Source organism: Lemur catta, chromosome 3 (assembly GCF_020740605.2).
Source record: "Lemur catta isolate mLemCat1 chromosome 3, mLemCat1.pri, whole genome shotgun sequence".
Lineage (NCBI taxonomy): Eukaryota > Metazoa > Chordata > Mammalia > Primates > Lemuridae > Lemur > Lemur catta.
In genome coordinates, this window is record NC_059130.1 from 68,153,739 (window position 1) to 68,225,827 (window position 72,089).

Consider the following 72,089-nt stretch of genomic DNA (forward strand, 5'->3'; position numbering starts at 1 on the left):
ATTACCCCTAAACATGGCAAATTCAAATAACAAATATTTCTTATCTCACAGTTTCTGTGGCCAGGAATTTGGGGACAGCTTGGCTGGGTGGTCCTGGCTCCAGGTTCCCTATGAAGCTGTCAACAACCTGTAAACCAAATCTGCAGTCACCTGAAGGCTTGACGAGGGTGGAGGGGCTGCTTCTCCATGGCTGCTTCCTCCACCCCACTTCCTGCCTTCCTCCCATGTCCCACTGATGGAAGCGAAAACTTGCTTTTAAATATTTAAATCTAGAACTTCTCTTTTAAAATTACAAAAGCTAAAAAAGTGAATCTCATGGAGGTAGAGAGTAGAATGGTAGTATCCAGAGGTTGGGAAGGGAAGGAGGATGGGAGGGATAAAAAGAAGTTGATTAATGGGTACAAAAATAGAGTAGACAGAAGCCAGAAGTTCTATTATTTGATAGCACAGTAGGGAAATTATAGTTAACAAAAGTTTATTGTGTATTTCAAAATAGTTAGAAGAAAAGAATTGCAATGTTTCCAACAGAAAGAAAAGATAAATATTTCAGGTGATAGATATCCCAATTATCCTAATTTGATCATTACACATTGTATATATGTATCAAAATATCACATATAACCCCAAAATATGTACAACTATGATATATCCATAAAAAATACAACAGATAAAATAAAATTACAAAAGTTATTTTTGCATGGTTTTCATAATGCCAAGGGAATTTAAAATAAGCTTGTACTTTTTGGTGAGAATTTACAAAAATTTGTTCATTTAGGAAAATCATATCATTCACAACACCACTTATAGTATTTGAGTTTCCTATGCAGTATATCTATATCCTCCTGCAATTATCACTGTTACATTCACAGTGATTCTCCCTATGGGTATAAACACTTGTCTACTTTACTATGTCTTCTGGTTTAGTCATACTTGAGCATTTGCATATTGGTGTGCATATTCTTTAATTTTAAGTTGTTTCTTGTAATTTCTCATTTATATTGCATAGGAAATTTTGTTGACTTTTTAAAAGAAATTATGTGTGTGGTTAAGTTACGTTATCTGTGACTATTATTTCAAGATTGTATAAGAGGCACTGTAAAATATTTGCTATAAAAAGGATGTGTTTGGTAAGATGGGCTTAAGAACGATTGTCATACCAACTGGTAATGTTATGGGACTATTAATCACCTTATATAAGAAGGCCTTGACATTTGTAGGGAAATACTCTCGAACAGATCTGTTCAGAAGAAACATAACGTGAATCACGTGTGATGTTAAATTTTCTAGTAGCTACATTTAAGAGTGTAAAAAGAAATAGGTGAAATTAATTTTAATAATACATTTTATTTATTTAATATAACTAGATATCAGTTCAAAATAATCAATATAAAATTATTGAGATTTTTTTGTTGTGTTCATACTATCTGTAAAATATGATATGTATTTTGCACTTATATAATAGCATGTCTCAATTTGGATAAGCCATTCCAAGCACTAAATAGACACTTGGCTAGTAGCTATCATACTGGACAGCACAGTTCTAGAAGTTCCATGAATAGAGAAAATTCAAGAAAGGGAGTAAACTGTGAGCCATCCCTTACCTTATTAACAGGGGCAAAATGACTGTTGCTGCACTTGTCATCTTCCTTCTCTTTTTTGCAGCATTTCAGCTCAAAGTCTTGATGATCTCTCTCAAACTCGGACCATCTGCAGCACAACTTCTGTGCCAGAGGCTGCGAGGCAAGGTGTAGCAGCCGCTCAGTAAACACAACCACCTGCCACAATTCCAAACTAGAAAGTCAAGAAGGAGAATTCTTCTTTTGACACCTGTCTTCATCTCCCTCTCCTTTGTCCCGAGACTCTCAGATCCCTCCAGACGCTCTCCCTCTCCAGCTGCCAAGTACAAAGCTCTTTTCTCCAAATGACAAAGGCTCCAAACTTGCCTGTGTCATCTCCTTTTCCACTTCATGTACCCAGTGTTTTGCTGATCCTCATTTAGCTGATGTCCTTGTTGTTTCCCACTGTTAACAAGCTCATTCCTGGTCTAACCTTTAGCAGGAAGTATTTGTAGCCATCATAGGCTAGTGGTTAAAACCACGGGGCCGTAGAGAGCAACACACCTGAGTTCACACCGTGTTTACATCACTTGGAAGCTGTGTGATCTCGAGAAGTAGATTAAACTCTGAGCTACAGTTATTTATAAAATTTAGGTGAAAATTGTACCCTGCTTTTAGGGTTGTTGTGAGACTCAGCTGAGGAAATGAGTGTAATAAACTTAGCACAGCACATTGTAAGCAATTAATAAATGGAAGCTCTTAATATTATACTATTTCCTCAATCTTATGATACTTTCCCTACTTTCAGCCACATGTCCAAATCTTGATCATTTTTCAAAGTCTTTCTCAAGTCCCACCTCTTATCTAAGCCTTCTACGACTTTATTCTCTCTTATTTATTGAGAACTCTGATGTAAACTTAACACTGGTATTGACTTCTAGTACAGGACATACAGTGGTAAATTAGTAAATTCTTTAATTCATTAATTGATGATGAAAAGGGAAAGAAACCTATAGCAGATGCTGCTGATACCCAACTCTACTTTTCTCAACCCACCTGAGTTTGTTTGTAATTATAGTGGAGTTGTACCATGCCCCCTGCCAGGCATGTTCTACATGGCTCTGCAGAAGTTCTCCAGTGGGATGGAGCCCCAGCTGTCCACAACAGTATCCCACTCATTAACATGCCTTTTACTGGCTTTGCTCCCTTCCCTGTCTGACTTCCCTCATACCCACTTAAGCTTCCTGGAATCACCTCCTAAACAACCAACCTGCATCAAAGTTTTTGTCTCAGATTTTGCTTTGGGGAAACCCAAATAAGATAAGAAATAATGTTACTGAGTCCATATTGAATGCCAAGAACCATGTTAGGCATTCTACTCTCATTATCTTCTTTCATATTCTAAACATTCTTGTGAGATTGTAACTGAACCAAACTGCATTCATTTGCTCATATGCATTGGAAAGTCAAACACCAAAGCACCAGGTTTTTGCAGCAAGAAAGGTTTATTGTCAGGCAGCTAACATAAGGAGACAGGAGTCAGACTCAAATCTGTCTCCTTGAGCTGGGGGTTGGGGCATGTTTTATAGTCAGAGGATAATGAAGTGTGATCTGGTTGGATCTTGCCATGTGGTGATGCCAGGGCTTGATCTGGTTAGATCCTGGATTCTGCCACGCAGTGTCCATATCTTAATTCAGTCCCCAGTCCTCGGTCCAAACACTTAGGTTCCACCCATGGTTGCATGCTTGGTTCATCTGGGCATGCTCAGGTTGTGTGATCTTCAAGCTGGGCGTCCATGGCAACTGAAAAACAACTCACAACTTTGCTACATGAAAGTTGAACCAGTTTGATCTGATACAGTTACAGGATCGGGTATGATTACACTCATTTTGTAGTAACAAATTAGAAAGCCAAGACTCAAAATAATTAAGTGACTTGTTCAGGGTTACAGATAATATGATGTAGCAAATTTAGCAATCCAAATACTTCTGTAGGTGTTCATTTCTGAATTAATAATTGTATAGAAAAAGAATAAAACATTTCAGGGTAAAGCTAAAAGAAACATATTACAGAAAGTAGATCTCTTTCTTAGGTTTAGCCAAAATCTGGCAAACTAAGACATAGAAGCAGAATATAATGAAATAGTATCTGGAGACATTATCCATTGAACACTTAGATGTCATTTAAATGCCTTATTTATAGTCCACTTTCTTTAATCTGGGAAATAGAGACAGGAGGATATGGCGGTGGAGAGCTACCCGAATGAGTCAGATTTCATAAGAAGGTATTAAAAGATGAAACTGATTTGGCCTCTGTGACGTTGGAGAAAGAATTAGACAAAGGGGACTTTTCTGAGTGCTTAGATACTGAAAAGAAAGGCTTAGATTGATGAGAAAAATTATTGAGAAAAATTTCTCTTTCATATTAAAATTCTCATTCAGAATTAATATTTTTTAATCTTCCCAAGTCACACAGGCCATATACATAAGGGTGATTGAATTATAACAGGAAATGTCAAATCCAATAAATATGGGGAAGGAAATAGCTGGACAAATATTAAAGGAAGCGAAGGACGAAGAGATATGTTTTCCATATGCAGAGGCAAGCATGACCAATGCGTTTCCCAGATTTTTAGAAACTATATTGGTCAAATTGGAGAATTTAGAAATATTTGGCTAGAATTAGGGAGTATTACACAATTGAACTATTGGATGTTGCTCACTGTGGTCCTGTGGTCTAGCTGTCAAGTCTATAATTCTTGAAAAATAAAGGTGATAAGTTTATATGAGGTGGTGCCCAGCGTCTTCATAGAAAATAGAATTGTGCTCTCAGTTTTTGTGAAGTTTGAGAATACTTGATATTTCTTATATCAATCTCTGAGATAACCAGGCAAAATGTGTGGTAAATCTTTATTATGTATTGCCTCTGCTGTTGCTATTGTTTGTGTTTACAATGTCACACAAAGTTATGAAGAACTGGTCTATTTGAATTAGGCATTATAGTTTGAGTCCTTTGAATTTTTAAATGGTTTTCACTTATGTATGACCCAAAAGTATTACATCATATCACTTGCTGTAAATTTATTAGCTCTGCTATGAAGTCATTTCGTTTTGAACCCTAGACAAACTTACTTGCAGCCAACTAAGCTTTTATAGCACGTCCTCTAAGTCACATTTTAATAAATGTCATTTTCTAAGTGCATTACCTCATGTTTTGGCTACAACCCAGCTGAATCCTGAGAGAATAAGAGAAATGTGCTTTTTGACTGGTTCATCCATATTTTATTTTACTTTTCATTAAGAAATTACTCTTTGAAGAAAATCAATAATCTTCTGTGACTGAAGGGAGAGGTCAGTGTGTTGCAGTGGTGCATTTTAATATCTCAAATCAGACTGCCTTTGCCAGCTGTTGCTGATAGAGTTTTTTGTCCTTTCTTGTTCCTGCAGCCTGGGTACATGGTGACCCCAGGAGAGTGGCTTATCCTACAGACAGCCAGGGCCACTTTTGTGGCCAGAAGGGCACCCCCAATGAGTGAGTATGGCCACCTTTGCTTTGTGTGATTTTACTGTCTCAACTGGAACCTAGCAATCACTTTCACTTTAATCCTACTAGATTTCTAAAGAAGAGTGAAATTCATAAAGAAGGACTTTCCTCTACCTTTTCCTACAGATAGCTGTCATACTATATGACTTAAGATGCAATGTCATTGTTATGCAGCATTTTATTAGAATGCATGGAGACTCTGCTTAGTAAAAATATAATTATAATGAATGAGTTGGACCAGTAGTTTTATCAGAAGTCATATTTTTTAAATGCCTTGTAAAATGAGCTATTAGAAGACTGAGTTGTGAGTAGCTGCTAAAAAGCTAGACAGTGCAGTTGTTAGAATTATTTTTGTCACACTTCCTACTGATCAATCATTCCATCTTTTAAAGTGAGAATCACACCCTGAAAGTCTTCAGTGATTGGTAGGCTTTTCAAGGCAACTCACGCTGCTGTGGACAAGGCCCCTGAGTAGCTAAAACAACAAGGAAGAATGTTCCATCAAATTCCTTTCTAATGTTAATCAGAAGTTTCCATTTCTGAAAGCAAGTTTTCTAATTTTTTTACCTAAAAAACAAACCAAAAAAACCCCATAAATCTCACATTTTTAGAAAATTTTCCCTCCTCTCTCACTGGTCCATTTCTTTTCTGTGGATAGCTGGGGTTGTTGCTGAATCTTCTGGTTCTTCAAAACCAATTCAGCTGGTTTGGGATGGTTAAAAAAAGAAAAAAAGCAACAAAGGCTCCCTCCCCACAAGAGCAACAACAAAAACAATGGCTCGGAATGCTTCAGTTCTCTATGCTGCCCATTTATAACTGTGGAGCTTATTATTCCAAGAGATACACAGATTAAAAAAATAGATCCAGGAAAAGGTTAACAAAATTCATAAAGTAGAATTATCACAGATAATCAAGAAAGCTCAAAAATTTCAGGTGGGGGAGGGAAATCCTTAATCATGCATGTCTTGGTGAGTTTATGGGGGACAGATTAACTTCTACAGAAGGTCCTCATTGCCTGTTAGAGACAAATGGACTAAATTCTGATCCAGAATGGTAATTCTTATTTTAACTTCAGTAACTCAGAAAATCTCAGACATTGCCAACATGCCAACAAAACCTTCAAGCTATGAAGGACAAAGAAAGCACCAGTGGTAAAAGAAGTCATACAAATCTCTAGTTCTTTAAAACAGGCTATTTTTAAAAGAGCTTTTGTAACAATAAGTTTTCCAGACCTAAGCCAATGACCCACTTATTTCAAACAAAACTGTGCCACCACAAATTTCAGTCCATAAAGATCATTCAAAGACAGTTCTCACTTAACAGGCAGACATGTTCATTAAAGTATTATTTATAATAACAATATATTGTAAACTATGCAGATATCCAATAATATGTGAATAATAATAAATTATGGCCCATGAAGTAAATGAAACATAATGCAACCATTGAAAATTATGTTCGTATATTCACTAGTTGATTCTGTTGATTTTTCTTTATACTTTCTGTGTTTTATGTCATGATTATAGTTGCCTTCCTCCTCCTAAAAATAATATTCTCCTATATTTCTCTAGTATTTTTAAGGTTTCCTTTCTTATAAATTTCTGATCTACTTGGAATTTCTTTTTGTATAGGAACTGAAGTAGAAATCAAACTTTTTTTCCAAATACAGAGCCAATTATTTCAGAATAATTTGTTGAATAATATGCCCTTTTCCTCTTCTGATTTCTAACAAAATTATTATGTAATAAATTTATATATGTTCATTTCTGAACAGTCTGACCTGTTCCAACATGTATTTTTAAGGCTTTCAATTGTTTTAAATGTATATTGATTTAAAATTTTAATGTTACTTTAAATTGTGCTTAGTGTTTTATGAGTAAGTAAAAATATTTATAAGTATAGGGAAGGCCCTAGAAAGGTGTTCAGCAAGAGTGATCCAAACTACTTTACATTTTTATAAGACCATTGTGTTGCTTTTTTATACCTTCCTGAGCTGTTTCAGTTTTTCACAATAAGCATGTATGCAGAAAAATATTAAGCTTTTCTCATTTTGAAAAAAATTAATGGCAGATTTCATTATAGATATGAAATAAGGTTATGAATAATTTTTATTTTATTTATATGCTTATATGTATCATAAATTTCTATCAAAAATATGTATTTTTATATTCCCCCCAAATTTTCCAAAAATAAACAATTGAAAGAAAAGTATGTAAGCTTAGGAAATGGATTATCCTAGTTATTAAGGCCCTTTTTAAAAAAACAGAAAAACTTTTTCTTAAATGAACATATACCCTGGAGTCAAATTCTGACTTTACCTCCTTACAGTATTGACCCTTGGGCATGGAACACTACCTACCTCAGCCTTAAATTTCTGGTAATGCAAAAATTAAATGACAAAACAGTAATTCAGAAGAAATTCGTGTTGTCCTTTCTATTTACAAAGCACTTCCATGTTCCATACTGCATCATTTGTTGAGGTCTTCCAAAGGGCCAGTCACTATGCAATATGCTAGGGATACGCCAGCACGTAAGACACAGATTTCTTTTTCAAGGGTCTCTTGGTCTTCAGGGACAGGGTCAAGAATGCCATGGATTTCAATCTAGTGTTCAATACAATGTGCTGTCTTAAGACGGAAGTGTAATGCTGTCAATCCCACCTGAAGCAGCCCCCACATATACCCCCACCATTCCTTTCCCTAGTTAGCCTCTGGCACAACACCCTGCTTTACTGTTGTGAGTACTTATCACCACCTGAATTTATCCTGATAATTAAGTTGTTAACTTTATTTATCTCCCCCCACTGGGCTCAAAGTTCTTTGAGATAAGGGACATTCTCTGTCATTTTCACTGTTGTGTCCTCAGCACCTACAACATTGTCTGGCATTGCAGTAGGCCCTCAGTGAATTCACTGTCAAATGAATGAGAACAAAGGGGTAACACAAATAAGAATGATTTGCTCCCCAGGTGGAGATCAGTGTAAAGATCTTATCAGAGCTTCCTAACACCACTGCTAAGTGTGTCTGGTTATTATTACTATCATTTGGAAAATTAGGAAGCTGAAATTCAGAAAGATGAAAGTACTTGTTAAAATTCAAGTGACTACAAAGTGGCAAAAGTAGCACATTCTAACCCTAAATCCTGTGCCCTTTAGGCTGCACACTGACACACTTGTAGTAAAATTGGCTTTCCATAGGACGTGTTTAACTAGGCCTAAAAATCTTAAACATAGCTGGTAAAAAGTATCATTATTTTTGAAACTCCAAATAAATTTGTATGTGTGTGTTTATTTTTCTGCCAATGGAAATACATCTATATCAGAATGTATTTATGTAAGCAATTTAGGAAGCTTCAAATCAGGGGAATTTACTTGTTAGATTGAAACAATAAACTTATTTGTGTCATCATGTACTTAAAGCAATCCTTAGATTCCCAACTCTGGGAGACATTTCTTACGACTGCGTTTAAATCCCATGTCTAGAGATGGTGTAATAACATTTGAGATACAGAGTTTGGCCTTTTGTGCTTTATCTATGACTAACTGAAAGGACTCTAGGAGAAACACTGGGAGTTTTCTGAAGTATCAAAACAGATGAAACAGAGACTTCAAAGGAAAATGGAGTGCTTTGTTGTTGTGTGTTACTTTCTTTGACTCTTGAGTTCCGGGAAAGTTGTTCGTGACACTTGGGTACAGACCTTTTCTTTGAGATTTCCACTAAAAAGCAAACAGTTGATTGATTTCTAATGCCACCTTCTGGCTACTACAAAAACTTCAGCTTATAAAGGTTATGTTAAAACAACTTTGAACATTGTTACAGCACCATTACCGAATTAGACAGACGGAAATGCCTGCCCCCCCACCCCCGTGAGGTTCAGATAAGGAGACAGGAGAGATTAAGAGGACAAAGTTCTTCTACTGAAGTTTTTCTATTGATGCCTAATATTAGTACATATTTATGGGGTACATATGATATTTTATTACCTGTATAAAATGTATAATGATCACATCAGGGTATTGAGGGTATCCATCACCCAAGTATTTATCATTTCTATGTGGGGAGAACATTTCAAGTCCTCTCTTCCAACTATTTTGAAATATACACTACACTGTTGCTGACTATAGTCACCTTACTATGCTATCTAACATTTGAACTTATTCCTGGATAGAACGGGAGGCCATTATCTTAAGTGAAATAATTCAGACACAGAAAGACAAACAAAGTATGTTTTCACTTACAAGTGGGAGCTAAATAATGTGTACACATGGAAGTAGAGTATAGAATGAGGGACAAGGGAGACTCAGGGGTGGGCGTGGGAGGGGGTGGGTGAGGGGAGGTGCTTGGTGGGTACAATGTGCCCTGCTCCAACGATGGATGCACTGAAGGCTCTGACTTCACCACCATGCAATATATTAATATCAATATAGCAAAATTGCACGTGTACCCTATGAATATATACAAATAAAAAATAAAGAAAAAAAAGAACTTATTCCTTCTCTCTGACTGTATGTTTGTAGCCATTAACTAAACTCTCTTCATCCCCCTCCCCACTGCACACACAATCTTCCCAGCCTTCTATTCTCTATCTCTATGAGATCAACTTTTTTAGCTCCCACTTATAAGTGAGAACATACAATGTTTGTTTTTCTGTGTCTTGCTTATTTTACTTAAGATAATGACCTCCAATTCCATCCATTTTGCTGCAAATGACATGATTTTCATTCTTTTTTGTGGCCAAATAGTATTCCATTATGTAAATATATCATATTTTCTTAATCCATTCATCTGCTGATGGACACTTAGGTTGAGTCTGTATCTTTGCTACTGTGAATAGTGCTTCAGTAAACATGAAGGTGCAGGTATCTTTTTGATACACTGATTTCTTCTCCTTTGAATAAATATTCAGCAGTGGGACTGTTGGATTGTATGGTAGTTCTATATTTTTGTTTGTTTGTTTGTTTTGAGAAATCTCCATGCTATTTTCCATAGTGGTTGTACTAATTTACATTCTCACCAAGAGGGTATAAGATTTTCCTTTTCTCTGCATCCTTGCCAGCATGTTACTTTTTGTCTTTCAAATAATAGTCATCATAACTGGGATAAGATATCTCATTGTGGTTTTGATTTGCATTTCTCTGATGATTAGTGGTGTTGAGCATTTTTTCATATACTTGTTGGCCATTTGTATGTCTTCTTTAGAGAAATGTCTACTCATGTCCTTTGCCTACTTTTCAATGGGATTATTTGGGGATTTTTTCCCTATTAAGTTGTTTGAGTTCCTATTATATTCTGGATGTTAGTCCCTTGTCAGATGAATAGTTTAAAAATATTTTCTCCCATTCGACAGATTGTTTTTTTACTCTGTTGATTGCTTCCTTTGCTGTACAGAAGCTTTTTAGTTTAATATAGTTCCATTTGTCTATTTTTGTTCTTGTTGACTGTGCTATTGATCTCTTAGCTATAAAATCTTTGTCTATATCAATGTCCTTAAGTGTTTCTCCTGTTTTCTTCTAGTAATTTTATAGTTTCAGGTCTTACATTTAAGTCTTTAACCCATCTTTAGTTGAGTTTTGTATATGGTGAGAGATGAGGGTCCAGTTGCATTCTTCTGCATATGGATATTCAATTTCCCCAGCACCATTTATTGAAGAGACCGTCCTTTCCTCAATGTATGTTCTTGGAACCTTCGTCAAAAATCAGTTAGCTATAAATATGTGTATTTATTTCTGGGTTCTCTATTCTGTTCCATTGGTCTATGTATCTGTTTTCATACCAACACCATGCTCTCTCATTTTCTGCAATAATTTGAGAATTGATGTTAGTTCTTATTAGTTTGGTAGAATTCAAAAGTGAAGCCATCCAGTCTTGAACTTTTCTTTTTTGGGAGAATTTTTAATGTATATTCAATCTTATTACTATTTATTGGTCTGTTCAGGTTTTCTATTTCTTCTTAATTCAATCTTGGTAGCTTGTACATTTCTAGGAATTTATCCATTTCCTCTAGAATTTCCAGTGTATAGTTGTTCATAATAGTCTCTGATGCTCTTTTGTATTTTTGTGGTACAAGTTGTAGTGCCTCCTTATTTGTTTCTGGTTTTATTTATTTGAGTCTCTCTCTTTTTTTCTTGGTTATCCTAGCTAGCAGTTTATCAATTTTGCTTATCTTTTCAAAAAACCAACTTTTCATTTTGTTGATCTTTTGTAATTTTTTTGGCTCCATTTTGTTTAGTTACACTCTGATATTTATTATTCCTTCCTTTCTTGGTTTATTCTTGCTTTTCTAGTTCTTTGAGGTGCATTGTTAGATTATTTATTTGATATCTTTCTACTTTTTGATGTAGACATTTATTGCTATAAATCCACTCTTAGCACTCCTTTTGCAGTATCCCATAGGTGTAGGTATGTTATAGTTTAATTTTCATTTGTTTCAAGAAATTTTTTAATTTTCTCTTTAATTTCTTCATGATCCAATGGTCATTCAGGAGTGCAGTGTTTAATTTCAATGTATTCATACAGTTTTCCAAGTTCCTCTTGTTATTAATTCCTAGTTTTATTCTATTGTGGTCTGAGAAGATACTTGATATGATCTTGATTTTTAAAAATTTGTTCATACTTCATTTGTGTCCTTACATAGGGGTCTATCCTGGGGAATGTTCCATGTGCTGATGAGAAGAATGTGTATTCTGTAGCAGTTGGAGGAAATGTCTGTTAGTTACATTTGGTCTAAAGTACAGTTTAAATCCAATGTTTCTTTGTTATTTTTTTGTCTAGATGATTGTCTAATGCTGAGAGTTGGGTATTAAAGTCCCCAGCTGTCCTTGTATTGGTGTCTATCTCTCTCTTTAGATCTAATATTTGCTTTGTATATCTGAGTGCTCCAGTTTGGGGCACATATATGTTGAGAATTGTTATGCTGCCTTGCTAAATTGCTTCCTTTATCATTATATAATGACCTTATTTCTGTCTTTTTAGTGTTTTTGACTTCAAGTCTGTTTTATCTAAGTATAGCTACTCTGCTTTGTCAAAGATAGGTTGGATATATGTGGATGGTCTTATATCTGGGTTTTCTGTTCTGTTCCATTGGTCTATGTCTCTATTTTTGTGCCAATACCATGCTATTTTGGTTACTAAAGCCTTGAAGTATAGTTTGAAGTCTGGTGGTGTGATGCCTCCAGATTTGTTCCTTTTGCTTAAAAGTACTTTGGCTATTTAGGCTCTTTTCTGGTTCCAAACAAAGTATAGAATTATTTTTTCTAGATCTGTGAAATATGATGTTGGTATTTTGATGGGGATTGCATTGAATCTATAAATCACTTTGGGTAGTATGGACATTTTAACACAGTGTTGATTCTACCAATCCATGAACATGATATGTTTTCCCATTTGTTTGTGTCTTCTGTGATTTCTTTCCTCAGTGTTTCATAGCTCTCTTTGTAGAGATCTTTAACCTCCTTGGTTAAGTATGTTACTAGATGTTTTATTTCTTTGTGGCTATTGTGAATGGTATTGAGTCTTTTATTTGACTCTCAGCTTGACTGTTACTGGTGTATAGGAATGCTACTGATTTGTGTACATTGATTTTGTAACCTGAGACTTTGCTGAACTTATTTATCCAACACTGTCCTTTTGCTCTGATTTTTCATAATTCTAGAGTCCTTTCACTGATTACTTCTCATCTGGAGCAGCTGTTGCTTCTTATTTTTGAATTTTCTTTTGTTTAGATGGGGTTCTCCCCCGCCACACACACACACACTCATACCAGTGTGTCTGTAGCATATGTTGGGTATGAAGTTTTGGCTTTGTTTGTGGGTGCATTGATGGCAATCTAGGTTTTGGATAGATGCCATGATTGTAAATACTCTTAGTGTGGTGGTTTTCTCAATTGTGAAATGTTTGTATGCTGTAGCAGTGGTGAGCTATGTGTGTGGGCAGATTCTCCCTTTCTCACTTTGATGAGAGAAGATGGATGTCTTTGAAATCCTTCCTCTTTCCCCAGCCCTGTGATCTCCTTAACAGTGTGAATTGTATTGGCACATTCTGTTTAATTTCTGAGATAGTAGGTTGTACTTGTGGGAGGTAATCAATCTCACTCTGTATGATTGAGTCAGTAACTGCTGTAATGGGCTGTGCAAATTGACCTGCCTGTCAGTAGGTGGCGCTTGCCAGAAGGAACAGTCTGCGGGATTGTTTTTGAGTCTTGTGACTGGCTCTAGTCCCTGAGGTAGAGAACTAAAATGTCCCAGCCATTGGGTTGGACCCTGGAACTTACAGATGAATCCTTATTCTCGGCCACAGAGAAAGTGGGTGAGGGAGTGAGGCTGGGCAGAGCTGGGTTGGGTGAGCCTGCTCTCAGGCTGCACAATAACTGGTAAGGTAGCTGTTTCAGCAGGGGTCAAAGGTCTGCTCTCAGCTTTGGGGGAAGGAGGGGCTGAAGTGTTCCCACCCAACCAGAAAGTCTGCTTGTGGAGATGAGGCTGTCTGAGATTCACAATGTGTCTGTCTAGCTCTCAAAACTCTCCGTGGTCTGCATATCTGACCCACTAGCATGTGTCTCCACGAAATGCTGGTGGGTATGGAGCACCCACATCGAGTGTCCCGGGTCCACTATACATCCGGAAGGGAAGAGGTGTGGTCCCCACACTCTGTGGAGGCCTCAGCCTGGAGAGTGCGCCTGCTGCCTAGAGGCAGCCACTCACCAAAGTTTTGGCTCAAACTTCTCTCCCAGTTGGAATGGGTTGGGGAGGGGCCACAGCTTCTGGTCAGCCTGAGGGCCCAAATGTTCCACCCTTGGTTGCTATGGCTCCTGGGGCTATGCTCTTCCTTGCCACAGGATCTATCTAATCCAACAGGGCAGTTTTCCCAGACCTCCCAGCTGTGCGCAGTTACCCACTCAAGTCTGGAGTGCATGGGGTCCTGCCTACTTGTCTGTCCCTCTGGTGTGTGACTCCATGAGGTGCTGGTGGACAGGAAGCTCCCAAATCAGGCACCCCAGGTCCATTGCAGGATGGGGCAACATTGACTCTCAGATTTCATACCATCATGAATTGATGGGAAGCCAGATGTCAGGCACTGGCTTTCAAAATGCCAGAATATGAAAAGTTGTAGGCTGAGGTACCAAATCCCACAAAAGCCCGTGCTATCCTCAGAAGGTTCATTTTTAAAAAAAGGTCTCTGTTTTTGCCTGTTTTTCTTGGATAATAGAATTCTAAATGTAGGGGTATGGGAGAAGTACAGAGATGCTGATTTGCACTGGAAATTTGTACATAAACCTTCAATTAATCTTCCTGCTTTTGGCTGCATTTCTCATTCTCAACTCTGAATCCAGTATTCTTCATGATTTCCAATAGGCAAATCCTGTCCCACCCTCTCCATAGCCCTCTATGGTGCAGTCATCCTTCAGCACACCTCCATATGCATTCCATCTTCCAAAAAGTATTGAACTTCCTTTTATAATTGTTAGCAAATCCCATCCTCCACATTCTTAGCTAGTGTGGTGAGGCTTATTCCTTTTTGCTACTTGTATAATTCTATTTCAAAGAGTCTCGGGAAAGAAGAGAGATGGGTTTAAGTGCTCAGTACTAGTAGTTTGCTGTTGCTTCTGTTTTTTTTTTATTTCTTGGTGGAAAGTGGAAATATAATTCAAGTTAAATAATGGATTACTTCCTCAATTACTCCCACAGAATTGCTCAGCTGCAACCATCACTGGCTACTTTGTCCCCCAAAATCTGAGATCCACTGAAATTTGAAGCTATCAGTGAGACTGTGGTGAAATGACTATAGATTTGTGCCGAAAAACTAAGGAGGATTCTAAGACTTTGAAAAGACCTTATTTTGGAATTAGTCTCATTCATTCCACAATATTTGATAAGTAGCTATAATAGGCCAAATACAAGGGCTAAGTCCTGGGAAGGTATGGAAATAAAGATGAATAAGATATAAATCCTACCCTTGAGGATAACATAATCTGGTGAATAACTTGAGTTTATATAGCATTTTGCAGTTTATAAATCAATTTTACCTATCTATGGTGGACTCTTGGCACTTACTGATTTACCATTGACAGTTTTAACTACTTTTAAGGGACCCAGTGATCCATGACGTGTAATAATTTATTCATTTGCTTAGGAACACATTTGAATCACATGCACTGTGAGATTGTGTGGATGATGTACTTCCTTGTGTGGTGAAAGAACCAAGTTGATACTTGTGGATCTCAAAGTAGCTTGTGCGTTTGTATATGAATTTATCACCAGCTTCTTGAGCCATTTGAACTCAATGAGATACAAATATAGGATAGGTTTATTTTTCTCCTATCATATCCTTTAACAATGTTCTTTCAAATTTCCCTTTTTGCTTTGACACTTCAGACAGATTACATAGATTTCAGAGAGTTTCTATTGTTAAAAAGTTCAGTGTTGTCCAATTTAATATTTCAGCCTCGTGTCTTCTAATCCTCCAGCTCAGGTTTGACTCTTCAAAGGAACGTAGAGTAGGGGAGAAGGCCTTGTCTGCCATTTCTCTTCTCTTCTCTCCCTTTTTGATTCTAGCTCTTTTGTCATGTTGTGAGGGATGGAAAGAGAAGAAAAGGGGCAACATCTATTCCTTTCCTGGCCACTGCCCATTCTTACTAAAGAAAGAAGGACTGGGTTGCTTGTGTGATTTTCCTTTGCTGTTGTTGTTAGTGTGGCTAAGACATAACTGAGTAGCCATCAATGCTCTCTTTGCTGGCTCTCTCATGCAGTACAGGTGGAAATTTTCTGGGGGAGTCCTCACTGAATGGTTCTTTGATATGGGAGATAAGCTTTGGTGTGCTCTCTTCTAAACCCTTTTATCTCTATCCCTGGTGATTCACCTATACAGTCTTTAACTGTCAACTGAGGTACCACCAGGGAGGCTCAAGTCCATTTATTGACTTCACATCCTACCATGGCAGGCTGCTTCACTGCTGCCCTCTTTCTACTCCACTGATATTTTTTAACTCTCATGTTTCTCTCTGCTCCAATGGGCACAGAGGGCTGACTAGCTGGTCTGCCATGTGAGAGCTTTTCAATTAAAAAATGAGATGTTGGTCTGCCCTTCTTAGAGGCACCTTCCATCACTGTGAAAGATTCTCTTAGAGTCCTCTATAATTTTGAATTGGGAAGAAACAATCCACCCTCTCCTCAATGACGAGGGAAGGGAAGGTCCTCTTAACTGATCATTGTGTCTTGCCAACTCCACTGGCTGTAATTCATCTCCTTCCTTCCAGCTTTTGCTTGTGTAGACAGGGGTGGGAAGGGGGTAGAAGCAATGGAATGATCTAGCACCAATCTGTTGTGGACGGCTTTCTTTACCCTTATATTTGGATCCTACATACTGATTTAGAGTTATATATTTTATGCCATGCATGTAGTCACATTAATTAATTGGGGACTTGACAAGGTGCTGGGAAAATATTTTTCTTGAATATTTAGGGCTGTGTTTTTTAAGATATGGCTTATGGACCTCCTCTAGCTGGGCCCACTGGGGAGCTTAAGGGAAGAGATGCTAATTCCTGGGCCCCACATCCAGATACTTGGGCTCTTGAGGGTTGAGAAAGAGTCAGGAATCAGGATTTTCAACAAACACTCCAGGTTTTACTTATGCATACTAAAGTTGGATAACCACTTGTCTTGAATTCCAACACCTCTGTGATGGTATTGTCTTCATTTTATTGATAAAGAAATTGAGATTCAAAAGAGAACCATGACTTGCTAAGTGGCAGAGTAATATTCCACTTAAAATTAGTGGAATGAATATGAACCTGTCCCATTACTCTGCCACTGACTATAATTTTCAATGGAGAGAAAATATCACTCAATTTATCTTTTTTCAGATTATCAAAGTAATACATATTTTATATTAGAAAGTCCATAAAAATACACAAAATTAACCAAATATAATCCCAACATTCAGATGTAATAATTTATTTCTGCATGTTATACCTGTTTTTATAAAATTAAAATCAAATTATATTTTAATACTCTTGAGTAACCTGCTTACTAAAATTAATGTATTGTGAATTTCCCCATTCATTAAACACATTCTTTAACATAATTTTCAATGGCAACATAATCTTCCACTTTAGGGATGTACAATTCGGTATTTAATCAATCCCCTGTGGATGGACAATTTGATTCTTTCAACTTTTTACTACTACAAAAAGATAGTTTAAATGTTAAGAATCTTAAAAGGAAGCTGGGGAATATACTGCAGCTGTCTAGAGGAAAAGAAGCCAATTTTTAGAGGTCATATATCAAAAGCATTTGGGGTCTGAAATGATATGGAACACTCTCATGGTCATTAAAAAGATTATTTTGTGTTGTTTTGTTTCTTACCAGGAACAAGACTATTTTGTTTTACTTCAACCTGCTAAGCTGTGCCAATCCCTCTGTGATGGTAAACCTGCAGTGCCCTACCACACAGGTAAGGCAGAAGATGCCTCGCTGGTGGTGTTAACCATTCTGAACATTCTTGGATAAAAAGAATTCAGAAATTCCATTGGAGTTCTGCGTGTATGGTTAATTAGGAATTTGTAGAGGGTGGGAAGGCATAAGTTTGAGCTCATGTTTGTTTACATACAATCAAAACTAAGCAGAGGTTAATTATTTAAAAAAATTATTTTAGAATCGCTAAGGAACCTAAGTGATTATCTTGTCCAACCACCTACTTTTGCAAATAAATCCTGCAGCCCAGAGAAATGGAGATATTTTTCCCTAGATCATCATTATATCAGGAAGAGTAAAGCTAGATGCTGTAACTAATAAGCCCCAGTTTTTCAATGAGTTCACACAATAACACTTATTTTTTGTCCACATAACAAGTACACGGCAGGTGTTGTGGTCAGTGGGCTACTATTCTCCAGGCTCCTTCCGTCTAGTAGCTCTGCCATTCCTTAAGTTCTCCTCATCATCTGTATTCAGCTACCAGAAGGAGGACAGTGAGGATGAATAAAGCACTCCTGCTCTTAAAAGCCTTGTATCAGAAGTCTCACACATCACATTTCTACTTATATGCCGTAGACACAAACTAGTTTTATATGGTCACACCCAGATACAAGGAGGAAGAAATCCAGCAATGTAGTTGTGAGCTGCGCAGCCTTTTCTATACTATGGTACAAGTGGAACAAGAGGCCCAAACCTCAATGGGCAGTTAATTATATCTTCTATAGTCTACCCTTCTGGCCTCCAGAACACAACATGCTGTTTCTTCCCAAAGGAGAACCCAGAGTCCCATGTAGTACGGTCTTTAACTCAAAATCTAGGATCTATGAATGATGCATAGTTCTCTTCATCAGGTCTTGACACTAAATGTACAGGGGTAGCAGGGATAGGAAAATTAGAATACAAGCTCCCATTCAGAAAGGGAGGAGTGATCAATACATAGCAGTTCCTGGTGCATGTCAATGAGGGAAAGTACTTCATTTGACCTGAATTGTGTTCTCTGAAGGGAACTCCCTTATCCATTGCATCCTATAACTCTTTGCTTGGCCACCTGGGGGGAGGTTATTTTCTGTCCATTAGCCTCCAGGCTCTACCATTCCTGAGCACTGGAAAGTATGCCCTCTTAAGGGCCATACTGCTTAGAAACTCTTCCTCCAGATGACTGTGTGGCTTGATCAGTGGTCCTTTTCCAGTCTTTCTGCAAATGTTACCTTCTTAGTGAGGCCTTCCTTAACTACCTATTTAAAATTCAAACCCCACCAGGTAATTCCCTCTATCTCTAGCCTCTTTTGTAGTCTTATTTTTTTTACCTTTTATATCATCTTATTCATTACCATTCATTACCATTTTATAACAAACATTTTACTTGCTTGCTATGTGTTATCTGTCTCCCCCTACTAGAAGTCGAACTGCTTGAGGGCAAGGATTATCTGTTTTGTTCACTACTGTGTCCCCAGTGCTTAGAACAGGCTCAGAGTAGGTGATCAGTAAATATTTATTAAATGGAGAAACATTTATTCTAGAGTTCTGTTTAAGTCCATTGTTTCTTTGTTTATTTTCTGTTTGGAGGATCTGTCCTGTTCTGTCAGAGGGGTGTTGAAGTCCCGGCTATTACAGTGCTACTGTTTATCATTTTGTGTAGATGAAGTGTAATTTGCTTTATGAATCAGGGTGCGCCTGAGTTAGGTACATAAATATTTAGAATTGTTATATCCTTTTGTTGAATTGTACCCTTCACCATTGTACAGTGACCATCTTTGTCTTTTATTACTTTTGTTGATTTGAAGATTAAATTATCTGAAATCAGAACTGCCACTGCAGCTTTCTTTCGGCTTCCATTCTCATGGACTATCATTTTCCATCCCTTCACCTTGAGTCTGAATGCATCCTTGTGGATTAGATGTGTTTCCTGAAGACAGCAGATACTTGGCTTGAGTATATTTGTCCATTCAACCAGCCTATGTCTCTTTAGTGGGCAGTTCAAGCCATTCACATTTATTGAAAGAATTGATAAGTGGGGCAGATTTTGGTTTATCCTGTTGAGTTGAACTTTGTTGCTTTGTTTTCTCTCTTGAGCTATTGTGTTATATGGCCTTTGACTATTAGCTTTTGGATGATTTTACACTGGTGAGTGTTTATTGTGCTGATTTGTGTGTAACGCTATTCTTAGTACTTCCTGAAGGGCAGGTCTTGTCTTAATAAATTCCCTCAATTTTTCCTTGTCTGAGAAGGTCTTCATTCTATGCTTTGTATGGAACCAGAGAAGACCCCATATAGCAAAAGCAATCTTAGGCAAAAAGAACAAACTGGGAGGCATCAATTTACCAGACTTCAAGCTATACTACAAGGCTATAGTAACTAAAACAGCATGGTACTAGCACAAGAACAGAGACATAGACCAATGCAACAGAACTGAGTATGCAGATATAAAACCACCTTCATATAGCCATTAATCTTTGACAAAGCCGACAAAAACATACACTGGGAAAAAGAATCCTTATTCAATAAATGATGCTGGGAAAATTGGATAGCCACATATAGAAGACTGGGATGGATCTACACCGCTCACCTCTCACAAAAATCAACTCACGGTGGATAACAAACTTAAACCTAAGGCATGAAACTGTAAGAATTCTAGAAGAAAATGTTGTAAAAACTCTTACAGACATTGGCCTAAGGAAAGAATTTTTGACAAAGACCCCAAAGGCAATCATGGCAACAACAAAAATAAATAAATGGGACCTGATCAAATTAAAAAGCTTCTGCACAGCCAAGGAAACTATTATGAGAGCAAACAAACAACCTACAGAATGGGAGAAAATATTCTCATGCTACACATCTGATAAAGGGCTGATAACCAGAATCTATATAGAACTCAGGAAAATCATCAAGAAAAAATAAAACAACCCTGTCAAAAAGTGGGCAAAAGACATGAACAGAAACTTTTCAAAAGAAGATAGACTAATGGCTAACAAACATATGAAAAAATGCTTAACATCTCTAATCATCAGGGAAATGCAAATCAAAACACAGTGAGTTATCACTTATCCCCAGTGAGAATGGCCTTTATCAAAAAGTCCCAAAACAATAAACATTGACGTGGATGTGGAGAGATAGGGAGACTCATACACTGCTGCTGGAACTGGAAACTAGTGCAACCTCTGTGGAAAGCAATATGGAGATACTTCAAAGAGCTACAAGAACTACCATTTGATCTAGCAATTTCATTACTGGGCATCTATCCAGAGGATAAAAAAGACATTCTATAAAGACATCTGCACTCAAATGTTTATAACAGCACAATTCACAATTGCAAAGATACAGAAACAACCCAAGTGCCCATCAATACATGAGTGGATTAAGAAAATGTGGTATATGTATACCATGGAGTTCTACTCAGCCACAAAAATTAATGGTGATTTAGCACCTCTTGTATCATCTTGACTAGAGCTGGAGCCCATTAATCTAAGTGAAATACAGCACCACATGTACTCTCCATCAAATTGGTATTAACTGGTCAACACTTAAGTGCACATATAGTAGTAACATTCATCGGGTGTTGGGCAGGTGGGAGTGGGGAGGAGGGGATGGGTATATTCACACCTAATGGGTGCAGTGCGCACTGTCTGGGTGATGGACATGCTTGAAGCTCTGACTCGGGTAGAGCAAAGGCAATATATGTAACCTAAACATTTGTACCCCTGTAATATACTGAAAAAAATAAAGTGAACTTTAATGTATGCATAAAAAATGAATAAACACATAAATGCTTGAAGGAGGGAATGAATACCTTTCTATTCCAAATTTAAGACTTTTTCCACTATACTATACAAATTCAGCATTCCTATAATAAAGCAAAAAAACTTACACATTATGCTTTTTTGTTGTTTCATAAATGATTTGCTAGATTGTCCTTTCTTCATAGCAAATGTAGTATTTTAACCTTCAGTGTAATTCACTCTCCCAACCACCAAATTCCAATTTGTAATCGAGTATTAAAACCTATCTGAATTAATGATATAAAAGGAGTAATACAGAACTACATTCAAAGTGCCCTTTATGGTGCACAGAGAATCAGAACTGAGTCAGAATATATTTTAGCTTCCAACAATGCAGACTTGCGTTTAGTCTGCCAGGCAATAATGTTATCTCCTAATCTGAACCATATTTTTATGCATTATGTTTTTGTTAACTGCCAGCATGGTCCAGACATGTGTCACAAGCATTTAAAGGACAGACTGTGATCAATTAGGATACCCAACCTCAATGTGACCTTCATTTTGGCTAATTATATGTTGATTGCTACTAATCAGCACCCTATTTGAAGTGAACAAATTGGTCTGATAGAGGGAGAAAGTAAAGAGCAGTTGCTATATTGTTTTTTAACAGCTCATTTGTGTCTGGAATGAAATTCAATGTGATTCTTTTTAATGAAGCACTTTTTACCATTTTAATTACTTTCTTTTATGTGTTGCATACACAGCACTTTTATATGTGTAGTATGCATTGTTTGTGTGTGTGTTTATAAATGCAGAAATCATCGTGGTCCTAACTCAGTAGTTCCTACCATCGTTTAAATCCAATGAAAGCATTAGTGCTTTCAGTATTCACTTTTATAAGTCCACTTAATGTAAAGTATCTCCTAATAATGTTCATGCTTTATTCAGCTTGGCTCCAATCAGAGTGAAATGTTGACATTTGCATCGATAAATAACTTTAACCTTCTTCCAAAAAAAAATGTGTGTGTGTTGGTTGCTGTGAATGTCCCTACATAGTTTTTCAGCTTTTTTAGAAAGATACTTGTGAGACCTCCAATATTTCCTCTAGAGGTGTGTGTGTGTGTGTATGTGATTGCATGTATGTATGTGATTGTGTGTGTATGCGTATGTGTGGATAAGAGACAGAGAAAATACATATGGAAGTGTGAATGTGGAGTTGGGTCATTTACCTTGTCAAAACTTCTAGAAGGCATTAGATTGCTGCTGCTACAAGACAATATTAACTTTGAGATTTGAGACATCCATTTAGCTACTCTCCTGCTAACTTAGCTATGGGGCTGACAGCAAATGCCCTAGTGTGCAGCAGGAACATGACCCATAAGGTAGAAAATAGATGTCAGCTAAGCAGCAGTGTTTTACCTAACTGCCTGTGGAGGTGGAGGTCCAGGGTGGGCTGGTGACAATAATTTCCAAAGTGCAATAGGGAGATGAAGCAAGTTAGGGCTGAGAAAGCTTTCACTAGGAGGAACTGAAGGTGACAGAGAGATTTGCAAGGATTGACTGCAGCTCACATGGATTAATCTGACCTTTCTTTGTTTTTTAATATAAAGAAAAGCAAAACCAATAGAGAACATCTTCCCCAATTCTGCTTACTCTCTGTAGAGTTACTAATTGGATGTCAGTTATTTCTGTGGTGGCTCCATGGACTAACACCGTGATCTGGTTTGGCACTGACAGGCCCCCAAAGTTCACTAATGTGAAATAATTACATAGATGATCTCTCTGCCCACATCTCGATAGTGTTGGTAAGAGACTATAATAATGATTGACTGTGGTAAATAGCCCTCATTTTGTTCATTTCTTGTGGTGATAAAACCTCAATTATGTTTTGTGAATTGTTACTGAGAATTCACTGGCACTGATAATTATTAGTTGCAGTTGTCAATATTCAGAGCATTTAAATCACCATTTTAATCATATGTGGGAAAGGAAGCAAGAGTCTAACCCTGAATATGTATAAACTACACAGGCAAAATTAAACTTGAATTATATTCTTATCTACTAATTCAGAAAATCGTAAAGTATTTTATTAAAAGTCAGTAATTGTCCTGTGGTAGTGGTCACACAAGTCTCTACATGTGATAAAATTGCATAGAACTACACACATACACAGGTACACACCAATGAGTGAATGTAAAACTGATGAAATCTGAGTAAGGTGAGTAGATTGAAACTGTCTTAGTCCTTTCAGTGTTGCTATAAAAGATTACCTGAAGCTGGGTAATTTATAAAGAGGTTTATCTGGCTCACAGTTCTGCAGGGTGTTCTGCTTCTGGTGAAGGCTTCAGGCTGCCTCCACCCATGGAGGAGAGTGAAGCGGAACTGGCATGCCTAGTGATCACAAGGCGAGAAAGGAAGCAAGAGCGGTGGGGGGAGCACCAGGCTCTTTTTAACAAGCAGCTTTCTTGGCAGCTAATACAGTGAGAACTCACTCGTTACCAGGAGGGTGGCACTAAGCCATTCGTGAGGGATCTGCTCCCATGACTCAACAGACCCCACTGGGCCCAACCTCCAACACTGGGGATCAAATCTGAACATGAGGTTTGGGAGGACAAATGTCCAAACTATGGCAGTAACAATATCAATTTCCTGGTTGCGGTATTGTGTTATAGTTATGCAAATTATTACCATTGAGGGAAATTGAGTGAAAGGTATGTGGAATCTCTGTTATTTCTCATAACTACATGTAGATCTACAATTACCTCAAAATCAAAAGTTAAAATCTATCACTGTACAGCATCTTGTTTTAACACAGCATCAACATCAAAAATTAGAGATTGGTAACTAGTACATGAAATTTCATTTTTTTCAATAAGACTAGAAAACTGATTTAGGTTTCTTAAATGGAAAACAGTGCTTTGCTCTTTATTGTGGTGGATAATTTAGAAGTCTTATCTTATAGATACTTATTTTGGTGTGTTCAAGTCAAGTCAATTCCCATCATTGTGTTCCTGCACAGATCTGTGTCTCCAAGTGCCCAGAAAGATTTTTAACCTATCTGGAAGTGCAATTTTGGTACACAAAAGACAAAAGCTACTGGGAAGACTACCGTCAGTTCTGCAAGACTAGTGCTAAGCCTGTGAAGGTATGTGTGTTTAAACTTAAAAGTAGAGAAGAATTTAACTTTTATTTTAATCTCAATTGTAACATGAGCTGTCGTTACTGGACAAACTCCCAAATCTTCTATGAAATGATTACTAAAGGTACCATTCCATTAAAACACAAACGCACATGTATACTCACAAAAACATACACACCATTTATAACATATCATTTTGCAGACTTGGGGTATTATGAAAGACTATTACTTCTGGTAAGTTAAGCTTCAACTATTCCCTGACACCAACAAATTCTCTACTTCGTGCATTTTTTGCTCTTAAAAGCTAGGAGTTAGGCTGGGCCCGGTGGCTCACACCTGTAATCCTAGCACTCTGGGAGACCGAGGCGGGAGGGAGGATTGCTTGAGCTCAGGAGTTCGAGACCAGCCTGAGCAAGAGCGACACCCCTGTCTCTACTAAAAATAGAAAGAAATTAGCTGAACAGGTAAAAATATATAGAAAAAAAATGAGCCGGGCATGGTGGCACATGCCTGTAATGCCAGTTACTTGGGAGGCTGAGGCAGAAGAATTGCTTGAGCCCAGGAGTTTGAGGTTGCTGTGAGCTAGGCTGACACCATGGCATGCTAGCTGGGGCAACAGAGTGAGACTCTGTCTTAAAAAAAAAAAAAAAAAAAAAAAAAGCTAGAAGTTAATGTCATTTGCAGCTACCATTTCATTAATGTGGTGATGAAGCCCCATAGCTCCTAAGTAATAAGTAGAATTTTACTTCCAAGACCAGTTTGATAAGAACACATTTAAAAAAACCCAAATTCCTACCTAGGTTTGAGATTTGTAAGGAAATTGTCAATTATCATTATGTTAAATAATAGTAATGGTTTCTATATTAGAGAAGATGCTGTTTTTTCCAGGAAAAAAATGAAAGATTGCAGACTCAGGATGTGGCTAAGACAAAGTCACACACCTGCAAAGGTGTGATTTGGTTTCAGAGGGTCCGGTTTGGTTATTGCTGATTTGATTGAATTATAGTTAGGACTTTTAAGAGTGTCAAGCAAAAATGTGCATGTGATAATCTTATAATGACTATCATTAGGGGGAGTCATTTGGACTAATGAGATTATTATGGAGTTAAATTTGTAAAGCACAGCATTTTCATACTGAGCATACAGGTAGTCATCACACACCCTTTGAGACGTTAACATTCTCTTCCTTCCCTTTCAGTCTCTCCCACAGCTTTTACTGGATGATGACTGTCCAACAGCGGTTTTCCCAAGCAAACCTTGTAAGTGGTAAACATTTTGCCTTAGAAACAAAAAACCTACTAATAAGTTATTTAACTAAGTTGCGTTATTTCATAGTTGATAGAACTGGGGCCAAGAATGGTCCTATGACTGGCCCTACATCCCAGCGTTGATCAGGAGGACAGTCAAAGGTGAAGCCCGTCTCCTGGCTCCAGCCAGGCAGGGTTCCCCGGGAGCTCTGTGAGACTTGGGATTTTGCTGCATAAATACACAATAATCACAAAATTGAAATTTTATTTTTAAAAGTTCAGTCAGATTGATTATTTGGTGTTTTAGGAACAGACATAAGCACACACACAGACACACTCATACACACACATACCTGAATTTAACCAAAAAATTTGTTCAGAAATTGCCTGGGAAATAGGAGTTGGACATATGCTTATTTTTATAACTTGAAATTTGAAATGTTTATATATCTCCTGAATAAATCAATATTTTATTTCTTTAAAATTATAAACTTTACTTAAGGTGATAATTTGTTTAGAAAAAAATGAAATAATCACTCATTTATCTGTCTTACGGTTGTATTTCTAACTACAGAGAAGAACTTTACATAAAAATGTCTATCACAATATTTATTTAAAGTAGCTGCCTGCCAATAAAAAGAAAAAAGAAAAGAGAAAGGAAACACTCTAATATCCAAGAGCAAGAGAATACCTAAATAAATTATAATATATTCATTAAATATTTTAGAATTATTAAATAGAAGTATTAGAATAACATGCACATGTATATACTATATTAAATAAAATGCAAACTCTTATAAGCCTTATAATGGTAAGCATGTATAAATTAAAATAAATCAAAAAAACACCTATTCAAAGAAAAGGATTGGAAAGAAATATATGAAAATGTTAAGTGGTTGTTTTGGGGGGTGGCAAAACTGTCGGCAGTTTCTCCTCTTCTTTCTTCTATTTATCCATTTTTCCACAATGTATGCCTTTCTTTTAAAATGGAAGAAAGGCAATAGTCATCAGTTGAGTAAAAAGTCAAATACAACTGAAGTTGCTACCACCAAACACGTCTTAAATATTCTCATCACTCTTCTCTGGATCATAAAAGACCCTGAAGCAAAGATGTAGGTCCCACAAGCAACAGCATTTATAGGAAGCCCTGTCTGTAGCCAAAATCAGTGTTATAAATTTTTATGCAAAAATGTAAAAATAAATAATTAGTCACCGAAGACATAATTGGTATAAGACATAGTCCCTGCCCTTACAAGTACAGTTTGGTTAAATCATACAATAAAATGTACATTGGGGATACAAAAATGAATAAGGCAAAGTCCCTTACAGTCTAGTGAGGGAGAAATTACAGTAAACCTTGCAATCAACTTGTGTTCCTTCTAGTAGGAAATTAACTATAGTACTCAATGGAATAGTATGCAGCTAATAAAATTCACTCATTAAAGAGTTTATAAAAAGAAATAAATAATATTAAAAGAAAGTCCCAAGGGAAAACACTACATGTGCTGTATGAAAAAAAAGGAAGAAAGACCGCAAAGAAATTCACCAAAATGTTAGCTCACTATGAGTGGTGGAAGGACTATGTATAGTTTTATATCTTCTTTCATATTTTCTCTACTTTCCAAATATGTACTGAACAGATTTAGTAATGGAAGCTAACAGATTGGATGAGAGTGTGCAGAAATAATATGTGGAACAAGGTCAGGGGCAGGCAGTGTCTGTTAATACCATGTTAAAGGCTCAGAAAAGCTAACTCATTCAACAGCAAAGATTTACAGAGTTCTACTGTGTGCCAAGCAGTGTGCTGGGTAATGGGTTCAAGTAAGATGAAGATTAAAATATATCTGGAGGTTTTGCCAATTGGGAGGTCATTGGGATTACTGGGAGTACGATTTCCACTCAGTGGTGGGGCAGACATCTGATGGACTGAGAGGGAGTAGAAGCAGCCAGTAGAGGCCATTATGTCAAATTTGCTGCAGAAGGGGAGGGAAGAGCAGGAGGAAGGTCGGGTGGGTACTGAAGGAATCAGCTGTAATGTAAGTGTGACAGAAGCCAGAGATGGGCAGAGAAGAGTTCATTTCAAGCCAGGAAAGTCAGAAAAGACTTTATAAAGACATATTTCTTCTTTCGTTATATCAAGTGCTTTCATATTTTCAGGTTTAAATTCCATATGAACCCATGCAAATTGGTAATATTTTATAAGAAAAAATATGAAAATGATCCATTTATGATTTTTCTTACCTCTTCATTTGAAATTGTGGTTTGAAAATATTTTTAATAATAGATTTGTAAAGAGGCAAAAATTCTATTTAATAAAAGGTCGAACAGTGATTTAACTCTTCTCAGAAATCACACTAGTCTACAAAGCATAGGCCTCTTTCAGTAGCTTTGGAATTTCTATTTCCAGCCCCTCCAAAAAAACATGTAAATGACAAAGCTGAGAGACAAATAATTAAGAATTCCCAAACAAAAATTCAGTTGTCTTAGTAGCCTTAAGTTTGAACTGGATCTTATTCTGCAAGGAATTAGTCACTCATCTCCAATTTTCAGGGTTTCCCTCAAGGAGCACCTAAGATTTTTTTTTTTTTAAATAACAAAACTAAACTGATTCAGTCATGCAATTTAGTGCGGTCTTTTTATTAAACTGTGTTTACCATGTATCAGTGTTACTCTTAAAACATATGTATGTAAAACAGTGTTACTCTTAAAACATATGTATCAGTGTTACTCTTAAAACCTATGCTGTGCATCTTATTTATGAATATACTGTGTATAAAATAATCAAGTGTAGAATGTAACTCCAGATTGTGGTACCTTCTTCCTATTTCAGTCTTAGAACCATCAGAAAATCTTCAGATCACCAAGTAATGGGCAATTTGCTATCTATATTGAGCCCTTTATATGCCTAGCAAGAATTTGATTATAAATATCAGAAAGCTTAAGAAAGGGAGGACATCATGAAAGAAGAAGGAGAAAGTGATTACTGTCATTTTATTTTTACAGTTCTTCAGAGATGTTTCCCTGACTTCTCTTCTAGAAATGGCAATTTAACAATAAGAAGTAGGATGCTGTTTCAGGATGGACATGGAAGGACAAGAAGTGTTATAGAACTCAGAGAGGCTGTAAAGTATGTTTGTTCACATTCCTATTTTCAGTTTTGATGCATTGTGTTATTGTACACAAGACTAAAGCTCCCATTAGGTTAAAGGTTGGTTATAGGAAAAAAAATTACATATTCTTTTGAAATATACATGTCACTATGGATTGGAGAACTTCATATATGTTCAAAAGCATTTAAAGAAGGAGAAACCAGAATCAATTATTTAATGGAAAGAACAATGATGCTTTTCAAAATGGTTAACTCTTTCACTATCAAAAGGTATAGACATATAACCTAAGGAAATGTATTGGTGCTACCAAATTTCTCCATATTAACTATAATGCAGTAAATTTACTATTAACATTTCCCTTGGCTGCATACCTGTGGTGCTCCATGTTATTGAAGAATATATTTCCCTGGGTGTGCACACACACATGTACACATGTGCATAAACATAAATGTACAGAGAGTTTCACTGTATAGCTTAAGTTGTTGAATTAAATATAAAAAATAACAATATTCTCAGCATTTCTCTTTCTTGAAAGGTGTTAGCAGTACAAGTAATATAGTGCAGCTCCTGCATATTTAGAATGTAATGGCAACATGGATGAATTTCAGAAATATAAAACCGTGTTAAAGAAATCACAAAATAATAATACAAATATGATTCCATTGATATAAAATTTAAAAATACATAACTATATTAAATTGCCCTGTGATACATATGTAAATGGTAAAAATGGAAAGAAAACTTAGGAAATTATTATTACAAAAGTCAGAATAGTGGTTACTTTGGGGAAAAGGGAATTGTTGCAATTGGAGCACATGAGGAAGGGGCTGACAGTATTGTAGTTATATGAATACATTCCTTCTAATAATTCATCAAACTGGACAGTAATAATTTGTTTACTTTTCAGTATGTGCTCTGTCATGCCTTACTGCTACAATGCTATCAGAGGACTAGGAAGGTGAATTAAAGATGATGTTCATTCCTGACTATAGGGATTTTGTAAGTTAAAAGCCGATCTTACCAGTTAAATTCATTTCTTACAGTGAGGTTTCTACAATATTGAGGGCATGTTGCATACAATGGAAAAGGAGCTGTTCACCATTCCTGAAAACCATGTTCTCTGTATGTGCAGCTATAGCCGGTACCTTTGCAGGTTTACTGAAGTGATGTATTGTTATGACTAGGAAAAGAATCACTACTGATAGATGGCTTCTAAAAACATGCATTGAAATTTTGCAGCTTGCAAAATTCCTTTTATCATAACAGGAACATTTCTGTTTAGTGGTAGTCAAAAAATAATTGATTTTTTTCCTTCTTTGCATTCAGTCGTATCAATAAAATCTTTGAGGCCAGGGCACTTGGAATGAAAGTGTTTGAAGACTATGCAACGACTTGGTATTGGATTCTCATGTAAGTGAAAACACATAGATGTTTCTTCTCCAGCCCCATTCTGCTTTTATCTTTGTAGAACTCTTTCTTCCAGTTCCCTATTTTTATTCATGAATAAAAGGTTGACTCAGATCTCAGTTCCTGCCATTTTCTTTTTTCAGATGGAGTGAGGATGGGTCAAAGATATTTGGAAATATACCCAGTGTTAGCAGAAATTTATAAGAATGTAAATTTTAATTTTAGTCATTAAATTACTAATAAAAGTATTCTTATAAAAGTACTCCAGAAGTCATTATAGTTATGAGAAGCTACATAACCATGTATGTCATACATACATATAGGTATGTATATGAAGGAGGAGGAGATTTAAATTTTTCAGATAAGATTTGTATTCCTAGAAAGTTAAGGAAATGCAGTCAATTTACTGGAGTGGGTAAATGTATTTGACATATCTAGTACTGTTGTTACTAGCTGGTTCTTGTGTCACCTTCTAGTGCTTAAAACTTTCTGTGGTCCCCTAGTGATCAAAGAATAAAGTGAAAACTTCAAATATTTATAAGGCCCTTTATAACCTAGCCCAACTAAATTTCTCAATTTTCATCTCCACTCATGTTTCTTGATTAACCCTCTATTCTAAACACATAAAATAATGTGCCCATCCCTAGACTGTCAAATCCCATGTTTTTGCATATTCCGTTTCCTTTCCTGGCATATCCTTTTCTGAGTCCTGGGCAACTCCACCTCATCCTTTAAAATCAGTTTTAGTGTCATTTATGAAACCTTTCTTACCTTCCCCAGAGATAATTGATTACTTGTTCCTCTGTGTTCTTCATACCCATTGTGTGTGTGTATACATACCTGTGCATACACACTCACCTTCTATATAGCACCTACCATTCTATATTTAGCCAGCTCTTTCCCTCTGCTAAACTGTGAACTCTTTATGGTGGTAACTGTGTATAATTCATCTTTATCTTCCTAACTCCTGTATGGTTCTTTGAACATAGGAGGCACACAGAAAATGTGAGTTCAAGGAACAGTTATAGAGCTGGGCACAGAGGCTTATGCCTGTAATCCTGGCTACTCAGGAGGCTGAGGCAGGAGGATCACTTGAGCCCAGGAATTTGAGGATGCAGTGAGCTATGATTGCAACACAGCACTCTAGCATTACAGCCTGGGTGACAGAGCAAGACCCTGTCTCTTTAAAACAGACAACCCCCCCCAAAAAGAACAGTTATAAAAACAGTAGGGGAGCAAGAAAGATGTATTTATATGGTGCAAAACTGTATTGTGTGTGAAATATTAGAGAGTAGTTTTTAGAGCTGTATAATTAGATTTTATGAGATTTTGCTCTTTTTGATGCTTTGTCTTAAACAATTACAGTAATTATTTTCAGCGTGTTAGGATTTATCTCCAGCAGAGATTGTAGTTTATACTTGACAGTATTTAAACTGGGACTCCTATTGTCAGGCCCAAATGTTACTAGATAATTTCCATGTTTCTTCTTCATTTGGCTTTTCACTGTTACCTGAACAAAGTATACGTTATGATAGACTCTCCTGCCCACCCCACCCCAACACAGACACGGAAACCTCCTCCAGCAGGACACCACTCACACCTCTAGACCATCAACACCTCCCTTTATTTTTAATCTTCCGCTCTCATCTATTTTGTAAATATAAAGCCAAAGTACTGATATGCTGGGACTTCGTTTATTCAGTTAGAATTTTTATGCAACAATTTAAAACACACAGAATAAACAGTTCTATTTTCTTTTTTCTCCCCTCTGATATTTTTTAATATTCCCTTTGGACTATGCCATAGAATAATCCTTCAACCATATTGAGTATTTAAGCATTAAAGTGTCTGTGATTTTAAGAGAGAATGGTTTCTGAAGTTATTATAAAAGCTTTGGCTTTGTAAGACTATGACAGTTCGACACTGTGCTGTTATTAATATCTGTCCAGTGACAGTAATTATTGAGATTTTTTTAAAAAACACAACACTTGAGACAATAAATTCAATAAATGTGCCAGGCTCTGTCTGTTGTTATGTTTGGAAACTTACAGGTAGCAGCAGAGGTGTCAGTTCTTAGAAGAGTTGGCCAAGTTTCCAATCCTAATGAGTTCTCTTTGAGGAAATTATATCAGAAGACTCTAATATGACCTTAACCTGGATATTTGGGGGGTGGGAGAAGAAGCTTCTCTAGCAGCTCAGTCAAACTCTAGGAAGAAATTAGACAGAAAATAATCATGCTATTAATTGCTTGAAAAAGTCACATGGCCCAGGAGACACAGAAGACTTACCATGGCTCCAAATAATGGCCCACAGATCACTGGGGACCTCAGATAGATGTCTGATGATGTCAGGCATCACAAACTGCTAGAGATAATTGGACCACAGTGATAATGACTACAAAATCATGGGTTCAGGGTGTGGCCAGTTATTTCTCTTGTCTTTCTGACCTGAAATTAGTCTGTTAATTCTAGACACCCGTATTGCACAAGGTTCCCACTAGTCACCAAGTAGATAGAACAGAACAAATTCATCATGGATACATTTTACAATTTATCACTTAGTAGATAGGTATAAAGGGAAAAAATAGGACATGGCAACCATGGAAGATAGATCAAAACTGTAGGTTGGAGGGGTTGTATTTTTCCTTGAACAATGACTGATACTGGACTTAGTTTACCTAGGCACACAAAGATGACTCATGTATAAAGTCCTTGATGGGCTACTGTTTCATATGGAAGTCTTGATGGAAACCATTATTTATACTTTTTAACATTTTAAATGTTTCTATAGCCAGGTCAAATAAAACAACCTGAGAATCATTTTGAATAGAACAAAATGTGTTGTCTTGATGTTTTCATTATGCTATGCTTAGCACACTGGACCTCTGTATTTATTGTGGGTGTTTTTTTCTTTAGTGGCCTGATTATTGCCATGGTCCTTAGTTGGATGTTTTTGATACTCATGAGATTCGTAGCTGGATTCCTCTTCTGGATTTTCATGTTTGGTGTGCTTGGAATTATAGGATATGGTAGGTATCACTCCCCTTAAAATTGCTAAATATTAGAATAATCTTGTTGTTTTCAGTTGCTGTTATCAATTACCAGAAAGCATTTACTTGCTGTGGGTTTAATTATTCTTCACCCCTACAAAAGCTTTAAATTTAGAAAAGTTATTTAACTTTGCATATATTGTCTCTATAACTTTTTTCTTCTATATCTTGAAAAAAAAATGCTCTGCTCTTTTCCTTACCAGCCTTTGGTCTCATGCCCCATGGTTCTTAAAAAGGAAGTAAAAGGAAACCTTTTCAGATTAATGAAAAACATTCCAGGCAATCTCTTTTATTCCTTTAACCTTCCTATCTGATCAAAGACCAGGTCTGCATACTTACAGAAGTGTGATCTATTTTTCTCTTTCAACTTAGATAGTAGTTTTAAGCCAGGTACTGTCACACCTTTTAGTAATTGATACTCCATGGTGAAGCACTGCCCTCTAGAGGCAGGTATTTTGAATTACACGCATATGGAGAAACTACTTCATTTCAAGGAATCTAACCCCTGACTCAATCCCCTCAAAAGCAGTACATGTAAGTTATGTACAATGTGAATACTAAATGAATAAAAGTGTTTCCCATGGAATATCACTTACAGGAGCTTCCTTTCAGTCTTCTAAAAAATGTATGGGCTAATATGAATGTTTGAGAGGTTTCTATTCAAAATAATTATTTCCCCTACAATGCCATTTGGATGGACAACACAGGTTTATGGTAATAGACACCAAAAATAAAAATCTCCTATTTCTATCACTCAAAGAAGAAAAGCTTTACGTGTATTAAGATAAGAATGCACTTGAATCCCTAGGCTGTATAGTTAGCCTGGGTTCTAATCCAGCACCATAACGTACAACTGGATAACTCTGGAAGTTTCTTAGTGATTATAGGACCTAGTTTCCTTATCTAGAAAATCAGCACAATAATGGTCTCTCCATCTCAGAAGATTCTAAAGATTAAATGAGACAATGAATATAAAGCTCTTAGAACAGTGCCTGGAACATAGCAAACAATCGATATGTGTTGGGTTGTTGTTATTGTCCTCCTCATTATCCTCAATGAATTTCTAGTCAGTCATTGAAGTCTTCTCAGGCATTCCTTATCTGCTCCGGCTGTGCAGCTGCTCAGGAATCACACCTGGACTTCCTCCTGAGCATAGCCAGGTGACAGATTATATAATAGGTGGAGCAGTCTGGTGGAGGAGCACAGAACTGCCATCCCTTTAATCAGAAACTCCAAAGAAAGCTTTTTTTAAAAAAAATGTTTTGTTTTTGTGTTCCTGCTTGAAGCTCAAAATAACCCCTGCCCTTTTCCACTGGAGAGTTTGGGCATGTGATTCAATCACTCTTTTATTTTTATCAAGAAGAGAAGGGCAGTAAAGTCTGCCATTGGCTTCACTGAATTGTCTTAAGCAGCAAGAATAATCTTAGTACAATTTTGACAATGGAAAAGGTGAAAGATGGTCAATATATAAAAAGTGCAGATAAAACAACTGATTTCAGCTCCCTATTGACTTCCTAGGTAGTGCTAACACAGCAATTAATGGTGTGACAAGTATTTTTTGGGTGAGGAAATGTCCAATTTGGTTAGAGAGTGTCAGTTACCAGATGTAACTGACCTCTGCTACTATCTTGGACAACTGACTTTCTATATTTCCTATTGACAGCAGCCCATTTACTAGGGCAAAGAACAATGCAGATATGTCATACTGAGCAGAAAAAAAGCCAGACTGTTTTTGGCCAATACTCACGTACAGCAATGGAACAATTTTCATTGACGAGAACAAGTTAAGTGGTACACAGGAGAGGCCATGTGACACTGTGGTTATGAGCATGGATTTAAAGGATGAAAAAGGGACAATCCCAGATTTACCACGTTAACCACGTGATCCTCTGCAAATATGTAATCTCTCTAATTCACAGTTTCCTCAACCACGTAATAGGAATCTATGAATACTAAACAAAGTAATGCATATAAAGAACTTAGAAATCTGCTAGCATATAGTAAATGTCCAGTAAATAGTATCTATTGTTGTTGTTGCTGTTATTGTTATGCAGAAATATTATTGAGAAAAGAGGACTGAAGCCCAGGGACTATAACTTAAAAAAAAAATTAGGACAGGAGAGAAAGCAAAAGAAAAAGAAATTGGAAAATATTGCCTGGACTTTCACGTCCACCAGTCTGAGGGAACTAAATAGTCTGAAGGGCCCTTTTGCTATGAAATAATGGCATAAAAAAGAGTATTATGGTATACTGTTTTATGTAACACAGTATTTTGATAAACTTTAGGAAATAAAGGAAATCTTCCCAAAAGAAAAAAATGTTTAAACACATGAGCTAAATTCGAAGTGGGGAACCAAACAGGAAACACGTGTGAAGCCCTGGATGGCCCGTCCCAGTGCGGGACTCAGGAGACTTAGAGCAGGGTCAGCAGCAGAGCAGGGATCGCAGCTGAAACTCCTGGAGCAAGTCTGGGATCCTGCAAAATGTCTGGCGTGACTTCAGTTTGGTAGTACCCTTTGACTGCCAACAGAAACAGGTGTAAATCCCCTCTAGATGAAACTTTCTTAATTTAGGTCACTGGGTTTCCACAGATTCAGATCTACAAAATCTGAGATTACTGAACAAGCAAGAAAACAGTCCTGTGTGTGTGAAAAATCAGTGGAAACTATAAACAGCAGACTGAGGTCTCCAAGAACTCAGATAAGGTAATTAGTAGATATAAATAGGAAATAACCATGCATAAAATGTTTAAAGAATTAAAGATAGAATCACAAAAACAGAAAATCAAAAAAAGTGTCCAGGCATACATGAAGATGAACTGAACAGAATTTTTCAAAATAAAAATAAATGGTTAGATTAAAAATTGGTAAGTTAAATGGCAAAATACAGAATTAATGAACTGAAATACGAATCTGAAGTAATTACCCAAAATACAGCAGAATGTGACAAGGGGGCAAAAATATGATTAGGTGGTTAAGAGAGAGAATAGGTGGAGAGGGGCCTGATATATATATCAGCCATATTTGAAAGTTATTGGCTGAGAATTTTCTAGAACTGATGAAAATATAAGGGTACATTTCCTGTATCCATAGATACAGGAAGCTCAAATTATACCAAGGAGAGTAAGGGAAAAGAAATCCATATCTAGTCATACATTCTTTTATTCATTCAACAAATATCAAGTGAGCAGTGTGTGCAGGCACTATTTTAGACTCTTGACATGCAATACTAAGCAAACAGGCAAAGTTCTTACTCTGTTGAAGCTTATCACCTAAGTAAATTATATGTTGGAGGTGATGATTGCTATGGAAAAAAGAAAAAATGGAACAATTAAAGGGGGATTGAGAGTGCCATGACGAGGAGTGACAATTGTAGTATTAGTAGGATAGGTCTATTTGAGAAGAGATCTGAGAAAATGCTTGAAGAAGACAATGGACTTAGCCAGCGGAGATGAGGGAAAAGTTCCAGACAGTGGGTACAGCTAAAGCAAAGACCCTAAGGTAAGAGTATGTTGAAGAAACAGCTAGAGGGCTGGTGTGGATGGGTATACTGAGTAAAGGAGAAAATAGCAGATGAGGTCATAGAATTTGGGGAGGGCCAGAGCTTTGTAGAACATTGTAAAACCTAGGCTTTTACTCTGAGTAAAACGGGGAGGCATTGTAAGGTTTTGAGCAGAAGAGATATGTGATGTGGTGATTGCTCCAGTCCGTGTTGAGAATAGACTATAGTGGGGCAAGAGTAGAAGCAACGGGACCAGTGAGAAGGCTATTGCAGTAGTCCATGTGACAAATGAGGGAAGCCAAGGGTGTAGCAGTGAAGATGGTCACACATGTTTTTAATGTATAACCAGCTGTATTTCCTGATGGATTGAATGCAGCTGTGGGAGAGAGTAAGGAGAAGAAGGAAAACGATTCAATAAAAATATAGGACGTGTAAGAAAGGATGGTGAAAGAAAATAAATTAGTGAACATGTAGGTAAAGCTAAACTATAACTTTGCCTGTATAAAATAATAATAATGTCCAGTTTTTTAGATTAAAAGTGTACATTAACTAAATTATTGAGCAATAATCAGAGTGGGATGATTATTGAGTTATCTAAAATCCAGGCCAGGTGCAGCGTCTCACGCCTGTAATGCTAGCACTCTGGGAGGCTGAGGCAGGAGGATGGCTTGAGGTCAGGAGACCAAGACCAGCCTGAGCAAGAGCAAGATCCCATCTCTACCAATATTAGAAAAATTAGCCAGCGTGGTACACCTGTAGTCCCAGCTATTGGGGAGGCTGAGTCAGGAGGATCACTTGAGCCCAGTAGTTGGAAGTTGCAGTGAACTATGATGATGCCACTGTACCCTAGCCAGGGTGAAAGAGCAGACTCTGTCTCAAAAACAAAAGGAAACAAAACAAAACAAAATTGTATTTCTTTGTTAAAGTATTTTAAGCTTGATTATTAAGTACACACATAGCAAATTTTCAAGGGTAATCTATTACAAAAATAGATAACTCTAAATCAGTAGAGAAGAAAAATGGAATATAAGTAAACAAACAAAACTCATCAATTTTTAAAAGACAAGAATCGGAAGAAAATTACTGTAGAAGCAAAATAGAACAGGAAAAGCAAAAGTGAGAAGGTGGAAACAAATATAAATACATCATTACATTAAATATAATGATTTAAACTCACCAATTAGAATACAGAGATTGTCAGGTCATATTAAAATATACACATAAAAATTGGAGCTGCATGTTATTTACAAAAGTTGCACAACATATAAGGAAATAGAACCTTTGAAAGTAAAGGGATTGGCTGGGTAAGGTGGCTCACGCTGGTAATCCTAGCACTTTGGGAGGGTGAGGGGGAAGAACTGCTTGAAGCCAGGAGTTCAAGACCAGCCTGCACAAATGTTTACTTTTTTAAAAAGTAAAAAAAAAAAAAAAAGAGAGATGGTTAAAAACATACGAGAAATCATTAACAAAGGAAAACCACAGAAGCAGTAATAATATCAGACAAAATAGGTTTAGAATAAAAAGTATTAGTAGGGATAAAAAGAATTGAATTCACTAAAAATGTTACAATTCTAAACCTGTATGCATCTATTAAGATAGCCTCAAGATTCATAGAACTTCAAGGATAAGTAAATAAGCCAATAGATAATAATTGGTATTGGGTATAAATCTCCCTTAGGGGGAAGTTTCAACACATCTATCTACTGGACAAATATACCATAACGTGTTTAACCAGTCTCTACTGATGGACCTTAAGATTCTTTCTAGTCAAAAGGATATTTAAAGCCAGATGTGGCCACAGTCATCCAGGCAAATGGTGAAAATATTTACATCAAATATAGCAACACATTTAGACTATTAAGGACAAATACAATATTTACTGTGTAAATGTGTATCTTTGTAGAAATGACAAGTTCCATGTAGATATATTTGATAAGCACATAGCTTCTATTTCAGAAAATAATATTTTATATTAGTCTGTTTTTCTTTTTTTTCAAGGAATATGGCACTGTTACCAGGAATACAGCATTCTTCAGGAACATCCAAATGCTACGTTATCTATATATGACATCGGGATTCAGACAAATATAAGCCTGTACTTTCAACTGAAACAAACATGGTTCACATTTAGTGAGTAGATTTTAAAAACTGGTTTTGTCAATATTTTAATAATGTGAAAGTATATTTTTGCTTAAGGGAAAGCTTGGATTGGTGTAACCTGTTAAATACACTTACCACTAATGCCATAAAAGGTAATACGTCTACAGTCCTCCAGCTATAGTAAAATTATTGTATAATCTAAGAAAATACTACTTTACAATGATCTCAAGCCATTTGCCTTCAACTTAATATTATGTGGTTGTGGACATTTATAGACATTAACCTGATGTCTAAGAAAGATATTTAAAGAGAAGCAAATGCTTGATTTTTTAAACTTGTTTTTAAAAAGGAAAAAGAAAAAAAGAAACAACATTTTTTCATAACAAGACATTTTAACTGTCATAGAAATTGTAAGTAATAAGTAACTGAAAATAAATTTACATTTTTGAAGTGTTTATTCAAACTATTGTATATGTTGGGGTAATATTAACAAAATTTTTAAAGCAAAATGATTTCAGAGATGGCTTTAATCTTATATTCCTAGAATGGCTTTATTATAATATTCCTTGCCCTGGACAGATTCGTGTTCTTTAATCAAGATTTTAAAAATAACCTGTAATTACATGCTGCTTTAAAAAAATTCATCTTTATATTGTGGAAGTTAAAGAGCCAGGTGAGACATATTCCAGGAAGCCTGGTAAGGAGCCCGGAAGGAATCTCAGACGGGGGGGCAATATCTTGCTGGGGCATCATGATTCCAGGCATGGGTCCCATCACATAAATTTGAACACTTGATTTGGCTGCTACATTCAAGAATCCTCAGGCTTTCAAAGACAAGTTCATGTTATGTCACCAGAGTGCCTTTTTAGTTGTTTGTACCATTAGAATACTCTCCTGGTGACCAAAATGCAGACATATGACACCTAAGACACTAATGTCCTGGGATCCAAGCATATGGGAAGCAAGATTACCAATAAGGAACTTTTTAAGCAAAGAGGCTCGGACAGCCTTGGGGGATGTTCTCTTCATGCTGATGCCAACCTTGATAACCTGGCTATGCAGTGCAGATGTCCCCACCAGATGCCTTTTGTCTGCCAAATTCAGTTTTTCTCTTTTCCTTAAATAATGCTGGGTTAAAATACCAAGTTCTTTTTCTCTGGCTTTCCATCTAGCCCTTATGCAGACTAGTACACTTCACTTACATTATTTTTTCAAATATGTTGCAGAAGAACTGGTTCATTTATAGCTTTTTCTTTTTAACTACAAAAATCAGGCATCTTGGGAATTGCATCCCCCTCTTTTTTCCTGAATTTGAGTGATTATACATCTCTTGCAATTCGCTTACTGTTATCTATCATTTCTAAAGGTGGTAAATTTCACCCATTATATATTGAAACCTCTAGTTTTGCTCTTGGATGGATCTTAGTCACAGGTTCTGCGGTCACCTCCTGCTGTCTTGTAAGACCCTTCCACACAAAATCATTGAGATAATCAGAATCTGCCATTGGAACAGTGAAGAGATGTACTTTTAGGAAAATACAAAACTTATTAAAATTTTCTAATCTTACCAATCACTCCTCAAATAAGCCTCAGCTGTCATAACTAATTTATCAGACATTAATTGATTACCTGCTCTGTGTTTGGACAAATGCTAGGTGCCAGAGACAATGGAATATATGTGAAATTATGCTCATTGACAAAAACACTGAGAATAAGCAGAATGATAGATACAAAAATTATAATTTGCATCTAGATTATGTTAGGAGATGGTTCTATTCCCACCTCTGCTATTAAGTAACTTTATGACCTTGGGTACATCTCTTGGCCCCCAGGTGCCAGTTTCCACCTCTGTTAAGTTACAGTTATACTAGCTGCTCTATAGGCATCGAATATATTTCTATTATTTGCTCTTATTCAAACAAAAGGGGGGAATATAGTACAATTATGTGTTGCTTAATGACAGAAATACGTTCTGAGAAATGCATTGCTAGGCGATTTTGTCCTTGTGTGAATATCATAGACTGTACACAAACTTAGATGGTGTAGCCTACTATACAACTAAGCTCTATGGTATATTGCATAACTCCTAGGCTACAAACCTGTACAGCATGTTACTGTGCTCAATATTGTAGACAATTGTAACACAGTGGTAAGTATCTGTGTACCTAAACATATCTGTAGAAAAAGTATAGTTAAAATGTGGTATAAAAGATTAAAAATGGTACACCTTTATAGGAATAGGATGCTTACTGAGAACAGAACTTGCAGGACTGGAAGTTGCCCCGGGTGAGTCAGTGAGTTAGTGAATGTGAAGGCCTAGGACATTACTGTACATTACTGTAGACTTTATAAACATTGTACACTTAGGCTACACTAAATTTATTTTTAAAAGTTTTTTTCTTTAATCAACAATAAATTAACCTTAGCTTACTGTAACATTTTACTTTATAAACATTTGAATTTTTTAAGCCAATTCTTCTGTAATAACACTTAGCTTAAAACATACATTGTACAGATGTACAAAAATGTTTTCTTTCTTCATATTGTATAAGCGTTTCTTAATTTTTTTAATTTATTTTTATTTTTTAAACTTCTTGGTTAAAAACTAAGACACAGACACACACATTAGCCTGGGCCTACACAGAGTCAGGATCATCAATATCACTGTCTTCCAGCTCCACATCTTGTCCCACTGGAAGGTCTTCAGGGGCAATAACATGCTTGTTTCTCTCATCTCCTGTGATAATAAAGCCTTCTGGAATACCTCCTGAAGGACCTGCCTGAGGCTGTTTTACAGATAACTTGTTTTTAATAAGTAGAAGGAATATACTCCAAAATAACAATTAAAAAGTAGAGTATAGTAAATACATAAACCAGTAGTCATTTATCATCACTATCAAGCGTTATGTACTATACATAATTATATGTGCTATACTTTTATATGATTGGCAGCACAATTGATTTGTTTACACCAGCATCACCACAAACATGTGAGTAATGCATTGTGCTATAATAGTTATGACATCACTGGGCCACAGGAATTTTTCAGCTCCATCATAATCTTATGCGACCACTGTTGTATAAGCAGTCCATCGACTGAAGTGGCGTTATGCAGCACATGATTGTATGATAAGTTAAAAAAAAAACAGTTACATTTATCTAATATCACCATTTTAAATATGCAATTTTATAAAGGTAGCATTTTAATATACAATATTTTTCACAATGCAATTTCAGAATTTAAAGTGATTCTGATATATTTTATTTTCTTAGGTTGTCCAAAGAAGATAATGATTTTAGCATAACATGGCAATTCGCTACAATTTTGGACTCAAATTAGTATTTTATAATAAAAGAATAAAATGGGCATAAAAACATAAACACATAGTTTAACTATAATAAAAGAAGGTGTAGAAACATGATGATACATTACATGAAGATCTTCCCATAGCTCTGGGTTAACTGATTTCTACTTTCTTGGAGATACTAACTGGTATGTGATAGAATATCAGAATTTTAGTGGTATAAGAATAGAATGAAATAATGATCTCTCCATTAGTGGATATGTTGAAGCTTGAGCAGAATAACCATCTAGCAAGGAGGTTATAAAAAGTTTCCTTCACTGGTGGGAATTTAAGTTTCCATTAACTTTCTTTTATACTTTCAGATTCTGTTATTGGTAATGCCATATTTTCTGGATTTTGATAACCACACCTTGTCACTTTTTAACATTTCTAAAATCAGGATGCATCTTAACATATTATTGAATAGACACTTAATGAAGGGTTTCTTTACTTTTCCTAAAAACTTAGTACTAAATTAAAGGTGTGTCTTAAAATTGAGGAAATATAACAGTTGATACTATTTGCCTTCAAGTTAAAAAAAAAAACTAACTCAAGCTACCTGAAGAAAAAAGAAAATTGGAGCAGGCTGGGGAAAGAGCAGGGGATGTTTACTATAAAAATATAGAAGCATCTCATCAAATTCAAAAAAACAGAAAAGCAACTAGTCTTTCAAGTTTACCTGGATCCAGGAAACAAAAAGCCAAAAAGAACCCAAGATTTCCTCTTCTTGCTGTCTTTCTTTATACACATATACTTCATTCTTTGGAGATTCACTCACTTCACATTAAGACGGTTTTGACACATTTTGTGTAACCCTCACTTCAAGATTTATAAACTTTGATTCAAAACTAAACTAGGGGACCAGGTGCAGTGGCTCACGTCTGTAATCCTAGTACTTTGGTAGGCTGAGGCAGGTGGATAGCTTGAGGCCAGGAGTTTGAAAGCAGCCTGGGCAATATTAAGACCCCATCTCTACAAAAAATAAAAATAAAAAAATTAGCCAGGCATGGTGGTGTGTGCCTTGTAGTCCCAGCTACTTGGGAGGCTGAGGCAGGAGGATCACTTGAGCCCAGGAGTTGGAGGTTACAGTGAGCTATGATGGCACCACTGCACTCCAGGCTGGGTGAGAGAGCGAGACCCTGTCCCAAGAAGAAAAGTGAAGAGAGAAGAGGGGAGGGGAGGGGAAGGGAGAGGAGAGGAGAGAGGAGAAGAGAGGAGAGGAGAGGAGAGGAGAGGAGAGGAGAGACAAGACAAGACTAAACTAGATTCCCTTAGTTTTAATTCTCAGACTTTTATTGGCTAAGAGGTGTTGAGTTTGCACTGTGATTCCATCAGTGGTGGCCACCATGGTGGGTGGAGTCACAAAAAGTCACAAAATAAAAACAGGGTGGCCAAGAGCCTGCCCTACTAATCATCAAGGACAGTTAAGAGATATTGCGAGCAAGGCAGGCAGCCCTTTCTTCCTTCAGTGTCTACTGTCTAATTTCTATAAGTGGTTTGAAATATTTTTATGGATGAAATGAAGCCAGTCCAACTGAGATGTTCAAGTTCTAGCTAAAGGTTTTAACCTGTATTCCTTAGCATTTCTTGGAGGTTTTGAAAGTGAATTTCTAAGATAGGCATTTTTGAAAAGGTAGCACTGCTTAAATGATGAGGTGTCGGAATTGACAGAAATAATAGTAAAGCTCAGTTCTGAATTTTGCAGAGAAAGTTTGTTTTTATGTATTGATTTGTATTACAGACTGATTTTTTTTCCCGTTCAAAGTGATAATACTCTCCACCATTGAAGTGTGTGTCATCCTCATGCTGATCTTCCTCAGGCATCGAATCCGTGTCGCCATTTTCCTGCTGAAGGAAGGGAGCAAGTAAGGCCCTTAACGTAGAAACTCAGATTATGTATATCAATCCGTAAAGCCAGTCACTGTCTATTGCATAGATGCCCCAGACTATTTTCCCTTTTAGAAGACTTGTTAAAGAAAACTATTTTCCATTCAAGAAGACTTGTTCAAGTTCAACACTGCCACTTATTAGAAAGGTCATTGCTAACAAGTCCTTTAATATCCCCAATCTCAATTATAGTAGGGTAAAATAAGAATAAAACCTGCCTAGTCTATGTATTTGCATTTTTTGAACACCAAATGTGTGTAAGGAAAATTACATATGTGAAAGTAAGTGATAAAGTGCTATGAAAAAGTTGGCTATATTACATGTTATATTATTTCCATACTGTATATTATATCATGTGTTAATATTAATGGTTGAAATCACTTGCATAAATTTAAATCACCATAATTCTATAAAGTCAGTTATGTGCTATTACCACTTCTGTATGAGAGACAAAATTTTCTAATAGGACAATTGATTCTAGCAACAGCAGACTACACATTTTATATCAAAAGCTCATAATCCTGGAACATTTTATACCCAGAGCCATTTTTATTTTTAAAAAATGTTACAAAATAAACACTAAATATTTCATAAAATTCATGCTGAGAAGTAATAACACCTATAGTTTCCAAACTATTCCAAAAGGTCACTCGAGGAAAATATTCTAAACTTTTTAATAATGCATGGAAGAAACAAGGAAAGCAGTATTGTAAAGCCAATAGGTCATGATTTCTATTTATCAATAGAATTATGGAAACTAAGTTGTTAATGACCAAGAACCAAATTATTTTTAATAGTACTTAAGGATTTTTTAACAAAATTACATATTATTACTCAATAATAATAGAACCACCTGAAACCGGTGGTTTAAATAGTTAACAAGCAGTTTGTTAAACTCTCTCTCCTTCCCACAATGACAGAAGCCCTATCATTAGCCACTGAAAACTAGTGATTTGCTGGGTTTATTTCTTAAATAGTGTGTATGATATTGTGCAGTTCACTGTAACTTGCTCTACTTATTATGCCCCTAAAGATGCATGTGTGTGAACGTTTGTGTGTGTGTGTGTGTGTGTGTGTGTGTGTGTGTTAAAGGGCCAATACAACTGCAGCAGTTTGATAGTTTGCTCAAGGGACATTAAGAACTGAAATAAATCAGTGTAAAAATACAGGGTAGACCTAAGGACACTGAATAATTCACTTAAGAGCAGTGTGTGGAGAAAGGAGAAAACAGCATAGCTCAAACAGTGAGATGACGAAGGTAACACATGTAAAAGAAATCTAAGTTTCAGTGCATTAGGAGTGGTAAGAGTTTCATCTTATTTCTCAGAGGCTATAACAAACAGTATTTGCTTAAGCCAGTGTCATATACTGAAAAGATTATTTAAAAGAAGTAGTTAGGAATAGTGAGACTAGGATGTTGAACATTTCACAAACCATGTGGAAGGAAATTATTATCCTGGAGGAAAAAAGAATATGGAGTTACTCAAAAGGGTTGCTATGTGGAAAAGATGGTAAAATGGTCATTTCTTCCCCAGAAGTTAGTGGATGTAGGTTACAGGGAGGCAGATAAGGAAAAAATTTCAGATACTTTGTTAAAAAAATGAAATAAGCTGTGTCAGGTAAAAGTAAGTTCCCATCGTCAGTGAATACATTTTGAAGATAGTATAGAAGAGATTCCAGAATTAGGGAGGAATTCTCACAGTTTAACACATGATCTTCAAGGTCTTCTTCAATTTTAAAAGTCTAAGAATCTAAACGAAAGGAAGAAATCTCATGATTATAATGTATCAAATCTTTATATGTCAGACAGAAATAACCAAAGAGAGGAGAATTTGGGGGACTTTGGGCAGGAATCAAATGTGAGCATTGGAAAAATGCCCCAATTTACTTTTAAATAAGTAAATGAATAAATAAAAATTATTATAAAAACCAACTAAGAATATGCCAGAATGATCAGAAAAAAAAAAAAAAAGGTCCAATGGTTATTACCACTGCTCTTAGAATTAATTCAGTCTAAGGCTTATATCTAGCTCTAACACATAAAAGTTTAATTGAGAAAGTACAGCTGATTCAAACATCATTTTGAATTTCAACTGTTTGTTTTATTTCAGAGCCATCGGACACATCCCTAGCACATTAATTTATCCATTTTTAACTTTCATTTTGCTCTCAATCTGCATTTCCTACTGGGCGGTGACAGCAATGTATCCTTTGGTAACTGACCTCTTTAAACCTCGGAGCCACGTTACTATTCAGGAACCAGGAGTTTTCTATCCCTGAAAAGATTAGGAATGTCCGAAAGAAAACTGGCTTTTTTTTTCCAAGCCCTAAAAATGTTTCAGTCTACTGATTGCATTTCCCTTCTAATAGGTCATATGGTAGATTTGTTTCATTTTGTCTTCTCATATGATGCTTCTCCTTGGCAAGGAGGCTTCTGTATATTTTACTGCTTTTAAGGGGTCACTCAGTGCAGCTGGCCCATGTTACACTAATTTAGGCCTGAAGGTGGATGAATATTATTAAAATATTAGAAATTTTTTGAGATTAATCTCTCCATGGATTTTTTAGTTATCTATATTATTTTCTTGTCCATTTATTTTCAACCAACCAGCAAATAGTTTATCCTTAGTGCAACTTATTCAGTTTCTTGGCTACATCAGGGGTACCTATATACAAAGTCATAGCCCCTGAGGGGCAATGTGCACATGAAAATGAAATCTGTGACCCAGAGGTAAGTAAAAGAAACTTTCCTGTACTTACTTGAACATAGAATTCTACTGCATTTCCTCTTGCAGTTGTTTTTGGAATCATCCTAAAGCAGAGATTGCAGCACTGATGGGGATCACTGTGTACCATAGGGGAGGGTGGGTCAGGAGAGCATTGAAAACAATGGGCAGAATGGAGAGAAGGTATTATAATTATTTCCTGAGCTTGCTTCTCTTATCATATACCCAAGAAGTAGATATGGTCAACAATAACACTAATAAATGTGAAATTTTAGTGGGTGTAGAGTGATGAGCATATGATGGAAAATGAGATACTTTCTAGAGCTCATTAAAGAATTATATAAAATGATGTGATAGAAAATATACAGCAGAAGCTAATGCAGAAAAAACAGGACATGCGACTAGTGGGCTAAAAAAGAGGAAAAGGCAGGGAGGTGTTATCTTGCAATGATATTTAATATTATATTCTTATGTTTTTTTTTTTTCTGAGTACAGATTTTTAATACATCTGAAATTGCCAAAGCTTGCCCTGGGGCTCTGTGTACCTTTGCTTCCTATGGCGGAAAGAGCTTGTACCATCAATACATCCCCACCTTACATATATACAATCTATTTGTCTTTCTCTGGCTTATAAACTTTGTCATTGCATTGGGTCAGTGTGCCCTTGCTGGTGCCTTTGCTACTTATTACTGGGCCATGAAAAAACCTGATGACATCCCACCACATCCACTCTTTACTGCATTTGGACGAGCCATACGGTAAGCTTTGTATTGAACCCTACGCCTATCTCAGTTATATTTAGTGTGCTTGTAATTCAGTCTTGGATAGTTAATTCAAGTGTCAAGATATAAATGAGGTTGAAGGTATGATCCAAGATTCATGGATGCCCACTGGTTCTTCCGGGTTTTGTAGCCACAGTTTTTGCAATCCCTACCCCGGCCAATATCCTTCTAAATGCTATAGGTGTGGGGAAGAAGTAGAGACGTCCTCCAAATTAAAGATCGAAGATTAACTTGGCTCTATATTTCCAGTGATCAGCTCAAACATCCTATTTTATGACGACAGGCTGTTGGTATCCTTTATGTTGATGAAAAGCAAGACAGATGTATATGGTTTAAAATCCTCTATGGAGACCTTTATCAATCTGAATAAAAGTCTACAAAAAGCTCTTTCTCATTAATCCTTCTTCAGGTCCCTTTTACCTGTGAAAACTGTTCAACTAGCGTCATTTTAGTTAATAGTAAAGATACTTTAATTTTATTCTCATTTTATTTTTGCCCAGATATCACACAGGATCCCTAGCATTTGGATCTTTAATTCTTGCATCAATTCAAATGTTTAAAATGGTCCTGCAGTACATGGACAAACGTCTTAAACGTAAGATTGTACAATTTATCTCAGACTTCCTAACCTCTGTGAAGAGAATGGATTGGGGCCGGGGGTGGGGGGAGACATGATGACTGCAACTTAGACTAAGGCAGTAAGGATAGAAGGAGGCAGGCTTGGATATGTTCTGAAGGAAACCCCAACAGAACTTACTGAAGGAGAGGATGAATGGTGATGAAGAAAAGAGAGAAAATGTACACGATCCCATTTATAAGATGTGGAAGCCAGGAAAAACAAATTGCAAAAAGGAGGTTAAGAATTCTGTTTTGACATGTTATGATTGAGAAGCATGGTGGAGATGTCAGGTAGGCAATTCTAAGTTGAGAACTCAGGTCAGGTTAAGCCTAAAATATAAATGTAGATGCCATTGGCATAAGTCTTCATACATGACACATATATTTTACAAACACATAAATTCTGTTTAAGATATTTTTATTAATAGCCAAAGCAATCTTGAGAAAGAACAGCAAAGTTGGAGGACTCATACTTTCTGATTTCAAAACTTATCACAAAGCTACAGCAATCAAAACAGTGTGATACGGGCATAAAGACAGACATACAGACCTGGAAAAGAATGAGATCCCAGAAATAAAACCCCACATATACCATTCAATGGGGAAAGGTCAGTCTTTTCCACTAGTGGTGCTGGGAAAACTGGATATCCACATGCAAAAGAGTGAAGTTGGAGTCTTACCTTATACCCTATATTATAAAAATTAAGCCAAAATGGATCAAATACCTAAACATAAAAGCTAAGACTATAAAACTCTTAGAGGAAACATAGGAGGAAATCTTCATGACATTGGATTTGGTGATGATTTTTTGGATATCATACCAAAAGCGTAGGTAACAAAATAAAAAAATAAATCAGACTCTATCAAAATTAAAAACATTTGTGCTTCAAAGGAAAAGGACGCTACCAAGAGAGTGAAAAGACAGCCCACATAATGGAAGAAAATTTTTGCAAATCACATACCAGTAAGGGATTAATATCCAGAGTGTATATAAAACTTCTACAACTCAACAGCAAAAAGTAAACAATGCAGTTCAAAAATGGGCAAAGAACTTGAATAGACACTTCTACAAATATGACATACAAATGGCCAATAAGGACATGGAAAGATGCTCAAGGTCACTAGTCATTACAGAAATGCAAATCAAAACCAAAAATGAAATACTATTTCATACCCATTAGAATGGCTATTATTTAAAAAAAAAAAACAAAAAAAAAAAACAGAAAATAACAAGTGATGGTGAGGATGCTGAAAATTTGGATCTCTTGTGTATTGCTGTTGGGAAGGTAAAATAGTGTAATAACTGTGGGAAACAGTATGGCATTTCCTTAAAAAGTTTAAAAATGGAATTTGTCTATATGAACCAGAAATTTCCCTTCTAGATATATATTTAAAAGAATGAAAGCAGGGATGCAGATACCTGCACACCAATGTTCACAGCAGCATTATTCACAATATCCAAAAGGTGGAAACAACCCAAATTTTCACCAACAGATAAATGGATAAATAAAATTATATACATAAAATGGAATATTATTCAGCCTTAGAAAGGGATGAAATGAACGTTGAAATATGCTAAGTTAAATAAGCAAGATACAAAGATAAATATTATGTGATTCCTTTTATATGAGGTACCTAGAAGAGGCAAATTCATACAGACAGAAGTGTAATAGAGGTTACTAGGATGCAGGGGAATGGGGAATGAGGAGTTACTGTTGAATGGGTACAGAATTTCTATTTGAGATGACAAAAATTTCTGGAAATGGATAGTGGTGATGGTTGCACAACATTCTAAATGTAGTCAATGCCATTGAATTGTACAATTAAAAATGGTTAAAATGGCAAATTTTATATTATGTATATTTTACCACAATAAAAATTTTTAAAGCCCATTTTAAATATTTTGTTATTTATTTTGATTCCTAGTGTTCAGTTGAATTATTAATAGATTTAAATCCCTCTTTTTCATAGATGCTCAAAACAAGTTTTCTAAATTGCTACAATGCTGCCTGAAATGCTGTTTCTGGTGTTTGGAAAAAGTAGTAAAGTTTTTAAACAGAAATGCCTATATTATGGTAAGTAGATTATTTTTATCTACTAAGCTGCTGCTTTGCAAACCCAAATGCCACGTATACATTGCCTTCTCTAAAGCACTTTTACCTCATGCGGTTGAAATTATCACCATGTTGATATAAAGATTTGTGAATCCAATTCATGATTTAGGGCTATGCTTCCCTGGTTGTGATAGTATCTTAACTATACTCCATTGTTACCCTCAGTATCTTTTTTGAGAGGGAAAATGTTGACATTGAAAAATTTAAAGTGTGTTACATTGAAAATGGTTCTGTATGCCTTTGACATAGTTTAGTAGGAGGAACTCTTACTCTGTGTTCCCCTCTAAGAAGAAAACATCTAATTCTGGGATTTACATAATTTTAAGAAGGGTCTGATTCGTTTTATAACCTTTGTTTTGAAACATGTGGGCATTGGCAATGCTTGACTGAATTTTTATGTATTTCCTGTGGAAATATGGAGACTTCTAAATAGATTTTTTCAAATAAAGGATCCAGAAATATAACTCTTATAAAATTTAGAAGCTAAAGAACAACCTTATGACACTTGCCTATTATCACAGTGACACAGGGCCTGGAAAAGCAATTCAAATAGTCATTCATTTACCTCCAGTGAGAGTATTGTGTTGAGCCTTCTAATCAGTCAGTCAAATGTAGGGAAAAGCATTGGGTTTCCTTAAGAGTAATTTTTAATGTAGAGACTACAATAGAGTCTCTCTAATTGTAGAGACTACAATGTTTAACCCATTCAGCAACAAACTCTAGCCAAAACATTTCAAAGATAGAAGTCATTACCTGGGATTTGAGAACAGACCTGCCTCTGTTTGTGGCAGTCTCATTCCCCAAAGTTTAAGGGCACATAGCATCTGCAACACACCTTCTTGTCAATGACCTTGAGAATTGTGCAATGTTGAGGACACACAGTTTCCAGGCCTCCCACAAACCCAAATGTTGGAAAGAGGAATGGTGGTAGCTGCGTGAATAACAGGAATTGAGTTAGTTATTTTTCTGTCATTGGGATTTCCCTTTGGTCTTGTTAGGGTATGTTACTGACTCCAGAATAATATCAATTGTCTTCCTCAGATTGCAATATATGGCAAAAACTTCTGCAGGTCAGCAAGAGATGCTTTCAATTTGCTGATGAGAAACATTTTAAAGTAAGTAATCAGGTTGAACACTGCAATGAATAATTTAGTGAACCTGTAGCATTACATTCATCACATGTTACAAGTGTTGGTAGCATTATTAAACATGAATATTATCTTTTAATATGATAGATTTAAATCTTCTCTCTCACACCATTAATTTCTTTTCATGGCTTAGAATTTTTTCTTTCATCATCCACCTATGTCTTGATACCCACTGGCATTTATTCATTTTTATTATCCCTTCTACTCAGAAATTCCCCAGATGAACTACATTATCATCTTCTCCCTGGCCATTTCCCCCTCCCAAAATTGGTGGAGGCTGAATTAACAAAATCAGAGAACAAATGTAGCATCCTCAGGGTGTCTTTAGGCCTCAAATTAGAGAGACAGAGGCTGACACAACCATTGCAGGGCACTCGACAGCCCTGCAATGCCATCTTCTGTTTACTTCACTAAAAATAAGTCAGAACTTCATCCCTGGATTTTAACTTCAGTTCTTGTAAAGCAATTGCCAAATAAAATTTAAGCAAAAACATATCAGAATGAAGTCATGAATATTGACTGCCATAAATTTCAAGTCACAAGTATATTTTAAACACAAGATTATACTTTCTTTTTTTCTGATACTCAGAGTTGCAGTTACGGATGAAGTTACATACTTTGTATTATTCCTGGGGAAAATTCTAATTTCTGGGAGTATGGGTAAGTAATAATGATAAAAGTAATAATAAAAATAATAAAAAGTTCAAAAGATGCTTGGAAAAACTGCTTTACTGCAAAAAGCTATATTCCTTTGCAAATGTGTAATATACACGTTCTGCCTTTGCAATGTAGGTATTCTGGCCTTCCTGTTCTTCACACATAGAATGCCAATGATTGCAGCAGGACCAACATCATTAAATTACTACTGGGTACCTTTGCTGGTAAGAGCTTATGTCTGAGGCAGTTTGGGCTGCTCTAACAAAGATACCATAGACTGGGAAGCTTAAACAACAGAAATGTATTCCTCACGGTTCTGAAGGCTGGGAGTTCCAAGGTCAAGGTGCCAGCTGCTTTGGTTCCTGATGAGGGCCCTCTGTGCAGAGGGACACTTTCCTATATCCTTGCATGCTGGAGAAACAGAGAGATCATCTCTCCCGTGTCTCTTCCTATAAGGGCACTTGTCTCACCCTCAGGCCCTAATTGCCTCCCAAAGGCCCTACCTTCAAATCACATTGGGGACTAGGGCTTCAACTTACAAATTTTGAGGGTACACAATTCACTCCATAGCAGTTGGGTATTGTTGACTCTATGATTTATCAGAGATAGCAAAATAAAAAACAAAAAGGAATAGGAGAAATGATAATAATAGCAACCCCCGTTCCACTTTAGAGACTGGGTTCCTTGGAAACAACCGGACAGAGGATTGCATGCAGAAGGTTTGTCAGGAAGTTCTCTCCTGAGTTACATTCGTAAGGAAGTGAGGCGGGCAGGACAGGGCAGCAGGAGGAGCTGACCCATGCTGCAGTTACAGCAGAGGCCTCAGAATTACAGAAAGTTCTGGCAAAGGGGCTGGGCCTAAGGCTGCATCAGGCAGCTGTTGGCTTATGAGCTGACCCCTAGATGGGGCTGTAACCTTGGGTGAGGCAGTTCCCCGCAGGGAGGGCAATTCCTAGTGAGGGAAGCAGCTGAGGCATTAGCAGCCTACATTCCCAACAGCTGGGGATGGATGAGGCAGCTGGAGGGGATCTGGGTGCAGCCTTGTGCTCTCCAGTACAGTGTATCAACTCACCGAATCCAGATCTCATAAATGCTGTTGTTACTCACATTCTCCCTTCCCCCATGGCCAACTTTATATAGGCAGCACAGAGAAGTTAATTAACTTATTGAGTGCCTGAGCTGTAATTCAAACTCAGGCAATATGCGCTCTTAACCCCTAATGCTTTACTGCCTATGTGTACAGGATCCTAAAACGGGAATATTTTTGATAGGCACTGGGGCTGGCGGTAAGAAAGTGGTCAGGTAATTTAATACATTTTGTTTAAATCTCAGTACAGAGCACACAAAAAAATTATCATTGAATTTTTTGGACTCTATATTGAAATCTTTTCCAACACAGAGTACTTCAGAACTTTCTCACTGTGGCTTTCATGTAGAGCTAGCTGCATTATTGTTCTTCTGGACAAAGTAAATGACATGTTGGTTCTCTTCTTTACCCATTTGCAGACTGTCATTCTTGGGTCTTACCTGATTGCACATGGGTTCTTCAGCGTCTATGCAATGTGTGTTGAAACAATTTTCCTCTGCTTCTGTAAGTATTCAGAGTGTGTTTCCCTCTTCCGTGGATAACTGAAAGATGAGAAGGTGAAGACTGGAGTCCTTAGCGGGCTTGTGGATTTGCTATTACCTGGCTATAACTGCAAAATAGTGTTTATGTGGAAGGACACATTGCTTAGTAGATGCTCTTTAAACCTTAACAGTTGAGAAATAAGCCAGACACAGAGACAAATACTTCATGATCTCACTTATATGTGGAATCTAAAAAGGTTGAATTCGTGGAAATAGAGAGGAGAAAGGTGATGACCATGAGAAGATGTTGGTCAAAGGGTACAAGCTGCCAATTATGCAGGCTGAATAAACTATGGAAGTCTAATGCACAGCATTGTGACTATAGTTAATATATTATTTATTTGACATTTGCGAAGAGAGTACATCTTAGGTATTCTTACCACACTCGCAAAAAGATAACTATGTGAGGTGATGAGTATGTTAATTAGCTTGATTTGGGTAATCATTTCACAATGTATGCATATATAAAAACATTATACACTACAAATATATATAATTTTTACTTGTCCATTACACATAATAAAGTTGCAGAAAAAAATTATACTTCACAAAAGCTTGGGGAGAAGTACAAAATTACCAAAAAACCCAGAAAACAAACAGAAACCCTTAACAGCTGAGAGAATGGAGTTTGCAAAGCACAAAAGAGTCAACTATTGAAATGAATTTGAAAGCATTTCTTAATGCTTTTAAATGTATAATAATAATTGGCTTCTGTTGTGCTTTGTTAACAGAACTGAGAAAGTAACTGAACCTTAGGACCTGGGTTTTAGGAATTCTTTGAGTACAGCATTTGTAGATTCTGACAAAGCCAAGATGGCAGTGGTTTCAAAGACACATAGGGCCAATTTACACTATATACCATGATGACAAATGGATAGGATTCAGAGAAGAGCATGTGTAGGACGTGGCTGGACCAATTTAGATACACAGAGCTAAGTACATCTTTAGAGTTTTCATCACTGACTTGCACACCATGCCCCATGTGGCATGTGCAGCTCACATACACAAAGTGGATGGACCTCATCTGAAAAGTCCTGGAGAACCTAGTGCCCCTTGGGAGCTTAATTTGGCCCTCACCTTCAATGTCACGTCTTTGGCAAACCTGGAGAAGGTAGAGTCAGCAGATAAAAAAACATAACTTGTTAGCTGTACAGCTACACAGCCTGAGAGATTATTTCTCTGTCACATCACTCTTAAGAGAAACAAAAATCCCTTATTCTCTCACAGGGCATGACTGGGCAATCCATTTGTATAAAACTAACAGTTTATTTTTTATTTTCAACTTCACACTGGGGTCAGGAAAAGAGATAATAACTATAGGGAGATATACTCAAAGAAAAAGTTCCTAGAAAATAGTCTGATCTTATTTTTTTTTCCTTTCTGAACTTGTTAAAATCAATTTTTGATAACTGGACAAAAAAAATCAGGAGAACTTTCTGTACTAGTTAGCTCTTGCTCTGGCTGTAAGTGGAACTAGAATGTTTAATCTATTCCCAGCAACTCTGATTTGTTATGAAAAGCCATCTACAAAATAGCACATGAGCAAACTCTCCAGTTCAGGTATAGGATGGCCAGCCTGGGAGTAAAGCAGTACAAAGACATAGATGGACACAGAGCTCTGGAATGTTAAGATCTCTTCTCTCATCCCAAATGCTAATCATGGGAGTAATACTTGGAGATCCCTCTGTGATCTTCCCCACTCTTGTAACTGAAAATATTTCTCAAAGTTTGTCTTGGGAAATGTCTAGAACCTACTTGTTTCCAGTCTTTGGAAGCTTTGGCTAATTGTGTAGATTTTAAGTTTGGTAATGGATTTTCAGTTTGAGCAGTGAGAAATGTTTTCCACACTTATTAATCAATTGCCAACTCCTTGAAAGCTGGATATAATATCAGCATTATTCAATACATTGTGTGTTGACATGAATAGTTTCCTTTCAGAGACACTTGTCCTCAACAACAAAGAACAAGGGAAACCATGTTTTATTTCTCTTCCTTCCCCAGCTGTTATTATGGGCAACATCATACTTTGGAAAATATTGTTCTTAAGTGATATCCCAAGCCAAATTCTGATTGTATGAAACTATACTTTTTATTTTTTTATATATCTTTTTATACCTATTATGTTGGCTGCCAGAAAACTGGTGTTTATTAAAATGCCAACCATTAGTAAACACTTCCTTTATAGAAACATAGCACCTTTTTAAGATTTTCCCCAGGGTGGGAAAAATAATAGTTATAGTTGATTATTAATGTGCTCCAGACCAGGCTTCTCAGCAGTACCTCAAGGGTAATACTGAGACAGACATATGATATGATACAGTAGGCCACCCTTATCCATGGGGCATATGTTCCAAGACCCCCAGGGGATGCCTGAAACCTTACACAGTACCAAACCCCATTGCCATCAATCAGAACACATTTCTGTTCACATCTTCCACCCACAAATTTAATGCCTTTTCCATCCTAACTGAGCATTTATCATGCACTGTGGTCTTAACTCTTTCAGTGTGAGGTGTGACAGCAAAACTAGCACAAATTTCTTTTTTCTTCACAATTTCACAGATAATAGATTTGTTCTTACTGTAGAACACAGCATACAGATTTTTTTCCTTATTAACTCGAGAACTTTCACATTTTTACTTAAAGGAAACACTGTAAGGCTTTTCTCTGGCATATCCCAATTGACAGCATCACCATGCTTGTGCTTGGGGGCCATTATTAAGTAAAATAGGAGTTACTTGAACACACGCAATCCCAAGATAGTCAATCTAACTGAGATGGCTACTAAGTGACTAAGGGGCAGGTAGCGTAGAAGGCGTGGAGATACTGAACAAAGGGATGATTCATGGCCTGGGTGGGATGCTGGGGAAGGCAAGTGATTTCATCATGTACTCAAAACGTCGCACACTTTAAAACTGATGAATTGTTTTATTTCTGGAATTTTTTATTTCATATTTTTAGACCATGGTTGGCTTCGGGTTACTGCAACTGTGGAAAGCGAAACTGCAGAAATCGAAACTGCAGATAAAGGGGGACTACTGTGTAGAAATAGGATTAAGGACAAAAGAACAAAGTGTTCAGTGTCTATTGTGTTCCCTCCTTAGCTTTTCATTTTATATATGAGGGAGATAACTGCAAGGTCTAATGTAAAAATCTACTACAGCAATGATCCAACTATTCCCCAAAGAGAATAGATACTATCTTCCATGAATCGTATGTACCTGCAGGAAACTGATTCCACGTAAACTTCTTGCTTCTCAGCATAATTCTGGTGCCTCCCCCAAACTGCCCAGCAGGTGGGTGCTCACTGGACACACCATCATTTTAATATCGGCCCAAGCAAAGCAGGAAGGTAAATTCATATATTACAGAAGTCAGAAAACACTGTTATTCTGATATTAATTTTCAAATACAATCTGAAGCAGACTGCAAGGATTTAGGACAGGATGCCTTATAGTTATTAATAAGTAGGACGGAAACTGGACTAGGTGTCAAGAGGATCATTCTGGTTGTCTCAGAGCTTCTGACTTGAGCAGAGTCATTTTTTACCTCTGGGCCTCACCTTCTGCATCTGTAATAGTAGGGTGTGGACTACCATTAAAAGTGAGTTGAAACTCTGAAATTCAATTGTTATTCCACATTTTCCACAGGATCAATACACTCTTTATTCAGCTTCATCCCTGAGGATGTGGCAATTTGTATCTTTCTGAAATAAACAGTCACAAGATTGAAAGATAACACTTTTGGAAGGATATGGAAGATCTTATTAACCTTTTTTAAAACAATAATAACTAATTTTTTAAATTTCACAATATTACGGGAGTACACACGTTTTGATTACATAATTTGCTTTTGTACAGTTTGAGTCAAAGTTGTAAGTGTGCCCTTCACCCAGATAGCGTGCTTTGTACCTGTTTAAACTATCAAAATAAACTTCTCTGGGAGTGGGAGGGATTTAGGAAGTTTCAGTGCCTCCTGACAGAGGTTCGGGCTTCTTGCCTTGTCCAGCATCAGCAACTTAAACTGCACTGATTTGTGTTATATATGACTTTCTAACACGTATTTCTCTGATTTTTCCCTGTCGACGACTCTCCAATTTACAAAATTGTGTATAATTGTTCTGCTGCTGCTTGCTGCTTTTGCCTGCTTTGGCTGCTGTATATACAGGTGAAGATCTGGAAAGAAATGATGGATCTACAGAGAAACCCTACTTCATAACCCCTAACCTGCACGGAATTCTGATCAAGAAGCAACTAGTTCCCCAGAAGCAGAAAGAGTAGAAAAACTCCAAACAGTGTCACTCACTTTTAAGTAGAAGTTTTGTAAATTAGGTCAATTGTAATTTGAAAATGTTGCTTTTCAATAATGTGAAATTTCAGTGTTTGTTTCTAAAATGTCAGCACCTGATACCATCTGAGGTGTCAGGCATTTGATGACAGCAGTTTCTGTCAACTTTTAGACTGTGGTCCCAGCTGAAGAGTAAACTGTTAATGTTAAACATTTTTAAAAATCTACAGCCAAAAGTGTTTTAATAACTTTTATAACTCAGCATGCTGCTTGTATTGCAGCACTTTGATAGCCTTTCTTTTTATAAGTGTATATTTGTAAAGGATATTCAGGCAATTTTTGAAAACACTATAAATGTGTAATCAATTAGCCATAAAAATATTGATTTATAGTTAACCAGCATATGGTACTAAATTTGTAAATATGGTGCTATGGTTATATTTATACTGTTCAAAATGGTTGACAACCCTCTAAACTGTGATTAAGTTTGTGTTAATGGTTCTCTAGGAAGTATATTTCAGTGAGTCAAGTGCGTAACAGACATATAGATGTTAATGTTACATAGGTTCTACAGAGAGCATTACTGGGTAAAAATTACCGAGGAAACTTTATAGCACATTAAGTAAAATTATATTTATATCGAAGTTGAATCTGAGTTCTGGAATGTCATTTCCAATAATATGAACCTCTGGTCACCAAGAAAATATTCTGAACAAAACTGAAATTGCCACATAACTCATGCTTTTTGTCTCTAACCCAAATTTCCTATTTCTACCATATAGAAGATCAGTGTGAATTTGTTTTCAGAAGAATGATTACATCTTTTCATGGGCATACTTGTATTTCTAGATTAAAGAGATTGTGTGGCTTTGTTCTACAAAAGGTTTAATTTTAGCTCCAGTTTCAGTGAAGAAAAAGAAAAGAGAAGTATGGCCCTTCAAATTTTACTCTGAGGAAATATACCATTGGCCCTCCATTAATTAGGTACCTCATCTGGTACCTTTACAAGGGGCATACTTTGGGTTAGGAAATCTTTCCCTCCAGGACTTAGGAGGAAAGTTGTTACCACTCTCCACCCCTGCTGGCCAGAGGTTTCTGGCAGCCATGCCTAAGTCTTGCATGGCAGAGCAAAGCATGAATCAGACACTCATAGACCTTGCCTATCCACCCTGGGTGCAAATGCATATGATATGGATTACAGTGTAAAAAAGCAACCCAAAAGGAGCACTGAATCAATTCCATCCTTTTGGCTTTTACATGTGTATAAGGATTATTTGTGTATTAACAGAAAGGAACATGTTGATCTAATGTGTTGATCTGAATATGATCCATACATCCAAGAAAAGTCAAAAATGTATTATCATGTTATAAATTAATATAAATACTAGTTTATTTAATTATCCTGAAGTGTAGAAACCTAGATTTAGACTAACTCCATGGCAGATTAATAGCAAGAAGCCAATGAATGGAAAAGATTTTCAAAATATTGGTCCTTATAATGACCACCAACTTGTTCTTAGTTTACTTTCTTGAGATTATTATAGTCAGAAGTGTCACTTGGCTTCATATCTTGGCAAAGAGCCTAATTCCTTCTCATTCTCCTTGACGCATAAATCAAGGAAGAATGATAACTTCTCTTTCTGGATTATTATTATTATTTTATTCAATAATACAAGGGCCACAACAAAGAACTAGTAGAATAGTAACCTCTACATGAGAACTTGTTATAAATATAGATACCCGTGGCCTTCCAGCCAAGAGATTCTGATACATTGTGTTTGGATGTGGGCCACCATGTGAATTATTATAGAGTTCTCTATTTCATTCTGATGCACATAAAAGTTGGAAAATCGCTTGAATAAAATATAAATCAACATGTAAGAAACTAGTTGCCTATTTATATTATGGTATTTCTAGTGAGAAAAATATTCTCCATTTACTTTTTTGTGTAACTGAAATACATAGAGCAAAATTGAGTGTTGTTTTTCAGAAGAAATGTAGAAGCCATTTTCTTACAAAGCAATTCAACTAATAGCTGTGGCAAACCAGGACAATGTTCCTCAAAACTTGCAGTTCATGGATTTGAAATACTATAAAATTTTACAAATCTTATTTTTCAAAGCTGTACTATCTAAATTGTTGATGGTAAAATAAAATCCATTTTGAACAAATATGGCAATTTAGAAAGTAAATTGAGAAAAAGAAGGTAAAAGTTATTTCCTCAATCAAGCAACTAAGGGACATGCAATATTAGCAGAATCTTACATGTTACACAGAATAATATAATACCTTACTGATATAATAACAAGGGCTGATTGTTTTCTCATAACTATGTTTACAATAATGTTGATGCCAAACTATGCTGTTTAAAAAAAAAAAAATTTTGAACTGCTGTAAAGCAAGTATGCAGCAGATGGCGATGTTACTTCTCCTACAGTTTTGCTTTAATATTTATTCTGTGCCATTCTTCCTCCTAGTGGACGATTTAGAAAGAAACGATGGTTCTACTACGAGACCCTATTACGTGACTCAGTCTCTGCTGAAGATTTTCCAGGATACAAATTCACAAACTAAGAACAAGTAGAAGAGCAAACTGGTCATCCTACAGCGGTGTGTTACTCTCCCCATCTGCTGTGTCTGTGCAACACTCCTTTCATAAGTGCTTTGTGTTTAACACTGTACTCATGACCTTGTTGGCTTGTATTTGCATGTTTTATACCAAAGCTTATACTGTAATATGTGAAGCCATCAGAAGTCGTAAGGAAATTGTTAATAACATGAAACATTTTTATACTAAGACTTTTGTTTTGTAATTCATTTTTAAATAGAGTGGCTTGGATGCTTTGAAAATACTACTGAATATGTTAATATTCTTTTAAATATTGGATTGAAAAATGATACATTATTTAAATTGATAGCTCCTAATATATTTTTAAAATTACAATGAAAAGACTTCTTCTGCAGGGAAAATTGGTAAACAAAGTGAGATTAAAAAGTTTAAAGCTTTTGCCAATCCTATTCGACAGTAAATCAGTGAAAGGACCTCCCCGTTCCAGAGTTTGCTCTCTTTAAATATAGAATGTTTCCTGTTAGACAAATTGCCAATCATGCAGCCTTTACTACTTCGTCCTCTGACAAAGTGCCTTACTGGCTGTCTAATATTACCCAGCTTTTGTGGGCAAGTTTACAAACACTGTTTAAAAAAAAAAGTAAAACCTGCGATGTTTAGTGATTAAAACAAGTCTTGCATTTGTTTTCCTCTTGGGTCACTGGTTGGAAACCATTTGTCATTTTAGTATGTTTGATATCCTTGTTATTATAGAGTACATTGTGCAGCTAAACAATTCCCTTGCGCCTAGTGGACATTCATGAATGTGTACTATACGCAAGAAAAAAAATCCTGAAAGGACACTTGTAGGGTTTCTTTGTTTTTTTACTAAAAGAGAACTTTAAAACTATAATCTTTTCTATAGTAGACCTTTGAGAATACAATAAGTATAATACTGCATTTCTCAGTGTTTTACATAGGTTGGAAAGGGAAACTTCTAGGACTTACAAAGGGAAACTTCACGCCCTCAAAAGGATGCTCACAGATGTCATGTACTGAATAACTCCATTTTAAATGACCGTTTATTTTCACTAAAGCCTGTTCTATATATATCATTTCATTTTTCAACTTTTGATATTAAATAATAAGTTTACTTATAGTATTTTAATTTTATTGTGCTAATAAACAAAACCAATTTCTAATTCAGTTTTAAATAATTTTACTAGTACTATTAACTTTTAAGGAAATTAATTCAATTTGTTACTCAGTGTTACAGAAAGAGTCCATAAAAGTATTCACCCTAAGGAAATGTCAATGACCTAATGATAATTTGTTAATGTTTTGAGAATCGATCAATAAGAAGTTACTATAAGTTTATCTACTATCACATTTGTTTAAATGTGACTTTAGATACTTTTATGCCAAAAATAAACTCACATGAGCACATGACAGTCTGAGCTCTATAATCAGTGTGCTTCTGCTGTGCAGAAATATTAGGAAAATATTGTCTAAATACCTTTGATAATTGAAATGTTTAATATTTAATGAAATTTATTGTTACTCATTGTTTGAAATCTATTTGTTTTTTCTTTTAATAAAGATTTAGATAAGAAAGAACTGTCTGCTTTTTTATTTCTTAAAGCTAAAAAAGGAGAAAAGCTTTTGTTTTTAAAACCCACCTTACTATGACAGTATTTTCTCCATACTAAATGTCTACGGTTTTTTTTAAACATCTAGATTTATCTTTTAAAATTTCCATTTTTCTCTAGCTGCACATTGCCAAATCAAATAACTGAAACTGATAATTTATACAAATTTCATAAGTCAAAGCTAAATGGATAAGAGATGGATTTTTTTTAAAACCCAAACAATGACCTAAATAAGTTCATTGGTCTTTGTTTTAATTTGCCAAAGGTTTGCTCAGTCCCTTATTTGGCTTTGTCAAAATTCATAAGAAAAAAAAAATCATCATTTTCAAGGCAAGGGTAATTTAGAGAACCTAAAAAATGTGAACTCCAAATGACAGTACTTTTCTAAAGCAAGATCAATTGTACCTTTCACTTTTTTATCTTAGGCTAATTTGTTTCTTAGGTACAAATATTCCTTAACAAATTATGAATTTCTTTCAAGGAAAATACAAAACAATGTTCTTGAAGTTTTCAGGGTTCTTTTAAAATATTTTAAATCTAATAATATGTTTGTTAATATAGCTACTGATTCACTTTTTCCTAGAAATAAAAATATAGTTTGATTTCCAGAAGAAATCCAAATTCTGCTTTCGCTCTTAATAATTCCTACTTTTAGATGATAAAGCACTTCTCATAATTGTAAATAAATTGTATAAAATTGTACTATGATTGATTTGGTTTTTCTATGTGCCTAAAAAGCTCAGAAAGAGTTTGTGTCTCCATATAGTAAAATAAGACTATGAAAGATTCTGTGGGATCATCAGGGAGAATGCGATTGTTGTTTAAACTGATATGGGAAAACAGGCTTTGGGTAACAGTTCCTTATTTTTCTTTTAGTGTAATATTTGGCTGACCAGCACTCATTCCAATGTATGTTCTTTCACTTTTACAAGTGGAGCCTCAGGAAATTGCTCTTAAACTCTAACCAGGCATAGTAATTATCTCTAGTATTATCTAGTTCTGGATTGGGGAACATGCTTTATAAATCAGTCTTTGTTGGCATAAGATAGGGAACAAAATTGAATAAAATCATTATTGCAGACCATGGTGTATGAAATGGTATCTTAACGTTTTTTCCAGTTTCTTGCAAACATTATCCTTAGATGTTTGCAAATTTTTAAAAAATATATAGCTATATGATTACAAGAATACAATTCAACAAATCAGTAAAAAATACCAATATAGCAGAGGCATGCCCCATTGAAATCAAAAGCTTCATGTCTTATAATCTAATTTTTATTACCTGCATCTAATAAATAAAGTGAATAAAAAACAAAAAAATATACATAGCAGGAAAAAAATTCTTCAAAGTTACTTCCCATATACCATGATTTTAGTCTTAGGGCTAAAATGGGTAGTGAAGACTTTTCTCTCAGGACCTAGCTGAGTTACTTCTGGTTATTAGTAAACCTATCATCTTCCAGAAAGCAAAGCCCTGTAAAACAAACATGAATTTATGAAAATTGAGAACCACTTTATGCAAGGCTTGGACGTCAGAACAATGTCACAGTCATGGACTCTCTTAAAATTTATCGGGCCAGGCCAGGCGCGGTGGCTCACGCCTGTAATCCTAGCACTCTGGGAGGCCAAGGTGGGTGGATCGCTCGAGGTCAGGGTTCGAGACCAGCCTGAGCAAGAGCGAGACCCCGTCTCTACTAAAAATAGAAAGAAATTATATGGACAGCTAAAAATATATATAGAAAAAATTAGCCGGGCATGGTGGCACATGCCTGTAGTCCCAGCTACTCGGGAGGCTGAGGCAGTAGGATCGCTTAAGCCCAGGAGTTTGAGGTTGCTGTGAGCTAGGCTGACGCCACAGCACTCACTCTAGCCCCGGCAACAGAGTGAGACTCTGTTTTAAAAAAAAAAATTATCAGGCCAAACTGAATTGCCCTCTCCCCATTTACAACTTGCTAATTGCTTGAGGTGAAAGGTAGCCAAAACAGTATAGAACCTGGTAATATCGTCTGTCATGGTTTCTGTGCTGGGAGAATAGGGGCTGTTATGTGACACATTTAAAAGCAATCAATTCGATTTTACTATTTGAAATCACTAGCTTGTTTTCTTCTTTAAATTTAACTCCTTGCCTTTTTCTCCAGTCCTTTGTATTTACTGTATGAATCAGAAAAATTTAGGCAAGTGGGGAAATTGTGAATGCCCTTCTACTGCTGGCACAAAAACTGGGTTACATCTTCATCTTCTGGCCCTTTGCATTTAAAGAGCACAGTGCGTTAACCAGAGCAGAAGAGGTTTATCGAATGAGAAAGATGTTTACATTCTACATATAAATTAAAGTGGAGCCAGAACTTGATTCATCGTTAGAATAATCTTGGACTCACCACATTCTTCCAGCAGGATGAATATGCACTGTTGCATGTGTGTGCACAGAAAGGAGAAAATAAAGGTAGGATGTTGGGAAAAGCATTGGTATCCAAGGAGAGAACAGAAAACCTAGGGACATACAAAGAAACCTCTAGTGGGATCCAAGAGGGCAACGTTACAGGAAGTGGGGTAACTTCTGAATGCAATCAATAAATCTATTGGGAAAAAAAAAAAAACTCCATAGCAAATCAGAAGACAGTAAGTAAACAAATAAAAATATTTTTCCAGCCAGGCATGGTAGCACACACCTGTAATCCCAGCTATTGGGGGGGTTGCGGCAGAAGTATCACTTGACCCCAGGAGTTTGGGGCCAGCCTCAGCAACATAGCAAGACCCTCTCTCTAGAAAAAAAATTATTATATATATATATATATATATATATATATATATATATATATATATATATATATATTCCATCCTCTGGTAAACAGAATTGAAGATGACTGTGTTATAATGAAACTAATCACATAGATGTATTTATCCCAAACAAATAAACATAAAAGAATGATGTCCCAATATGATTTATTACTAAGGGATTAAAAAACATCTGTTTTTTCACAGTGCTCTTGCATGTTAGCCAAAGCTTTGCGTCATGGTGAGCTGGTATATTTTTCCTTTTTCCTCTGAACACTAGATTGGATTCTCTTTCAGACTTTCTCTCTTGTTTCCTTCCTCCTAACTCTCTTTTTTTATCTCATTCTCCCTTACCTATAAAAAGTGGAAGCTTCAATAAAGGAAATGGAGGTGGGAGAGGAAAAGGAAGAATGGAAATGAAGACTTCAACCAGCAGCGTGGGTTGTGCTGTGGAGTGGCAGGTCCACGGTGTGAGTTCTGGACAACTCTAGGGCATCAGGAAAGGCAAATGGCAGAGCCCAGCAGTGGAGCACAGGTGCTACTGGCACAGGTTTTAGAACCAGACCGGCCAAGCTTCGATTCCAAAGTCACCCTGTTACTCTGTGACCTTGAGCAAAATGTTTAACTGCTCCAAGGCTTTCTTATCTGAAAATTGAAGTTAGCCCCCTCCTCCCAGAGCTGCTGAGATGATGACATGAGAACATGAGCATCATACTCATTATCAAGGACTTGGTACAGGGACACGCAATGCCTGGTAGTCTTTAATGGTGATATTCTCTTGACTGAGGACATTCAGTACCCTGGATGATTTGGCTTTACCACCCACTTCCTGTCCCAGGGGGCAGCTTATTTGGGCCTCTGTGAGAAGCTAGTGAAGGGCTAGTGAAGGGCATCACATTAGCGGGAGCCTACTCCCACTAAGGACCCTACACCCAGGCCAGAGTCACTGAGAAAGATGTGGGTGACTCTCTCCTTCTCTGGATCTTCATTCCAAATCTCACATGAGACATCCTTAACATAGCTTGAATTCTTGGGGCACTGATGACAGACCCTTTTTAAGTATCCAAGAGGAATTTCACTGAGAGTTCAGCTCTCCTAACTCATGCTTCCTCACGGTGATCTTCCTCTTATATTTTAAATATTGGCAATAAGCCAGGTTTGTGATGTTGCCAAATTAGACAGCATTTCTACAGTCCCTCAACCTTTACTTGTTCTCTAAATAATGCTGGAAACTGAATAACATTTAAATTTAATGTTACATAACTAGATGAATGTAGCCTTCGGAACTGAGACCATAGAGCCACACTTTATATGTCTGGTGGTGGTTTTTCTCTGCAGACGCTGCTCCATGAGTTTGTGTAGGTCAGTGGAAAGACTTCCTTCATTCTGCTTCCCTACGTGATGTTGCTCCTCGGCAGGAAGCCTCTGATTGACTGCAGACTTCAAGTCTGTCTTGAGGATCGACTATTTCTGGCCTTATAGGTGGGGCTCCTGTTTCTCTGAGGCAGAACAAGATGGCCTTACCAGTCTTAAATAAAATCAGCAGAGAAGAAATCATCTTAAAAGCAATATTCCTTTTCTTTTGGTGGATCCTAAAGTAGCTTTCAGTCGCCATCAACGAGAGAAAAAAGGAGTGGCTAGAAATCATTTTATGCCATGTCATTTAAATAACCACAGTGTTTATTTCAACTCACCACTTAAACTGATGAATAGGAAAATCATTTGCAATCTATAACATGAAATTCAAAATATTACTGTGTTTTTGGAAGATGGGGTCAAGAGAAATAAAATTTAAAAATTTGATCTTATCAAATCAAAGGAGCAAATTTAGAGATTTTTGAAACTGTATAATTATATTCTTTTTTCATATAGTTTCTTGGAGCATCAGGGTGTTTTTAGAATACTAATTTTAACAGCTATGTGATAAGAAGAAGTACAGAATATCTGATCACAAAATATTTTTTCCAGCTCATACAAAAAGTAAATGTTAAGATAAAGGAACAAAAAATCTGATAGAAAATGTGCTAAATGTTAAGAAATAATATTTCCATGTTTTCCTAATTTATTATTTTTAAATTAAATTTTTTCATACATTTTAAAATTTAACGTTTTTTAAAAAACAAAGTTGTTTAATTTCTGCTATTAGAAACTTCTTTTTAAATTAATTTTGGTTTGTTCCTCACACAATTTTCTGTCCTTGTTTTTGTTTTTTCCTATGTTAGTCTTGGGCATATAAATTGCTCTTGAACTGGTTTTATCAAGTGTGAGCCATTATGAAATAGTCTCTCTCAAATGGTCTTAATGGAACTTAAAAGCAGAAAATAAATCACACGTAGGGAGGACCCTTGATGGGTCTTGATTGCCTTAGAGGACTACGCCTGCGGTGTGTGTGCCTGTACGTACATGTGCAAAGATGTGCAAATGTGTGTGTTAGGCAGGTGGGTTTGGTGTGTGTGTGACCTGCAAACAGTGAAGTACATGAGTAACTCTCATCTATTGCTATCTCAGAAATACTAAAAACAATCACTTTCCATCTCTTAATAAGAAGCTTAGCCACATACCAAAATTACCTCAGTGTTAAGAACAGAAATAAGAGCTGATCTAAAATGTTTCCTATTATGCTCTCCTACACATCCCCAAACCACTAAATGCACTCATTAGGTTTATAATATGGAGTATTTGGAGGGAAGAACTCTACTAACACAATCTTCAAAGGGAAGACACACAACTATGGTAGTGCAAGCTATCTGGCTGTCATTTGTTCCCCCGCCAGCTTTTAGCTGGATTCACATTAAAGAGTGCCATGTGTATTTCTTTCAAGCTCCAGGGAAATGGAATTCCTGCCAGTACCACCCAGTCAGCCCCCAAAGCAGCAGCTGCTTGGTGCTTGATCCAAACTGTGCTTACATCCACGCAGAGCATCTCTAAGAACTTTTCCCACCTAGGATTGGCCACTTGATTATCAGTCACTTAAGAAGTATCTTAGGCAGCAAAGACCCCGGAGGAGTACTGACAATGGTACTCACAGGAACTAGAGGCTAATGTATGTCAACAGATCCTGCCGTTAGTTTGAAAAAAAAAAAAAAAACTAATTTGGTAGTTATTAAACTCCTTCTGGGTGGAAGGCAATGCAGAAGACTTAAAAGTACATGGAGTTCTCCCTGCCCATTGCTTTCTCTTCACAGCAGTCATTGCAAGTGCTCAGTTATCTACTTACAGCTCCCACTAGACTGTAAGTCCCATGAGGGCACTGACTGTGTCTGTCTTGTTTTCTACTCTATCGTACGTAGGTACTCATTAAATGCTTCCATAATAAGTAAATGAGATGAAGGAAGACTCCATGGAAGAGGTAAGACAGACTTGAGTTGTCTTAGGAAGGATACTGAAAGTAGCCATAGGATATTGAAGAAAAAAAGAAAGACATTAAAGAGGAAGAAAATGGGAATTACAAAGAGAGGTAGTGAGAGAGAGAGAGATGAATCCAATATTTTTAACCTTGACTGTGTGCTGCTGGGGCAGGCACAGCAGACTATTGCTGAATGACTGAAGCTAGGGAGATAGGTTGGGGCTTGAAGTACAGCATAACAAATCTTTAGGCTGGAGGACAATGGGAGCCCCAGGGCTGGATACCATCTCAGAGAGAGGGTATGATCCAGGAGGCATGAGGACTGGGAATGCTTCTTGGTGTGGATTCCACAGTGACTGAGCAATAAGACTTAGAGACAAGAACAGAGAAAAAGTTGGTAACCTGAAAGGTAGAATAAGGATATCCTTATCACCTAAGGATAAGTACTGTTTCCTTTTCTCCCTCTCATACCACCAACTGGCAGGACCCCTTGCTGTTGGCTGGCAGATAAAGTCTTCCCTTGAGAAAGGGCTCAGAGGCATGATGTGTAATCCACACATTTACTACACACTCTTAGGCAAGTTACTTCACCTCTCTCAGACTCAGATTTCTCACCCATAAAATTGGGATGACATCGCCTCTTGGAATTGGGATAATGTTGTGAAAATTTAATGTGATAAGGCATCTAAAGCACCAAACACACAGTACCTGACACGTTGCAGAGGAGAGAGAGAGATATATAAATTACAGAGATGGAGATATACAGTTTTTACTGAGCCACTTAGCCTTAGACTCAGAAGACTTACGTTTAAGGCTTTGCTCTGCCACTAAGCAACTATGTGACCATGGCTCACAGTTCCCTCACTGAGGAAAACATGAAGGAATGGACTGGGCAATCTCTAAACATCTTTCAAGTTCTAAAATTCTCTAATTTTCGGATTATAAAAAAGAATGTTGGGGAATCACATATGTTACCTTTTTCACAGCGTAATTTCTCAGGAGAAATTTCTCAGGAGAGGTAGAAGAACTGACTAATCTGTACTTAGCCTCATCAGTGAGCATTAAGGATGCCATGTCAATACTTTCTGACCCTAGAAGCTAAGGATCTTCCTCACACACGCAATGAATGTATTCAAGAGCCTTAATTCCTACGAGAGTCATCTGTGAGTGAATGGGGAGCTTAAGTCCATGAGAGAAACTCCCTGTTTCCCTTTGAAGCACTTTAAAATTGTGTCAGCCTCAGACATAGACACCGGAGTGAATAATGAAAGCACAGGTGGTGGCTATAAATGTTGGAAAGGGGCTATCAAATGCAGAGACTGGGAATTACACTGAAAGCACATTTCTAGACAAATCCTCATGGTGTTTGTTTAATAAGTATGTTATCCCCAGAGCCACAAGCTTTCAGAACATAACACTTGTGTCACAGACCAGACCCACCGCTCCTCTGGTCCAGGACTCTGCCTCAGGCGGGAGCGCAGGCGACCAGTGGTGGAGCCCTCAGTGGCTGCCCGCCATCTCCCCAACCAGATGGCGAGGACCTTCAGGATGCCGCCCTTATTCTGTGGGTCCTGCCACAGCCCCCAGCATGGGGTCTTACACGGAGGCAGCACTCAGTAAATATAGGGTAAATGAATAAAAAGTGGGTGGTATGTCCCAAAAGTTCTTGTCACCATCAATAAGAGGTAATAGTTTGATGCTGTATGAAGGTATCTAAGCCGTTTTTGAATTTGTTTCATATTTTCAGCTTGTATGAGATTGAATAACTAGTGAAGGAGTGCTTCTGTTCATCTGTCCTAAACAATTCTTTCCTGCTTTGAAGCATTCCCTCAAGGAGCCCTTGGTCTGATGGAAGGAGTGGCAGAAAACAGAGTGAGAATCATCCTAATGTAAACAGAGCACCATGAGTATTTAAAGGAGAGAACGAATTTCAAGGACATAGAAATTTTTTGTGGAATAAGTGGCATTTATGTCAGGTCTTTAAGGAGTTGTAAGATTTTGTGTAACAGAAATAAAAATGGGAAATCTGGCATATCAAGCAAAGAACAGAGCCCAAGCAAAGCATAAAGACAGAAAGTGAAAAATGTATCTTGAAAGCAACTAGGTAGAGTAAATGTAGGCTGGCTAGATAAATTAGATTAAGTATAGGCTAGGGATTGAGAGAGTTAAGGCAGAAACACAGTTTGGAGCTATATTGTGAAGAGATTTTATTTACTACTGAATTACGTGAGCCATAATATTTTAGCAGGGAAGAACAGAAGCAAAGCTTAGAAATACTAACCTGAAAATTGGATTAAAAAGAAAAACATCTGGATTCTGGGCTCTCTTTAGAAGACTATGTTTCTTGCTCCTCAAAGTGTGATACGGGATCAGCAGCTTTTGCACCACCTGAGAGCTTGTTAGAAATGTGGAGCTTCTAGCTATCCCAGACCCACAGAATCAGAGTCTACAGCTGATCAGGACCCCCAGGTGATCCTGGTACACATTAAGAGTTAAGAAACATTGGTCAAAGGGGAGCCGAGGAGCGCCTGAGCACAAGAAGCTGCTCAAAGATGGCAGGAAGGAGGCAGAGAGAGATGTGGAGAGCCAATGCACCAGAGGCTGCTGAGACAGTAGAGGCTTTGGGCTAGGGACCAAGGGAATAGTGGGGTCATTCATTCTCAAGCATTTCAGGAGGGAAACAATGCAGGCCTCAAGGGATGATAGAAAAGGAGACAATATGCCGTCACATATAGGTATGAGAGAGCCTGCAGGGAGGATCCAGATATAGACATCCAAAGACATTTGGAGAAGCATATTAGATCATAAAGTCCTCTTGCACTTTGTCTCAGCAACAAAGACATTCAAATGAAAAAGGTAACAAATCACCTAAAATGTTGTAATAGAATAACGAAATGTCACAACTCAAAGGAAGCATAAATGTCGTCCAGTCCAACCCTCTCCTGTGATGAGAGGAATTACAAGTCCAGGAAGGGGAGGTGACTTTGATAGGTGAATCAATAGGGAAATAACGACATTCTAAGTTGCCTGGCCACCCACACAGGGTTTATTTCATTCCACTGTTATTCTAATAATACAGGCCTTGGGAACAAGGAATACTGGAGTTGGGGTCAAGAAAAACATGGCTAGAAATCCAGAAAGAATCAATGGAAGTCTTAGCAAATGGCTCGGCAGGAAAACTTGAGGAATTTTATAAGCAACGTTCTTTGCATGGTGCACAGACCTTGGTCAAGTTTCAGGGTTATTTCAGAATATACTTGGCATACAAAAACCAACTCTAATCTGGAATGCTTATTATATGACAATATTAATTAACATTTATATACCAGGTACTATGCACCACTCACTATTCCAAATGCCTTAGGCATTCAAGTCACTTAAAACAACTATATGAAAGAAGTACTAATATTCTCCCCCATTTTGCAGATGGAGAAACTAATGCCCAAATAAATAACCTGCCCAATATCCCATGGCCCATAAGTGATGGAGCTAGGATTCAAATATGCCACGATTTTTTATTTTCTGTTTGGAAGATTGGTTATGCATATTTTTCTTCCTTTTCATGTAAAACTATAACCCTGCATAGACTGTTGCGCTAACAGACATGCTTGGCTTGGGGCAGTTTATGGTTATTCATTAGTCTATATCCTCTTTAGCTAATCCTTGTGCAGTTTTGATCTAACGCTGGCTTCTATCCAATGATAGTAATCCACTTCCATACCTTTTTAACACTTCTCAGTCCCATTA

At 36.7% G+C, this 72,089-nt stretch overlaps 1 protein-coding gene across 1 annotated transcript; it reads left to right on the forward strand.

Moving 5' to 3' along the window:
• The first annotated feature begins 5,009 nt into the window (after nucleotides 1–5,009).
• SLC44A5 (solute carrier family 44 member 5) lies at nucleotides 5,010–58,231 on the forward strand. Its single transcript, XM_045547732.1, has 19 exons — nucleotides 5,010–5,088; nucleotides 17,459–17,543; nucleotides 24,299–24,424; nucleotides 25,617–25,677; nucleotides 28,669–28,792; nucleotides 30,102–30,185; nucleotides 33,098–33,210; nucleotides 38,731–38,862; nucleotides 43,942–44,041; nucleotides 46,175–46,267; nucleotides 46,707–46,794; nucleotides 47,285–47,547; nucleotides 48,072–48,166; nucleotides 50,161–50,264; nucleotides 51,345–51,418; nucleotides 52,041–52,111; nucleotides 52,244–52,332; nucleotides 53,615–53,699; nucleotides 57,905–58,231. The coding sequence occupies exons 2-19, from the start codon at nucleotides 17,514–17,516 to the stop codon at nucleotides 58,015–58,017; spliced, it is 1,845 nt and encodes a 614-aa protein (XP_045403688.1). The 5' UTR covers nucleotides 5,010–5,088; nucleotides 17,459–17,513; the 3' UTR covers nucleotides 58,018–58,231.
• The last annotated feature ends 13,858 nt before the right edge of the window (nucleotides 58,232–72,089 follow it).

What these genes read in the sequence shown, in the direction of transcription:
- SLC44A5 (XM_045547732.1), top strand. Translation starts at nt 17,514, where the DNA reads ATGGTAAACCTGCAGTGCCCTACCACACAG. An exon ending in TGCAGTGCCCTACCACACAG is followed by an intron (nt 17,544 to 24,298) that starts GTAAGGCAGAAG and finishes GTTCCTGCACAG; the next exon opens with ATCTGTGTCTCCAAGTGCCC. An exon ending in ATGAAATCTGTGACCCAGAG is followed by an intron (nt 46,795 to 47,284) that starts GTAAGTAAAAGA and finishes TTCTGAGTACAG; the next exon opens with ATTTTTAATACATCTGAAAT.